Source organism: Cuculus canorus, chromosome 31 (assembly GCF_017976375.1).
Source record: "Cuculus canorus isolate bCucCan1 chromosome 31, bCucCan1.pri, whole genome shotgun sequence".
NCBI lineage: Eukaryota > Metazoa > Chordata > Aves > Cuculiformes > Cuculidae > Cuculus > Cuculus canorus.
The window spans coordinates 1709581-1761595 of record NC_071431.1 but is presented as its reverse complement, the minus strand read 5'-3'; the positions used below and the strand labels follow the sequence as shown (position 1 = coordinate 1761595).

General features: G+C 60.3%; 7 protein-coding genes and 1 long non-coding RNA gene across 20 annotated transcripts; 4 read left to right on the top strand and 4 right to left on the bottom strand.

Annotated features, from left to right (window-relative positions):
• Positions 1-5487: 5487 nt before the first annotated feature.
• LOC128849597 (uncharacterized) lies at positions 5488-14516 on the top strand. The gene is made up of 3 exons (XR_008447445.1): positions 5488-6016; positions 7875-8056; positions 14100-14516. It is a non-coding gene; the product is annotated as an uncharacterized LOC128849597 (long non-coding RNA).
• An 852-nt stretch (positions 14517-15368) lies between these two features.
• MGAT1 (alpha-1,3-mannosyl-glycoprotein 2-beta-N-acetylglucosaminyltransferase) lies at positions 15369-20932 on the bottom strand. 9 transcript variants are annotated; one of them, XM_054052140.1, is made up of 6 exons: positions 20804-20932; positions 19309-19536; positions 18470-18571; positions 17956-17974; positions 17209-17318; positions 15369-17121 (listed from the first exon to the last, which is right to left on the bottom strand). In XM_054052140.1, the coding sequence occupies exon 6, from the start codon at positions 17090-17092 to the stop codon at positions 15737-15739; it is 1356 nt and encodes a 451-aa protein (XP_053908115.1). In that variant the 5' UTR covers positions 17093-17121; positions 17209-17318; positions 17956-17974; positions 18470-18571; positions 19309-19536; positions 20804-20932; the 3' UTR covers positions 15369-15736. The 9 variants fall into 9 exon arrangements, with proteins under 9 accessions (XP_053908115.1, XP_053908114.1, XP_053908111.1 ...); XM_054052139.1 differs by lacking the exon at positions 17209-17318; XM_054052136.1 differs by lacking the exon at positions 18470-18571 and having other exon boundaries at positions 17956-18393.
• A 614-nt stretch (positions 20933-21546) lies between these two features.
• Positions 21547-27625, top strand: POLR1H (RNA polymerase I subunit H). Of its 2 annotated transcripts, none has more exons than XM_054051988.1 (6): positions 21547-21638; positions 23259-23391; positions 23466-23566; positions 24369-24478; positions 24612-24682; positions 27526-27625. In XM_054051988.1, exons 2-5 carry the CDS (start codon positions 23262-23264, stop codon positions 24634-24636), a joined length of 366 nt encoding a protein of 121 aa, XP_053907963.1. In that variant the 5' UTR covers positions 21547-21638; positions 23259-23261; the 3' UTR covers positions 24637-24682; positions 27526-27625. The 2 variants fall into 2 exon arrangements, with proteins under 2 accessions (XP_053907963.1, XP_053907964.1); XM_054051989.1 differs by lacking the exon at positions 27526-27625 and adding an exon at positions 26474-26582.
• PPP1R11 (protein phosphatase 1 regulatory inhibitor subunit 11) lies at positions 26514-28592 on the top strand. Its single transcript, XM_054051970.1, has 3 exons — positions 26514-26582; positions 27526-27631; positions 28402-28592. Exons 1-3 carry the CDS (start codon positions 26514-26516, stop codon positions 28590-28592), a joined length of 366 nt encoding a protein of 121 aa, XP_053907945.1.
• Positions 28593-29752: 1160 nt separating this feature from the next.
• LOC128849607 (RING finger protein 39-like) lies at positions 29753-32627 on the bottom strand. The gene is made up of 2 exons (XM_054051994.1): positions 32259-32627; positions 29753-29885 (listed from the first exon to the last, which is right to left on the bottom strand). The coding sequence occupies exons 1-2, from the start codon at positions 32576-32578 to the stop codon at positions 29756-29758; spliced, it is 450 nt and encodes a 149-aa protein (XP_053907969.1). The 5' UTR covers positions 32579-32627; the 3' UTR covers positions 29753-29755.
• A 2221-nt stretch (positions 32628-34848) lies between these two features.
• TRIM39 (tripartite motif containing 39) lies at positions 34849-43981 on the bottom strand. Of its 3 annotated transcripts, none has more exons than XM_054052031.1 (7): positions 43862-43981; positions 41487-42732; positions 39169-39264; positions 38852-39082; positions 37038-37060; positions 36812-36933; positions 34849-36102 (listed from the first exon to the last, which is right to left on the bottom strand). In XM_054052031.1, exons 2-7 carry the CDS (start codon positions 41898-41900, stop codon positions 35555-35557), a joined length of 1434 nt encoding a protein of 477 aa, XP_053908006.1. In that variant the 5' UTR covers positions 41901-42732; positions 43862-43981; the 3' UTR covers positions 34849-35554. The 3 variants fall into 3 exon arrangements, with proteins under 3 accessions (XP_053908006.1, XP_053908008.1, XP_053908007.1); XM_054052033.1 differs by having other exon boundaries at positions 43872-43923; XM_054052032.1 differs by having other exon boundaries at positions 43849-43910.
• A 41-nt stretch (positions 43982-44022) lies between these two features.
• RPP21 (ribonuclease P/MRP subunit p21) lies at positions 44023-46710 on the top strand. 2 transcript variants are annotated; one of them, XM_054052035.1, is made up of 5 exons: positions 44023-44161; positions 44819-44910; positions 45025-45107; positions 45645-45728; positions 46530-46691. In XM_054052035.1, the coding sequence occupies exons 1-5, from the start codon at positions 44105-44107 to the stop codon at positions 46556-46558; spliced, it is 345 nt and encodes a 114-aa protein (XP_053908010.1). In that variant the 5' UTR covers positions 44023-44104; the 3' UTR covers positions 46559-46691. The 2 variants fall into 2 exon arrangements, with proteins under 2 accessions (XP_053908010.1, XP_053908009.1); XM_054052034.1 differs by lacking the exon at positions 44819-44910 and having other exon boundaries at positions 44050-44161; positions 46530-46710.
• Positions 46711-46761: 51 nt separating this feature from the next.
• Positions 46762-51801, bottom strand: GNL1 (G protein nucleolar 1 (putative)). The gene is made up of 12 exons (XM_054052036.1): positions 51692-51801; positions 50534-50639; positions 49933-50063; positions 49441-49583; positions 48978-49049; positions 48569-48761; positions 48384-48479; positions 47874-48056; positions 47546-47724; positions 47321-47468; positions 47068-47208; positions 46762-46964 (listed from the first exon to the last, which is right to left on the bottom strand). The coding sequence occupies exons 1-12, from the start codon at positions 51765-51767 to the stop codon at positions 46762-46764; spliced, it is 1671 nt and encodes a 556-aa protein (XP_053908011.1). The 5' UTR covers positions 51768-51801.
• Positions 51802-52015: the final 214 nt, after the last annotated feature.

Below are 52015 nucleotides of genomic sequence, written 5' to 3'. Positions count from 1 at the left end.
CCCTCAGCCTCGTTCTCCAGCCCCCTCACCAGCTTCCATACTCTTCTCCGGACGCGCTCCAGCCCCTCAACATCCTTCTTGGAGTGAGGGGCCCAGAACTGAACCCAGGATTCGAGGTGCGGCCTCACCAGGGGCAGGAGAACCTCCCTGGCCCTGCTGGCCACGCTGTTTCTGATCCAAGCCAAGACACCACGGGCCTTCTTGGCCACTGGGGCCACCGCTGGCTCATGGTCAGTGACATCAACCAACACTCCCAGGTCCTTCTTCTCCAGGCAGCTTTCCAGCTGCTCTTCCCCTAGTCTGGAGCTGCACAGGGTCCCACAGGAACCCTCTAGAGCTTCCTGGGACCCCTTTAGGGCCTTCCAGAACCCCTCTAGGACCCCCTGGGACCCCTTTAGGGCCTTCCAGGACCCCTCTAGGACCCCCTGGGACCCCTTTAGGGCCTTCCAGAACCCCTCTAGGACCCCCTGGGACCCCTTTAGGGCCTTCCAGGACCCCTCTAGGACTCCCTGGGACAACTTTAGGGCCTTCCAGGACTCCTCTTAGACTGCAGGACCTTTCTACAGCGCCCCCAGACCCCTCTAAAACCCCCTAGCACCCCTCTAGAGCCACCCAGGACCCCTTCAGAGCCACATGGAACCCCTTCAGGGCCCTCTAGGACTCCCTGGTACCCCTTTAGGACCTTCCAGGACTCCTCTTAGACTGCAGAATGCTTCTACAGCGCCCCCAGACCCCTCTAAAACCCCCTAGCGCCCCTGTAGAGCCACCCAGGACCCCTTCAGAGCCACTTGGAACCCCTTCAGGGCCTTCCAGGACCCCGCTAGGACCTTCCAGGACCCCTCTAGGACCCCCTGGGACAACTTTAGGGCCTTCCAGGACCCCTCTTAGACCTGCAGAACCCCTTTAGAGACCCACAGGATCCCTCTGACCTCCTTGAGAGCCTCCTTGGACCCCTTTAAGGCCTTCTGCAACCCCTCTAGGACCCCCCAGAACCTCTTTAAGGCTTCCAGGACCCCTCTAGGACACACTGGGACCCCTTGTGACCGGCCTCCAGCTGGAGTTAACATCTCTGGGTCCCTGTAACCCCAATGTCCCTCAGTCCCCCCTCTTTTAGCCCCTCCCCCCCCCCAAATTTAGCTTCTCCTTCTCCAGCCCCACCCTGCTCCTCATTAGAGCTTCCTCACCCTAATTAACTCAACCTTAACGAACCTGCTGGGACGGCACTTCCTTCTCCGGGGGGGCTGGAGCCTCGGCAGGTGCCAGTTTCTCCTCTGCCAGCTCCTCGAAGAACTGGGGGCGCAAAGAGAAGAGGTTGAGGGGGGTCAGAGCAGGGGATGGGGGTCAGAGCAGAGCTGGGGGGTTTAGGAAGGGGGGGTCCTCACCGATTTCTTGCCTCGCCGATCCTTCCGGCCCTTCTTCACTGGTTGCTCTGAGCAAGGGGGGGGGGGCAGCATCAGGACCAGATGCCGAGCGTGTTTGCCCCCATCCCCACAGTCCCTGGTGCCCCCCAGGGACCCTCTCTGGGGGTCCAGCCCCCCCTTTTCCCCATAGAACCCCTTCTTTTCCCACTGCAAGGCCCCAGGTGTCCCTCCCCTCCATAGCTCCCCCCCCTTTCCCTCATGGACTCCCTTCCCCAGGGACCTGCCCCCCCCCCTTCTCCCCACAGACTCCTCTGACCCCTCCTTGGGCATCTGCCCCCCCTTCTCCACACCGCCTCCTCCAAACCCCCCTCCCCAGGGATCCGGCCCCCAACTTTCCATCCTCACGACCCCTTCCCCCACACCAACCTCTCCAACGCAGGGCTCCAGCCCCCCCAAACCCCTACCCTGTCCCCCCAGACCCCACGTAGGGGTCCAACACCCTCTTTGCCCCACCTCAAACCCCCTTTCCATGCCTCAGCCACCCCATCCCCTGTCTCCAGCACCCCCAGACCCCTCCCCAGAGGCCCAACACCCCCTTCCCCCCCACCCTCTCTCGCCCCCCAATAAACCCCCCTCCCCGGGGCTCTGACCCCCCCCAGACCCCTCCTCCTCAATAAACACCCCCTCCTCTCCACCCACAGACCCCTCTATCCCTCATAGCCGCCCCCTCCCTAGACTCCAGCCCCCCCAAATCCCTCCCCTACCCCCTAGACCCCTCCCCAGGGGTCCAACACCCCCCTACCCCCACAAACCCCTCCTCCCCCACAAAACCTCCCCCTCCCTCCCCATAGCTGCCCCTCCCCTGGGTCTCCAGCCCCCTTAACCCCTTTCCTGCCTCTCAGGACCCTACCTAGGGGTCCAGCCCCCCGCCTCTCCCCGCCCAGAACCCCCCTCCCCCCCTCCCCCCATAGTCTCCAATCCCCCCCAAACCCCTCCTCAGGGGTCCAACACCCCCCTTTCCTCCCCAAAAGCCCCCACCCCTCCCATGGCCGCCCCCTCCCTGGTCTCCAGCCCCCCCAAAACCCTTCCACCCCCCCATATTCCCCCCCTCCCCTCCACTCTAAACCCCTCCCCACTCATATTCCCCCCCTCCCCGGGTCTCCAGCCCCCTCCCCGCCCCCTCACCTCGCTGCTCCTCCTCCTCCTCGTCCCCCCGCCATTCCTCCTGCCGCCCCGCGGGCCGCGCACCCCTCGGCATGGCCGGCTACCACAGAGACGCGGCCTAGAGCGTCCCCCTCCACCGCCGCTTCCGGTCCTCCCGGCTCCAGCCCCACCCCTCCATTGGCCGGCGCGTCTTGGCCACGCCTCCTCCCACTCTCTCCCTCTCCCATTGGCTATATTGGTTTTTCCGCTCCCCCTCCGCGACATTTTCCCGCCTCAGCTTGGTCACGCCCTCTCCCGCTCTTGACTCTCCTATTGGCTGCCTCATCATGGCCACGCCCCTTCCCATCCCCTCCTTTGGTTATATTGTTTGGTCACGCCCCTTCTCCCTCTTTCGCCTCCCATTGGCTTTCCGTCCGCGAAACCCCGCCCCCTCTGCGGCACCTTGCTCTTCTATTGGCTTCCCTTCCCCTTAGCCCCGCCCCCTCACCGGGACGCCTTCCCCATCCCATTGGCCGCGGCGCAGGGGCCTCTCCCGTCACGTGACCTTCCGCCATGCCCCGCGAAGCGCAAGAAGCGGGAGCTGCGCGACCGGCTGGAGCGATAGTGGGGAAGGTCAGGGGGGTGTGGGGCGATGTGGGGCGGGGGGGGGGGGACGACCCACAGACCCGACGCATAGAGCGGCCATAGGGCCCACCCTGCCCCATAGGCCTCACATGGCAACCCCCATAGCAACCCCCAGCCCCATAGATCCGCCCCATGGCTCACCCAGCCCCATAGATCCCCCCTATAGGCCCACCCCATGGATCACCCAGACCTATAGATGGGTCCTAGAGCTCACCCAGACCCATAGATTGGCCCTATAGGCCCGCCCCATGGCTCACCCAGACCCATAGAGCAGCCCCACAGCTCACCCAGCCCCATGGGGCTCCCCTTTAGCGACCCCCAGACCCATAGATCAGCCCTGTAGCTCTGCCCCATAGCTTACCCAGACCCACAGAGCAGCCCCATGGCTCTCCAGCCCCATAGATGGGCCCCACAGCTCACTGAGAGCCATAGAGTGGTCCCATAGATCACCCAGACCCGTAGATTGGCTCTATAGACCCACCCCATTTATCACCCAGACCCATAGGGCAGCCCTACAGCTCACTCAGCCCCATAGAGCAGCCCCATGGCTCTCTCAGCCCCATAGATGGGCCCCACGGCTCTCTCAACCCCATAGATGGGCCCTACATACCTGCCTCACAGCTCACCCAGACCCATAGAGTAACCCTATAGACCCGCCCCATGGATCACCCTGACCCACAGATCCCCCCAGAGCTCACTGAGCCCCATAGATCCACCCTATAGATCCACCCCAGAGCTCAACTGGACCCATTGTGCTGCCCCATAGCTCACTGAGACCCACAAACCAGCCCCATAGATCGCCCCCAGCAGCCCCCAGAGGGGAGGTCTCTGGGTGCTGAGGGGGGGTCTCTGGGTGCTGGAGGGGGTTCTCTGGATGCTGAGGGGGGTCTCTGGGTGCTGGGGGAGGTCTCTGGGTGCTCGGGGGCACCCCTGGATGCTGGGGGGGATCTGTGGTTGCTGGGGGGCACCCCTGGGTGCTGAGGGGGTTCTCTGGATGCTGACGGGTCTCTGGGTGCTGGGGGGCACCCCTGGGTGCTGGAGGGGGTCTCTGGGTGCTGGGGGAGTCTCTGGGTGCTGAGGGGGCACCCCTGGGTTCTAAGGGGGTTCTCTGGGTGCTGAAGGGATTCTCTGGGTGCTGTTGGGGGGTCTCTGGGTGCTGAGAGGGTTCTCTGGGTGCTGGGGGGGGTCTATGAGTGCTGGGGGGCACCCCTGGGTGCTGGAGGGGGTCTCTAGGTGCTGGGGGAGTCTCTGGATGCTGGGCGGCACTCCTTGGTTCTAAGGGGGTTCTCTGGGTGCTGGGGGGCACCTCTGGGTGCTGGGGGAGGTCTCTGGGTGCTCGAGGGCACCCCTGGATGCTGGGGGGGATCTGTGGTTGCTGGGGGGCACCCCTGAGTGCTGGAGGGGGTCTCTGGGTGCTGGGGAGGTCTCTGGGTGCTGAGGGGTGTCTGTGGGTACTGAAGGGCACCCCTGGGTGCTGGGAGGGTCTCTGGGTGCTGGGGGGGTCTCTGGGTACTGAGGGGGGTCTCTGGGTGCTGGGGAGGTCTCTGGGTGCTGGGGGGCACCCCTGTGTGCTGGAGGGGGTCTCTGGGTGCTGGGGGGGATCTCTGGGTACTGAGGGGCACCCCTGGGTGCTGGGGAGGTCTCTGGGTGCTGAGGGGTGTCTGTGGGTACTGAAGGGCACCCCTGGGTGCTGAGGGGGTCGCTGGGTGCCGGGGGGTCTCTGGGTACTGAGGGGGGTCTCTGGGTGCTGGGGAGGTCTCTGGGTGCTGGGGGGCACCCCTGGGTGCTGGAGGGGGTCTCTGGGTGCTGGGGGGGATCTCTGGGTACTGAGGGGCACCCCTGGGTGCTGGGGAGGTCTCTGGGTGCTGAGAGGTGTCTGTGGGTACTGAAGGGCACCCCTGGGTGCTGGGAGAGTCTCTGGGTACTGAGGGGGTTCTCTGGGTACTGAGGGGGGTCTCTGGGTGCTGGGGGGGGTCTCTGGGTGCTGGGGGGCACCTCTGGGTGCTGGGGGAGGTCTGTGGGTGCTGAGGGGGTCTCTGGGTGCTGGGGGGGTCTCTGGTGTGTAAACAAATGCCCTCTCCCCCAGGTACAGAATTCATAAATGAGGAGGAATTGTTCCACCCCCCCCATCTGCAAATGCCCCCACGTGGGGCACAAATTGCCCCCTCAAGGGGTAAATTCTACCCTCCCAGGGGTATAATTGCCCCCCGCGGGCCACCAATAACCCCCCCAGGGCTGCAATTACCCCCCATGGGCCAAAAATACACCCCCCCTGTGCAAAGTAACTGATGGAGGGGGGGGTCAATCCTGCCCCAGGGGGCTGAGGGCTAATTATTGCCCCCCTCCATCCAGCTCTGGGGTAAAAAATGCCCCTGGGGGGGGGCGGATTTGCCCCCCCACTAATTGCCTCCTCCTGCACTAATTCCTCCCCTGGACTAGGACTAATTGCCCCCCACCGAGGTGACCCCACCTCATGGAGGAGGCGATTTCTGCCTCTTCAAGCCCAGTGTTGCCTATAATAAACGGAAAGGGGTAACTCGATGGAAATTTGACCTGAAAAAAAACAGTACTCATTTTAGTTTCAGTGTTCTGTATACGTGCTCGTCTTCCGTCGTCGAGGCGTCTGACTTCTGTCAACCACTGTCGGCCTTTAAGTAATTGCGATAAAGGATGAAGATCGTCGTCAGTGATTCCACGTAAGGTCCCAATCCGTTGCAAGTCACCCACGAGATGCTGAACATCACGCAGCGTATTTATTTGTGGATGAACGACAGAAAGCGTAACTTCCAGCCCCGAATGTCTCCATGGGTTTATTTTGCTGAATTTTCTCCGGGGCGATAACTCATCCATAGTCACACAAAGCACCGGTAAGATCTTTCAGGAGCTGTTCCGAATTTCATTGCTTGTTACGAGTTAATAGATCATCCGCGTAATGATAAATTAAACCATCGGCATCTCTCTCGCGAGATGATTTTCAAGTCAATGTCCCGTTGGCGTACGGTTGGAGAATTTTTCATGCCTTGTGGTAAGACTTTTCCACTGATACCTTTTCGCGGGCGGCTGTCGGTTCCCTGAAGGGACGGGAAATGCAAATTTGTCCCTGTCTTCTGGATGCAAAGGAATTGTAAAGAAGCAGTCGTTGAAATCTACTATGGGCACCATAGTAGGTGTAGGAATTCCAGGTTGTAGACATCCCATATCTTGTATTACTGCATTTACTGCTCGTAAATCTCTCAACAAATGCCATTCGCCTGATTTTTTTCGGAATAATAAAAATAGGAGTGTTCCAGGGACCAGTGGATGGGATGAAGTGTCCTGCTTTTAACTGTTCGTCTACCGAATGTTCCGATTGTGCGACCTTTTCTGCTGATAGCGGCCATCGATCCACCCGAACCATGTCATTTTTAAGGTAGGTCGCTTATCAACGGCCGCTATTGCGTAGTTAATTGGATTCCCCACTGAATTAAAGCCTCTCGTCCTGTAAGCCATATATTGGTGTGCAATACATACGGAAGAACGGAGAAGTTGTCGTTGATGTCATTCCGATACACAAATTCACGACTTAACTGAGTCGGTTGAGCCCCTTCCAATTCCCGTGACAAAAGTAGACGCTGTTTCCGGAGGCCAAGTGATGGTCCAGTGACTCCTGCGTATAATTGTAACGTCAGAACCACTATCCATCGTCACGGTCGCAATAAGTTCCTGATGGTCAGGGCCCGAAATTTGAACTTCCCTAGCTGGTCGGACGGAGGTAATTTGCTGAGTGAATGCCACAAGTGGTGCTCCTGTTGAGCCAAAGCTTCCTTCTCCCTGGATAACGTCCTTAGATTTTAGTACACGCGCGTTAAACGGCACTAACTGAGCGACACGGGTCTGTTCCGTAATTGGTATAGGAGGACGCAAGATCTGAATCATAGCGATATCGCCCTATAGTCTGCATCAATTACCGCTGGAATGATCGTAATCCCTTGCTTAGAAACTGAAGATCGTCCCAATCACAGTGCACTTAATCCATTCCCTAAGGGGCCATTTACTGTAGATGGGACAACGTGAACTTTCGTATCATTTATGGTAATTGTGGTGACCACTGCCAGGTCAAATCCTGCGCTCCCTCTGGTGGCTCCGAGAAGTTTGTCGAGACAACCGGATAAGCTGAGGGCGTGGTGGGATCATTTGTGTCCCCGTTGCCCACATTGATAACACATAGTTGGACCTTTGTCCCCACCACTGTCTTGGGGACAAACACCACCGCGGGTCGAAGAGCCACAGCCAAAGCATCACCATATGCTTCAGTGTGAACGTTTGCCTTTTGCTGTTCCTTAATTATAGGTAATTTAGAACGAGCCTCTATTATATCTACTAAGTTAGCGTTTCTCGGAAGGGCTGCTGTAATTTGTTTACATTTTTGGTTAGCGAGATCCGTTCCCACCGCTTGAGGAGATTGACGGCACGCACTCCGATATCTTGGATCGAAGACATTTATTGCTCATCTTATATATACATTATCGTATGTATAATTTACATTATACATTATAGTATAATATAATGTTACATTATAGTATGCAATGAATTATCATTAAAGCCATATAGATCACCAATAGAATGATTTCAGGTCTCAGAAGTCGTTCTTGAAGTCAAGCTCCGACGCCCCGTCCAGACAATAATTGCCTTAATTAATCTGGATCATTGTCGTAATTGTTTCATCAACTCTTTCTACTGTTTCAGTTGATGGTGTATCGATCGGATAAAGTCACACAACGCATTCCTTTAAACCTTCATCCCCATGTTCTGGCGCTAATAAGAAGAGGTCGGTGGCTGCACGACTCGGAAGCGTAGCACGTCTCACCGAGTTAATATCTATCACGAGCTCAGAAATCAAATATGAGGTTCAGAAATTAAAAGTGAAGGTAAATTTGCTACCCAACAACCTCGCTTCTCTATTTCTCCTAATGCTTTTCCTACAGCTCTATTAGGCACAAATCACTTCCGCCAATCACTCCGCATGTTAACGTTTGAGTTCCCATTCTCATTATAATTCTCCTTTCCTTCTCTGCTTCGTTGCGTCTTGGAAAATACTTGATAATGGTTGGACTCGATGATCCAATGGGTCCTTTCCAACCTTGTGATTCTGTGTGATTCCCATCGAAATTGTACATATACTCTTTCAACATTTGGGACAAATCTAATATAGCTGTGATTTCCCCCTGATGCTAATATTTAATTAGTTGATCCCGGATTAATTATTGTCCCGTTCAAAGATGTTATAATTCTTGCGATGTCACTGCTGTGTCATCGATCGATCCTTTGAAACTGTGAAAATTAGTTATTGATAACCCACCTAACATGTTCTAAAAGGATTTCTTGGCGTAGCCAAAGACAAACATAATGATTGCCGTCCTGTTATATTTGCAAACAAAATACAACAGTTATTTTGGGGTTTTATGGTCCACTGTCGTGCGGTGATAACCGAGATCGTTGCTGGCCGGATCCACCTCGCGATGCTCCTCTTGGGGTGTTCCATCGCGTGCTTCGTCTACCGCTGGTTTCACCCATTTTGCTGGGATCCAGTTTGGTCCTCTTTGTGTAATCACACAAGCATATCCTCTTCCCCAGGTTATTAACTGGAAAGGGCCTTCCCAAGACCCTTCTCTGTTTGTTAGTAACACTTTGGGATGTTCTTGGAATGTAGACATTCCTGTTGACAGAGTCTGTATGTGCTTAACAAGGGGAGGGACTTCACCATTCCCTGCTAAGCGCAAAAAAATCATTATGTATTGTACTTTCATCATTCTGTTAGGTGGCGTTTCTCCCAATCCCCTCCTTTTTTTTGTCTTGATAAATATTGTTTAATTATCTAATGTGTCCTTTCAATCATTGCTTGGCCCGTGGGTGAATGTGGGATTCCTGTAATGTGTTCTATACACCACTTTTGGAGAAGCTGTGCTGTTGTTTGTGATATATACGATGGTCCGTTGTCTATTTTGACCCTTTTTGGGGGTTCCTCGTGCGGCACAGGATGTCAAAAAATGTGATTTAACGTGCTCAGTTGTTTCTCCGCTTCTCTAAGTCCCCTAGGACCCCTCTAGAGACCCTTGGGACTCAATTAAAGCCTTCCAGGACCTATCTAGGATCTCCAGGACCCTTCTAGAGGCCCCTGGGACCCTTTTAAGGCCTTCCAGGACCCTTCTAGGACCCCCAGGACCTCTCTAGAGCCTCATGGGACCCCTGTAAGGCCTTCCAGGACCCCTCTAGGACCACTACGACCCCTCTAGTGCAGCCTGGGACCAGTTTAAGGTCTTCCAGGAGCACTCTAAGACCTCCAGGAACCCTCTAGAGTCCCCTGCGACCCCTTTAAAGCTTTCCAGGACCCCCAGGAACCTTCTAGTGCGACCTGAGACCCCTTTAAGGCCTTCCAGGATCCCTCAAGGACCCTCTGGACCCCTCTAGAGCCACCTGGGATCCCTTTAAGGCCTTCCAGGACCTCTCCAGGACTCTCAGATTTCTTCTAGAGCCCCATGCAACCTCAACGAGTCCTCTAGAGCCTCCTGGAACCTTTCTAGTGTGGTCCTGGGTGGTCTATAGGAGTGCTGGAAGATTTGAAGTGTTCTCAGAGGGGTCCTGGGAGGATTCAGTGGGGACCTGGGGGTCCTAGATAAGTCCTTGAAGGGCTTAAAGGGGTCCCAGGGGTCTCTAGAGGGGTCCAGAGGGTCTTAGAAAGGTCCTAGAAGGCACTAAATGGGTCTCAGAAGGCTGTAGAGGCATTCTGAGTGTTTTAGAGGGGTTCTGGAAAGCCTTAAAGTGGTCCCAGGGAGCTCTAGAGGTGTCCTGTGGGTCCTAGAGGGGTCTTGGAAGGCCTTAAGGGGGTCCCAGGGGGTCTAGAGGGGTTCAGAGGGTCTTAGAAGGGTCCTAGAAGGCACTAAAGGGGTCTCAGGCTGCTCTAGAGGGGTCCTAGGGCTCCAAGATCAGTTCTGGAAGTCATTAGAGGGGTCCAAGGGGTCTCTAGAGGGGTCCTGGGGATGCTGAAAGGGTCTTGGGGGGTCTCTAGAGGGGTCCAGAGGGTCTGAGAAAGGTCGTGTAGAGGGTTCTTAGAGCAGTCCTGGAATGCTTTAAAAGGGTCCCATAGTACTCTAGAAGGGTCCAGAGGGTCCAGAGATGTCCAAGGGACCTCTAACAGTGTCGTGCAGGTGCAAGAGTGGTCTTTGAAGGCCCTAAAAGGGTCCCAGGGAGCTTTCAACAGGTCCTGAGGGCCTTAGATGGGTACTGGGGGGCTCTAGAGAGGTCCGTGGGCCTTTAGAAGGGTCCTGGGGGGTCTCTAGAGGGGTCCTGGGGGTCTCTAGAAGGGTTGTGTGGTTCTTGAAAGGGGTCCTGCAAGTCCAAGAGGGGTCCTAGAAGGCCCTAAAGGGGTCCCATGAGGCTCTAAATGGGTCCTGGGGGTCCTGGAGAGGTCCTGGAAGGCCTTAAAGGGGTCCCAGGGGTCTCTAGAGGGGTCCAGAGGGTCTTAGAAAGGTCCTAGAAGGCACTAAATGGGTCTCAGAAGGCTGTAGAGGCATTCTGAGTGTTTTAGAGGGGTCTTCGAAGGCCTTAAAGTGGTCCCAGGGAGCTCTAGAGGTGTCCTGTGGGTCCTAGAGGGGTCCTGGAAGGCCTTAAGGGGATCCCGAGGGGCTGTAGATGGGTGCTGAGGGTTGTAGGGAAGCCCTGGAAGGCCTTAAAGGGGCCCCAGGGGGATCTAGAGGGGTCCAGAGTGTCCTAGATGGGTCCTAGAAGACACTAAAGGGTTCTCATGGGGCTCCAGAGGAGTTCTGGGGGTCTTAGAGGGGTCCTGGAAGGCCTTAAAGGGGTCCCAGGGGGCTCCAGAGGGGTCCAGAGAGTCCTAGATGTGTCCCAGAAGACACTAAAGGGGCCTCAGAAGGCTCTAGAGGCATTCTGAGTGTTTTAGAGGGGTTCTGCAAGGCCTTAAAGTGGTCCCAGGGAGCTCTAGAGGTGTCCTGGGGGTCCTGGAGGGGTCCTGGAAGGCCTTAAAGGGGTCCCAGGGGGCTGTAGTTGGGTCCTGAGGGTCGTAGAGGGGTCCTGGAAGGCCTTAAAGTGGTCCCAAGGGGCTCTAGAGGGGTCCTGGGAAGACTTAAACCGATCCTAGGGGGCTCCGGAGGGGTCCAGAGTGTCCTAGATGGGTCCTAGAGGACGCTAAAGGGTTCTCGTGGGTACACAGTATTTGCTCTTTCACTACGACATCGTCTGTTGTGCCAATGGTGTGACTGCGTATCAAACCTTTCGGGTTGGACTTTTTGCTTCCTTTTATTTACTCTGCTGCCGTACTATTTTTTCCCCTCGCTTCTCTGTACCCCTCTTTTATTTTTCTGTTCCGTTTTTCTTTTCTTTTCTTTTCTTTTCTTTTCTTTTCTTTTCTTTCCTTTCCTTTCCTTTCCTTTCCTTTCCTTTCCTTTCCTTTCCTTTCCTTTCCTTTCCTTTCCTTTCCTTTCCTTTCCTTTCCTTTCCTTTCCTTTCCTTTTCTCTCTTCTCTCCTCTCCTCTCCTCTCCTCTCCTCTCCTCTCCTCTCCTCTCCTCTCCTCTCCTCTCCTCTCCTCTCCTCTCCTCTCCTCTCCTCTCCTCTCCTCTCTTCTCTTTCTTTTCCTTCTCTCTTTTCCTTCTCTTCTCTTCTCTTCTCTTCTCTTCTCTTCTCTTCTCTTCTCTTCTCTTCTCTTCTCTTCTCTTCTCTTCTCTTCTCTTCTCTTCTCTTCTCTTCTCTTCTCTTCTCTTCTCTCCTATCCTCTCCTCTCTTCTCTTCTCTTTCTTTTCCTTCTCTCTTTTCCTTCTCTTCTCTTCTCTTCTCTTCTCTTCTCTTCTCTTCTCTTCTCTTCTCTTCTCTTCTCTTCTCTTCTCTTCTCTTCTCTTCTCTTCTCTTCTCTTCTCTTCTCTCCTCTCCTCTCCTCTCCTCTCCTCTCCTCTCCTCTCCTCTCTTTCTTTCTCTTCTCTTCTCTTCTCTTCTCTTCTCTTCTCTTCTCTTCTCTTCTCTTCTCTTCTCTTCTCTTCTCTTCTCTTCTCTTCTCTTCTCTTCTCTTTCTTTTCCTTCTCTTCTCTCTTCTCTCCTCTTCTCTTCTCTCCTCTTCTCTTCTCTTCTCTTTCTTTTCCTTCTCTTCTCTTCTCTCTTCTCTCCTCTCCTCTCCTCTCCTCTCCTCTCCTCTCCTCTCCTCTCCTCTCCTCTCCTCTCCGTGGATAAATAATGATTATTGATACTTAGAGGATAAATAATGATTATTGATACTTAGCAGATAAATAACAATTATTGGTACTTAGTGGATAAATAACGATTAATGATACTTTGAGGATAAATAATGATTATTAATCGACTTGGGCTGCAGTAGCACATTTTGGTCACTCGGTGGCAGCAGAGACTCAGGTTAATCGATTCGTGCTGCAGAACCACTGTTCGGTCACTCGGTGGCAGCAGAGAGCCCCGTTAATCAACTCGGGGTGCAGTCAATCGACTTGGGGTGCAGTTAATCGACTCGGGGTGCAGTCAATCGACTCGGGGTGCAGTCAATCGACTCGGGGTGCAGTTAATCGACTCGGGGTGCAGAACCGCCCCTGTGTCACGCAGGGACAGCGCAGAGCCGGGGCGAGGGGAGAGCGGCCGGAGGCTTCAGGCAAGAGCGCTTTCCTCCTTCACCCCTTTCTCCTCCTCTGTCCTTCCACTTCCCCCCATCCTGGGCTGTGACCCATCCAAAAAAAGATGAGAGGAGAATCTCCTTCAAATTAGTGGCAAAGACCTAAAACACCCACGACCTATCTTAAACCCCTTAGGGGTTAATGAAGGCCTTCCAGGACCTCTCTAGAACCCCCAGAACTCCTGTAGAGCATCTTGGGACACCTTTAAGGCATGACAGGACCCCTCTAGAGCCCCTGGGACCACTTTAAAGTTGTCCAGGACCCATATAGGACCCCCAGGACCCCTCTGGAACCCCCCAGGACCCATCTAGGACCCCTTTAGGGCTTTCTAGGACCACTCTTGGACCTGCAGGACCGTGTTAAGAGATCCACAGGACATCTCCAGGACCCTCTGGACCCCTCTAGAGTACTATTAAGGCTTTCCAGGACTCCTCTAAGAATCCCAGAACACCTTTAGAGCTTCTGGGACCCCTTTAGTGCCTTCTAGGACTCATGTAGGACCCTCTGGACTTTTTCTAGAGGTCCATGGGACCCATTTAAGGCCTTCCAGAACCCCTCTGACCTACAGGACCCCTCGAAGACTCCCAAGACCCCTCCAGAGCCCTCTGGGAACTCTTTAAGTCCTTTCAGAACTGATCCAAGTCCCCACAGGACCCGTCTAGTGTGGTCTGTGACCACTTTAACACCGTGCAGGACCTTTCTATAACTTCCAGAACCCCTCTAGACCCCTCTGGAGTCCCTTGGGACATAATTAAGGCTGTCTAGGACCCCCAGGGCCCCTCCAGAGGTCCATGGAACTTCTTTTAAGGCCTTCCAGGACCCCTCTAAGACTCCCAGGACTCCTCTAGAGTCCCTTGGGACCCCTGCAAGGCTTTCCAGGACCCCTCTAGGACTCTCAGGACCCTTCTAGAGCCCCCTGGGACCACTTTAAGGCCTTCCCGGACCCCTCTAAGACCCCCAAGACCCCCTCTAGATCCTCCTGGGACACCTTTAGTGTCTTCTAGGACCCATCTAAGACCCTCTGGACCCCTCTAGAGCCCCTGGGACCCAGCTAAGGCCTTCCAGGACCATTCTTGGACCTCCAGGAACCTGTTAGAGACCCACAGGACCTCACTAGGAGTCTCTTAAGAGGAGAGAGATTCCAACCCTGAGTGTCCTGAAGGGGTCCTGGAAAACCTTAAAGGTGTCTCAGGGGGCTCTACTGGGGTCCTGGTGGTCCTAGAGGGGTCCTGGGTGGCTCCAAGTGGGTCCTGAGGGGTTCTAGAGGGGTCCTGTGGGTCTTTTCAGGTGAAGGCAGACGTCGGCGAGCCGAAGGGCAGAGCGCTTGGCGTGGAGAGCGCAGAGCCCCCAGAGCTCGAGCTGCGCCCGCAGATGAGCCTCACAGCCCTTGCGCAGAGCCACCATGGCCGCCGGCTCCAGGCTGAGACCTCCCGGGAGGATGGAAAAACCGCGCAGCAGCCCCCGAAACGAAGATATCGGGAGGAACGCGGGGGTTCTTCGCCGGCGGAAACGGAGGTTTTGCCATAACGCACGAGGCCGGAGAAGCAGCATTTTCAGGAAGGTTTAGGGCTACAGAAGCAGCGTCTTCAGGGAGGTTTGAGGCCGGAGAAGCCGCGTTTTCAGGGAAGGTTGAGGCCACAGAAACCCCTTTTTAAGGGGATTTGGGGCCGAAGAAGGATCGGGTTTGGGGGGCTTTTTAGCTGCCGCTGCGGCTTCGCCCGTGCCATCCCACCCGCCCCCTCCCGCCAATCCTCTGGTCCCGCCCCCTGGCGAGCTCCTCGCGTTTCCATTGGCTGTTTCCCTCCTCGCGGACGGCTCCCATTGGCTGCTCCCTCTGCTCCCGCCCAGAGGGGTGGGGCGGACCTGACTGAGAACCGCGCGCCCAGCGGGGCGGGAGGACTGCTGGAGGAGCGGACCTGAGTGAGGACTGCGGCGACCTCTATACCCCCCCCCCCGACCCTTCTCACCCCTCCCCAACCCCTTCAGCCTCTTCGGGACCCGTTTTAAGTACAAAAAAGTGGATTTAGGCGGGCGGATTTGGACCTTTTCGGGTTAAGAATCTGGAGGTGTCGATAAAAACAGGCCTCCAAAGTTTCTTTTTTTTTTAAATCACCGTCCTGTTAATCACCGAATTAATTTCACACCAAAATCCAGCACCGGTGCAATCCCAGGGGGGTTGTTGGGGTTTTTAATGCTCTGGTTTTGGGGAGGTTTGTCCCGATTTGGGTATTTTTCCTCAGGGCAAACAGCGCGCTGGGGAATAGGGATTTTCCTCCTCAAACATGGGGAAGGAACTCCTAAATTAGGAAGGATTTGGTCAATAAAAGCAGGGGGTGGGGCTGCTGCTCGAGGCAAAAGTGCTGACCCCCCCCCCCCCCCATCTCATTTCTTTGGGTCCCTATAGACCCATACAGGCCCCTATCGACCCACAAAGGTCCACACAAGTCCTTATAGGTACATACAGGCCCCTATAGACCCATACAGGCCTCTACAGACCCCCACAGATCCATACAGGTCTCTATAGGTCTATACAGGTCCCTACAGGCCCCTGTAGGCAGATACACCACGCAGGTCCATACAGGTCCCTATAGGCCCATAGAGGCCCCTATAGACAGATACAGACCCCCACCGGTCCATACAGACCACTCTAGCGCACTCTAAGGCCCAGGCTGCATGGAGGAGCCGAGCAGCAGGAAGACATGGAAATTTGGGGGGGATTCGGAGGGGTTTTTTCACCTTTTATTGTGGAAAATCTTCTCCCCGTCAGGAGCCGCCTCTGTCCCGGGTTTCCCCCAGTGCCTCGTGGCAAAACGCGCCCGGTTAAAGCCACGCCAAGGAAAAAAAAAACCCACTTAAAAGATGAAAAAAAAAAGGGGAAAACACCCCCCAAAAAACCCTCATTTTGAGCAGGAGGAGGGCAGCCGCTAACTCCACGTGGGATCGTATCCGGTCCAGTCTGAGGGCGGCGCCAGGTAGACGCGTCGTCCACGGTAAACGAAGCTGACGATGCCGCGGTAGCCGGCGCGGGGGACGCCGGATTTGAGGTCGTCCATCAGCCCCAAGGCTTTGGCGAAGGCTTTGAAGGCATCGCGGCCGCTGTATTGGAGGCGGACGGCACCCAAGTCCCGCCGGCGGTTGCCCTGCAGGTCCTCCACCCGCAGCTCTGGCGCGGAGTAAACCTTGGGGAGGAAAGAACGTTCGTACTCTTCCTTTTTGAGGTAAGAAAGATCGAGTTGGGTAAAAGGCACGAAATGGTCGTTGAGTTTGATAAACTTTAAATACTGATCAAAAAACTGGCCGTGGCTCACGCCTTTGCGACCGAACGTCATCGTCCGGGAGACCTCGGGGCGGATGCAGGAACGCTCGCGGCGTTGTTCCGGTTGACGCATCCAATCATCCCAAAAAGCTCGCGGCCATTTGGGTTCGAGTTCATCCCAAAGTTCGGCTAAAAGCAACCAACCCAATCCGGGAAAGAAATCGGTGCGGTAAAGCAATTCGGCTTGTCCTACGTCGACCATTTGCTCTTTGCCGTTGTCATTCCAAGCGGAGACGCACCAGAGGCTGCGGTCGGCGAGGAGGAGCGGGAACGTCGCTTGGAAGTACTCGAAGAAATCCGGAGCCACTTCTAAATCGTCCTCGACCACGATGGTGGCGCGGTAGCGGAAGGTGCGGAAAACCTGGCCCAACGCCCAGCGATAATGCCGAGCAATTTTGTAGTAACCTTGGAATTTGCGGTGTTCTGCCGGCACCGGGATGTCGCTGAGGTCGGGCTGACGGATGTGAGCCACGGCATCGCCGTAAGAGGCGATAACGCGAGCGGTTTCGGCATGGCCACAATCCTGGCTGACGATGACAGGGAATTGTTGAGCCGAAGGGCGATAGCGGAGGAGTTTATCCAGGCAGCGCCGAACGGTGCTGCGGTCGCATGCCATCACCAACACCGGTATAACAGTGGCGGAGGGGCCGGCGAGGCTCGGCGGAGCCGGCGAGGGTGGCGGTGGAGGGGGGCGAGGTGGGATCAGAGCCCCGCGCCGCCTGCCCCACAGCCCACTGTAGCGGTGGATTTGCTGGAGGAGTTCTTTTTGGCGTTCCAGTTCGGTTTCGGCATCTTGAGCCAAACGGATCACCTCGGCTGTCAAGCGATCACCTTCGGAAGAAGAGGAGGAGGAGGAGGAGGAGGCCGGCGAGGGTGGGCGGCTCCAGAGGAAGAGGAGGAGGAGGCCGTTCCAGGCGATGAAGAGCACCGCCCCCCACACCACCCAGCTGCTCTTCTTCAGCATCCTTCACCGCTCAATCCCATGCCATGGATCTGGGAACAGGGAAACAAGGAGTTAGAAGACAGGAGAAACCCCCCCCCAGCTCCCACAAAAAGGGGCTGGGATCCCCCAAAACCAACCCCCGGCTCCTCTTCAGAAGAGGAATCCCCCTGCGCCGCCGAGAGGAAGCGAAACTGCGCGGTGACGGAGCCTCCCACCGAAACGTGGCAGCGCGGAGACACCCGAACCCCTTTGATAACGGGGAAAAAAAAACCCCAAATCCTGACCATCAACCCCAAATCCCGACCCCCCAATCCCAGCCCGCCACCCCCAAATCCCTGGCCTCCAAATCCTGACGCTCAACCCCAAATCCTGACCCCTGACCCCCAAATCCCAGCCCCTGAGCCCCAAATCCCGGCCCCCCAACACGCAAATCCCGAACCCCGACCCCCAAATCCCAAATCCCAAGCCCTGCCCCCCCAAATCCTGACGCTCAACCCCAAATCCTGAGCCCTGACCCCCAAATCCCAGCCCCTGACCCCCAAATCCCAGCCCCCAACATCCAAATCCCAATGCCCAAATCCTGACCCCCGACCCCCAGCCCCCAAATCCTGACCTCCGACCCCCAAATCTCCAAATTCTGACCCTCAATCCCAAATCCCAGGCCCTGACCCCCCCCTAATCCCCGAATCCCACACGTGGAAGAGCGGACTCCGCCAGCTCCTGTTAAACATTAACCCCAGGGTTGGCTCCAGGGAAGATTTTCCACTGCGGAGGCGGTGGGGGAGGTGAATGAGGGTGTTTTTGGGGGGATAAATAAACCCAAATCTCCAATTCCAGCACGAAAATCCTGCCCAAGTCCCCGTTTTCAAGGAATTTTTACTCACCCGGAGCCTGGCCCGACTCCTGCCAGGGGAGGGAAGAAGTCGTCGAGGGCAGGAAAAGGGAGGAGGAGGAGAAAAAGGGAATTAAGGGAAAAAAAAAGAAGTAAAAAAATAAGGAAGAGGGAAAAAAAAGCAACGGAGAAAATAAAGGGGGGGGAGAGAAGAGAAAGCGATTGCTTAACTCTGGCACTGGAGAGCAGCTCAAGGGTTAACGCCGCCACAGGCCACGCTGGCGTGCGGAAAAAGGGAATTAAAAGGTAAAAAATACCCGGAAAAGGAGGATTTCAAAGGAAAAAAAGGAAAGAAAAAAAAAAAGGGGGTGCAAAACGGGAGGGAAAGGGCTGAAGCCACAGTTCCCCCCCAGGAGGGGAAGGCGGAAAGTGCCGGTATGGGCGAGAGTTCCCCTTTCCCGGCCCCAAAGCTCATCTGGCAGCAGGAAAGCTGGCGGAGAGAAGGAAAACGAGGGGGAAAAAAAAGTCAATTTAGGGGATTTGTGGAGGCTGGGGTTGAGCCGTACCTGCAGGCGAGAGCGGCTCAGCCTCGGGGTAGCCCCAAACTCCGTGGCTGGCTCGGGGTTCCCAGGAGGTTGGGGCCAAGTTTGAAGTGGTTTGGCCCAAACCTGAGGTTTTATTGGCTCAAATTTAGGGGTCTTTGAGGCCAAAGTTGGGGTGGTTTGGCCCTCAAGCAGGGCTTCGGCTGGGGTTCGGCCCCGCGGCGCGGGAGAAGCCAGCGGCCAAGCGCTGAGTAAGCAGAGCTGGGATTTTCCCTGCCCTCGCTTTCGCTCCGAGGCAGACAAGAACCCGAGCGCCTTAATCCCCCCCCACAGCCCCCCAAAACCCCCAAATCCAGATTTTTCCTTCCCTCGGGGCTGAAAAAAAAACAACAATCCCCAAATCTGGAGACTCACAAAGTTTTTGGGGAGATTTTCCACCCCTTCTGCCTCATCCCGGTGTCCCCAAGCCCAAGGGATTTGGGGCAAACGCCCACTTATTTCATGTCGCCACCCCTAAATGAATCATTAATTATTCTCTTTAATTAAGCCAACCTCTTTCTTGCACCCTGAGGGAAAGCGGCTGCGGGTTCAGCAACGCCAAACCCAGCCCAAGGGCCCAAGAAAGTGAGCGCTGCTTTTGGGCAACTCCCCATCCTGATTTTTCCTCTCCTTCCCCCCTCTTTTTGGCAAAACCGGCGGCAAAGATGGAACTAAACCCTCATTTGGGGCCAAATTCAGCCCTTTTCCCATCGGAATCACCTCTATCTTCCTCAAAATTGTAAAAATTCTCCTTTTTTTGGGGGGGTTTTAACCCCATTCCAATGGGAATTTGGGGGGAGGAAGGGGGCGAAGCCACAGGTTACCTGGTTGGGCCTGGCGCCAGGGGGAGGGGGGTCACGGGGGGTTCCCCCCTCCCCCCTGTTTTCCGAAGCCGCACGGGAATCCCTCGGGAATGGGGAATGAGGTTGGGGCTTTCTCTGCCATCAGAGCTTCGTCGCGGTCAGGCCACGGCAGTGGCTGCGTCCGTCTGTCCGCTCTTTCGTGAGACGCTCTCAGCCCCCGGCCATGGTTGCTTTGGGGAGGGGAGAGTGCTAAAAAAAGAGGGAGAAAAAGGTCAAAATGCCCCAATTTCCTTCCGATTCTCTATTTTATAGAGGGAAAATTCCCCCCCCAGGGATGGAGTAGCCCCCCAGGTCCCCAGGGAGAGGAATTCCTGCAGGAAATGGGGGTCCCGCAGGAGGCAGGACCCCTCCCCTCAGCCTCCAGGAGACCCTCAATCTCATAGGAGTCCCCTCCAGCTCACATGGGGGTCAGAGGAGCCCCCCAGCCCCTCCTGACACCTCCACAGGGGACAGAGGAGACCCCTCAGCCCCATAGGAGCCCCATATGGGGAAGAGAGGAGACCCCCAGCCCCATAGGAGCCCCACATGGGGAAGAGAGGAGACCACCCCAGCCCCATAGGAGCCCCACATAGGGAAGAGAGGAGACCCCCAGCCCCACAGGAGCCCCATATGGGGAAGAGAGGAGACCCCCAGCCCCATAGGAGCCCCACACAGGGAAGAGAGGAGACCCCCCCAGCCCATAGGAGCCCCACATGGGGAAGAGAGGAGACCCCCCCCAGCCCCATAGGAGCCCCACATGGGGAAGAGAGGAGACCCCCCCAGCCCCATAGGAGCCCCACATGGGGAGGAGACCCCCAGCCCCATAGAAGCCCCACATGGGGAAGAGAGGAGACCCCCCAGCCCCGCAGGAACCCCACATGGGGAAGACTGGAGACCCCCAGCCCCATAGAAGCCCCACACAGGGAAGAGAGGAGACCCCCAGCCCCATAGAAGTCCCACATGGGGAAAAGAGGAGACCCCCCCCAGCCCCATAGGAGCCCCACATGGGGAAGAGAGGAGACCCCCAGCCCTTGCTGACACAGTACAGGGGTCAGGGGATCTTCCCAAGCCCCACAACTGTCCCCTCAGCCCCTTCTGACACCCCAACACGGGTCGGAGAGACCCCCAGCCCCTTCTGATCCCCCACACAGGAAACAACGGAGGCCCCCCAGCCCCACAGGACCCCCTTAGCCCCTCCTGATACCCCGACAGGGGTCAGGGGAGACCCAGCAGCCCCACAGCTGTCCCCCCGCCCCTCCTGACACCTCGATACGGGCCAGAGAGGCCTCCCCACCCCCTCCCGGCACCCCGATACGGGTCAGGCCTCGCCATGGGGAGCAGAGGAGCCGCTCCGCGCCCAGCACCGCCCCCCCCCATCCGCAGGCGACAGAAGGAGCCCCTCCCCCGCGCCACAAGGCACACGGGGCCCTCAGAAGCCGCCGCCGCCCCGCGGGCCCCGATCCGCCCCTCCCGGTACCAGCGGTGCCTCTCGGTAGCGTCCGCCGCTTCCGCCCCGCCGCACCGGAAGCGACGCCATGGCAACGGCAAGGCCACGCCCCCATACCCATATTAGGGCAAGCCACGCTCACTCCTGGTTAAGCCACACCCACTACGCCGTATCCGCTCTTACAAGCCACGCCCACATCAGTTAGACCACGCCCATTCCTGCGAAGCCGCTCCCAGTCTCATTCGAGACCACGCCCACTTATAACTTATATATGTTTCCAGGACACACTCCCAGCGGATCAAACCACGCCCCCATAACGGATACGCACACGTAAGCCACGCCCATACATAGAGGACACTTTTGGCCAAGCCACGCCCCCCTCGCAGCTTGATCACGCCCACTCCAACAGACCATTGCGGACCAACCCAAGCTGTTTCAGCGAGGCCACGCCCCCTCCTCGTCAGACACTCAGGGCCAAGCAACGGCCCCTCACAGCCTGGCCACGCCCACTCCAATGATCCGACATTGGCCAAGCCACGCCCCCTCATCGGCAGACACAGGGCCAAGCCACGCCCCGTCATAGCCTGGCCACGCCCACCCAGAGGACCATTACGGGTCAGACCACGCCTCCATCTGCGAGGCCCCGCCCCCTCGCGAAGCCCCGCCCCCTCCCTGCTTTCTCTCCTCCATCCCTGGCGGCTTAATGAACGCTGAGGGCTTCCCTAACCAATGAATATTGGTTTAATTAACCACTCCCTGAGGCGGCTGCGTTAATTAAGGAGGGGGAGTGGGATGGAAAGGACGTGACGTGACGTTGAGTGGCGGAAGGGGCGGGGACGAGCGGTTCGGCGCGGCGGGGGAGGAGGTGGGGGAGGAAGAGGGGAGTGGAGGGGCAAAAGGAGGGGAGGAGGGGGCAATGGGAGGGGATTGGGGGCAATAGGGGTGAATAGGGGGCAATGGGAGGGGATTGGGAGCAGTGGGAGGGGATTTGGGGGCAATAGGGGAGAATGGGGGACAATGGGAGGGGATTGGGGGCAATAGGGGTGAATAGGGGGCAATGGGAGGGGATTGGGGCAATAGGGGTGAATAGGGGGCAATGGGAGGGGATTGGGAGCAATAGGGGTGAATAGGGGGCAATGGGAGGGGATTGGGAGCAATAGGAGTGAATGGGGGGCAATGGGAGGGGATTGGGAGCAGTAGGAGGGGATTTGGGGGCAATAGGGGTGAATAGGGGCAATAGGGGTGAATGGGGGCAATGGGAGGGGATTGGGGCAATAGGGGAGAATAGGGGGTAATGGGAGGGGATTGGGGGCAATAGGGGTGAATAGGGGCAATAGGGGTGAATGGGGGGCAATGGGAGGGGATTGGGAGCAGTGGGAGGGGATTTGGGGGCAATAGGGGAGAATGAGGGACAATGGGAGGGGATTGGGGGCAATAGGGGAGAATAGGGGGCAATAGGGGTGAATAGGGGGCAATGGGAGGGGATTGGGAGCAGTGGGAGGGGATTTGGGGGCAATAGGGGAGAATGGGGGACAATGGGAGGGGATTGGGGGCAATAGGGGAGAATGGGGGGCAATAGGGGTGAATGGGGGGCAATGGGAGGGGATTGGGGGCAATAGGGGTGAATGGGGGGCAATGGGAGGGGATTGGGGGCAATGGGGTGAATGGGGGGCAATGGGAGGGGATTGGGGGCAATAGGGGAGAATGGGGGGCAATGGGAGGGGATTGGGGCAGTAGGGGTGAATGGGGGGCAATGGAAGGGGATTTGGGGGCAATAGGGGTGAGTAGGGGGCAATGGGAGGGGATTTGAGGGCAATAGGGGTGAATAGGGGGCAATGGGAGGGGATTTGGGGGCAATAGGGGTGAGTAGGGGGCAATAGGAGGGGATTTGGGGGCAATAGGGGTGAATAGGGGGCAATGGGAGGGCATTTGGGGGCAATAGGGGAGAATGGGGGCAATAGGAGGGGATTTGGGGGCAATAGAGGGGACTGGGGGCAATCGGGGCAAGTAGGGGGCAAAAGGGAAGGGATTGGGGGCAATAGGGGATTGGGGGGCAAAAAGGAGGGGATTGGGGCAAAAAGGAGGGGATTGGGGCAATAGGGGATTGGGGGGCAAAAAGGAGGGGATTGGGGGCAAAAAGGGGATTGGGGGGCAAAAAGGAGGGGAGTGGGGGCAATAGGGGATTGGGGGGCAAAAAGGAGGGGATTGGGGGTCAGTGGGAGGGGATTGGGGGGCAATAGAGGGGATGGGGGGTCAGTGGGGGAGGTGGCGGGTGATGGAGGGTATTTGGGGGGGCAATAGAGGGGTCTGGGGGCAATGGGGGGCAAAAGAAGGCACTTGGGGGGCAACAGAGGGCAATTGGGAGCCAGTGGGGGGGGGGGGGAGTAGGGGGCACTGGGAGGCACTGAGTGCCGGCAGCGGGTAATGAGGGGGTGCAGGACCCCCCCTCCTGAACCCCCCTTTTTTTCTTCCCCCCCCCCCTCAGGCCATGGCGCTGCCCCCCTCCTGCTTCCAGTCCTGCCTGGATTTCTGCCCCGAGTGCGGCTCCGTTCTGCCCCGTCCCGGCCCCCCCAGCACCGTGCGCTGCCCCCGCTGCGCCTTCACCCTGCACAGCGCCGGTACGGGGGGAGCCCCGAGAACCCCTACTTTGTTGGCCCCCCCCAGTTTTAATTTCCAACCCCCTAAATTGCAGATTTTGAAGGGAAAATCGTCCGCAGCACCGTGGAATTCAACCGGTTGGAAGCAGGGGGGGGCAGGGGGGGCGACCCCGAGCCCCATCTAGGGGGGCCCCTGGTGAGTGAAGGGGGGACCCCCCCAAAAAAAACATTAAAAAGGGACCCCCACCCCCCAAAATAAAACATTACGAAGGGTCCTCCACCCCCAAATCCCACCTGGGGGGGCATAAAAACCAACAAGAAGGGCCCCCCCACCGCGACAAAAAACACTGGGAGGGGCCCCCCGCCCCCATAAACCCATTACAAAGGGACCCCCAAATCCCACCTGAGGGATAAAACCCTATTGAGATGGAACCCCCCCAACCCCAAAATCTTGAGGGGGGGGGAATAAAACCCATAAGGAGGGGACCCCCAAATTCTTGAGGTGGTGGTGGGGCGCACACACATAGAACCTCACTGGGAGGGGACCCCCCGCCCCCATAAACCCATTAAAAAGGGACCCCCAAATCCCACCTGAGGGATAAAACCCTATTGAGATGGAACCCCCCCACCCCAAAACCTTGGGGTGGGGGGAATAAAACCCATAAGGAGAGGACCCCCACCCCCAAATTCTTGAGGTGGGGGTGGGGCGCACACACATAGAACCTCACTGGGAAGGGACCCCCACCCCAAAATCTTGCTGGGGGGGCACCCCAAACTCCCCTGAGGGGATCCCACCCCCCCCAATCCCCACTTTTCTTCCCCCCCCCCCCCCCCCAAAAAAGAAGTCTCTAATCTCCATGTCTTGGAGCGAGGATATTTAGGGGGTGCCCATCGCTTCCTAGGGTGGGTTTAACCCTTTCTCCCCTAAACTTGGGGGGGATTGAGCCCCTCAATGACCCCCCCACCCCCCATTTTTTTTTGGGGGGGGGGTGGGTCAGGTGGAGCGCCGCTGCCCGCACTGTGGCCATGAGGGGATGGCGTACCACACGCGCCAGATGCGCTCAGCGGACGAGGGCCAAACCGTCTTCTACACCTGCCCCCGCTGCCGGTGAGACCCCCCCCCCAAAATAACACACCCCCTCCTTCCTTTTGCCCCCCTCCCCTCAACCCATGAGGGGGACAACACCCCCCCAAAATCCTTCCCCCATAACCGCTTCCCCCCCCCCCTCCTTTCCCTGCAGGTTTCAGGAGAAGGAGGATTCGTGATGGGCGATTTGCCCCCACCGGGAGTATTTATTTGCCCCCTCCCAGGGTAATAAAAGCCCCTCGGGGTTATAGTGAGGGCTGTGCTTGGGGGTGTATTAATTGCCCTCCCCTGAACTGCCTCCCTCCCCCCCCCAGACCCTTCTCTACCCACCTAAACTGCCCCCTCGGCCTCTGTTTGCCCCCCTCCACCCCTATCTACCCTCCAGACTGCCCCTTAGCCCCTGAATTGCCCCTTCTGCCCCCTCCAGGGTCACCTCCTTGGCCCCTATTTGCCCCCTCCTGCCCTCTGAACTGCCCATCAGACCCTGAATTGCCCCCTATTTGCTCCCCAAATCCTATCTATCCCTCAGCCCCTGAATTAACCCCCCCCTTAGCCCCCATCTGCCCCTGGAGTTGCCCCCTTAAGCCCTATTTGCCCCCCCCAAACCCTTTCTGCTCCCCACAACTGCCCCTCGGACCCTGACTTGTCCCATGTTTCCTCCTTGGCCCCTATTTGCCCCCTCTGTTCGTTATCTACCCCCCAAAACTGCCCTTTCAGACTCCCCTCTGCCCCCACAGTTGCTCCCCTGGCCTCCATTTGCCCCCTCCAGCCCCTATCTGCCCCTCCACACCCTGAATTGCCCCGTTAGTGCCAATCTAGAGTTGCCCCTTGGCCCTTGTTTGCCCCCGCAAACTCCCTTTCCAGCCCTTATCTGCCCCTCCTGTCCCCAGAGTTGCCCCTTGGCCCCTCTTTGCCCCCAAAATCTCCCTTTCCAGACCCTATTTGCCCCCAAAATCTCCCTTTCCGGCCCCTATTTGCCCCCAGAGTTGCCCCTGGCCCCTATTTGCCCCCCAAAATCTCCCTTTCCGGACCCTATTTGCCCCCAGAGTTGCCCCTGGCCCCTCTTTGCCCCCAAAATCTCCCTTTCCAGACCCTATTTGCCCCCAAAATCTCCCTTTCCGGCCCCTATTTGCCCCCAGAGTTGCCCCTGGCCCCTATTTGCCCCCCAAAATCTCCCTTTCCGGACCCTATCTGCCCCCAGAGTTGCCCCTTGGCCCCTCTTTGCCCCCAAAATCTCCGTTTCCAGCCCCTATTTGCCCCCAAAATCTCCCTTTCCGGCCCCTATCTGCCCCCAGAGTTGCCCCGGCCCCTATTTGCCCCCCAAAATCTCCCTTTCCGGACCCTATCTGCCCCCAGAGTTGCCCCTTGGCCCCTATCTGCCCCCAAAATCTCCCTTTCCGGCCCCTTTCTGCCCCCAGAGTTGCCCCGGCCCCTATTTGCCCCCCAAAATCTCCCTTTCCGGACCCTATCTGCCCCAAGAGTTGCCCCTGGCCCCTATTTGCCCCCCAAATCTCCCTTTCCGGCCCCTATTTGCCCCCAGAGTTGCCCCTGGCCCCTATTTGCCCCCCAAAATCTCCCTTTCCGGACCCTTATTTGCCCCCAAAATCTCCCTTTCTGGCCCCTATTTGCCCCCAGAGTTGCCCCTTGGCCCCTATTTGCCCCCCAAAATCTCCCTTTCTGGCCCCTATCTGCCCCCAAAATCTCCTTTTCCGGCCCCTATCTGCCCCCAGGGTTGCCCCTTGACCCCTAAGGGGGGGGGGGGGGGGGGGCTCCCACTCCGGCCCCTCTGCGCTTGCGCAGTTCCGTTGTACGGCGGAAGCGCTGCCGCCCTGGGGGACCGCTTTGCGCGCGCACCGACCGGAAGCGCCCGCCCCCCGGCGACCGGAAGTGACTGTGGGGGCGGTGACACCGGCCCTTCCCGGTGCTTCCCCGCCCGCTGCGGGGCCCCCGGGACCCGCCCCACCCCCCTCCTCGCGTTCCCCCCCCCCCTCCCCGTTACTCCCCGTTATCTCCCAGCCCAGGGGCATCGCCCTGACACCCCCCCACACACACAACTATGGCGGAAGCGGCGGAGAGCGGCGGCTGCGGCACCGCCACCGTCACCGAGACCGGGGCCGCCGAGACGGTGGGGGGCGGAGAGAGACCGGGGTGGGGGTAGGGAGGCAGTATGGGGGGGGAATAGGGACCGGGGAGGGGGTAGGGAGGCAGTATGGGGGGGAATAGGGACCGGGGAGGGGGTAGGGAGGCAGTATGGGGGGGAATAGGGACCGGGGAGGGGGTAGGGAGGCAGTATGGGGGGGGAATAGGGACCGGGGAGGGGGTAGGGAGGCAGTATGGAGGGGAATAGGGACCGGGGAGGGGGTAGGAAGGCAGTATGGGGGGGAATAGAGACCGGGGAGGGGGTAGGGAGGCAGTATGGAGGGGAATAGGGACCGGGGTGGGGGTAGAGAGGCAGTATGGAGGGGAATAAGGACCGGGGTGGGGGTAGGGAGGCAGTATGGGGGGGAATAAGGACCGGGGTGGGGGTAGGGAGGCAGTATGGGGGGGAATAGGGACCGGGGAGGGTCTATGAATACTGGGGAGGGGGAGTATAGAGACTGGAGGGAGGGGGCCTGTGGATACTGGGGAGGAGGGTACAGAGACGGGGGGGGGGGGGGCTGTGGGTACTGGGGAGGGGGTGTATAGAGACCGAGGGTGGCTGTGGGTACGGGGGAGGGGGTGTATAGAGACCGGGGGTGGCTGTGGGTACTGGGGAGGTGGGTATAGAGACCGAGGGGGGGCGCTATGGATAGCGGGGAGGGGGTATGGATACTGGGGAGGGGCTATGGATAGTGAGCAGGAGGGTATAGAGACCGGGGGGAGGGGGGGGTATAGAGATTTACTGGGGAGGGGGGATATTGGGGGGAAGGGGGGCAGTATAGAGACCGGGAGGGAGGGGGAAATATAGACCGGTGGGAGGGGGAAATAGAGACCGGGGGGAGGGGGAAATAGAGACCGGGGGGAGGGGGAAATAGAGACCGGGGGGAGGGGTGTCCCTGTGCCCTGATCCCCCTGTGCCCCCCCCCCAGAACCGCAGTCTGACACTGAAGCTGCGCAAGCGGAAGCCGGACAAACGCGTCGAGTGGTCAAGCGACACCGTGGACAACGAACACCTGGGGCGGCGCTCCTCCAAGTGTGAGGGACATTGCACCCCAACTTTCCCCCTACCCCCCAGACCCCAACCCTGCACCCCCAAATCCCCCCTGGACCCCCCAGACCTCAAGTCCGCAACCCCAAATCCCCCCTGGACCCCCCTCAGACCTCAACCCTGCACCCCCAAATCCCCCCTGGACCCCCCAGACCTCAACCCTGAACCCCCAAATACCCCCCGGACCCCCCAGACCTCAACCCTGCACCCCCAAATACCCCCCGGACCCCCCAGACCTCAACCCTGCACCCCAAAATACCCCTGGATAGCCTCAGACCACAACCCTGCACCCGCAAATCCCCCCTGGACCCCCCAGACCTCAACCCTGCACCCCCAAATCCCCCCTGGATCCCCCAGACCTCAACCCTGCACCCACAAATCCCCCCTGGACCCCCCAGACCTCAACCCTGCACCCCCAAATACCCCTGGATCCCCCTCAGACCACAACCCTGCACCCCCAAATCCCCCCTGGATCCCCTCCAGCAACCCCAAATCCTACCCCCCAACCCCAGAGCACCCCTTGCACCCCCAAATCTCCCCATATCCCACCCCCAGGCCCCAAACCAGCAGCCTCAGATACCCCAATCCCCCCCGCTTTCCACCCCCTCACGGACATCTCCCCCCCCCCAGCCCCCCAAATCCTCCTCTTTTCTCTCCTTCATGGACATCTGCCCCTCCAATCACCCCTCAGCCCCCCCAAATCCCCCCCCTCACAGAACCTGCCCCCCCAATCACCCCCAAATCCGCCCCCCCCCAGGCTGTTGCATCTACGAGAAGCCACGGGCGTTCGGGGAGAGCTCAACAGAGAGCGAGGATGAGGATGAGGAGGAAGAGGCGGCGGTGCCGCGGGGGGGGGGACGAAGGCTGCGGCCATCAACACTGCGTACGGGGCCACAAACGGGGCCGGGGGCGACGGGGAGGCGGCGGGGGGGGGCCACCAGGGGATAGGGGGGGGGGCCCAAGCGCCGCCCCCCGCACCCCCTGACCCTATGGAGCACTGAGCCCCCCCCCCCAGCCCCCATTATTGACTCTGGTTGTGACACCCCCCCAAAAAAAAAATATGGTCCCCCCAGGCCAAGAATCACAGCCCCCACCCCAAAAATCATCTCCTGTCGGCTCGGGGGCTGAACCCCCAAATCAGTACTTGCTCCCCCTATTGATCGCTGACTCCCCAATCAATACTTGACCCCCCCCAATCGGTGCCTGATACCTCCCTCAATCTTTGATCCCTTTACATCAGTCTTTGCCCCCCCCCAATCAATAGTGAATCCCCCTCATTGATACCTGCCCCCCCCAAAATCAATATTTCACCCCCCCCATGGATCCCTGACCCCCCCATATCTATGCCTAACCCCCCTCAATCTTTGCCTCCCCAATCAATACTTGACCCCCCCCCAAATTGTTGCTTCTCCCTGCAATGTCTGCCCCCCCCCAAATCAATACCCACTCCCTATCAATCCCTGCATCCCACAAATCGGTGCCTGACTACCCCCAAACTGCCCCCCCAATTTATCACTGCCTGTGCCCCCCCCCCAACCAATCCCCCCCCAAGGGGCTGTTTTGTGGTGCCCCCCACCCAATTTATCACTGCCTGTGCCCCCCCCCATCAATTACCCCCATCCAAGGGGCTGTTTTGGGGTTCCCCCCACCCAATTTATCACTGCCTGTGCCCCCCTCATCAACTACCCCCCTCCAAGGGACTGTTTTGGGGTCCCCCCCCATCAATTTCCCCCCCTCCAAGGGACTGTTTTGGGGTGCCCCCCCAATTTACCACTGCCTGTGCCCCCCTCCAAGGGACTGTTTTGGGGTGCCCCCCCCAAATTACCACTGCCTGTGTCCTCCCCCCCCCCCCCCCCCCCATCAATTTCCCCCCCTCCAAGGGGCTGTTTTGGGGCACACCCCCCCCAATTTACCACTGCCTGTGTCCCCCCCCCCATCAATTTCCCCCCCTCCAAGGGGCTGTTTTGGGGCACACCCCCCCCCCAATTTACCACTGCCTGTGTCCCCCCCCCCCCATCAATTTCCCCCTCTCCAAGGGGCTGTTTTGGGGTGTCCCCCCAGCACCTTTTGGGCATTAAAGGTGGCACGGCTGCTGTGGGGGGGGGCGATGTTTATTGGGGAGGGGGGGTGGGCATCAGCAAGGGGGGGGTCGCAGCTTCACCCCCTCCCATCTTGGGGGTCTCCTTCAGGGTTGGGGGATGTGGGGGGGCTGCAGCATCGGCTCGGAGCTGGGCCCCCAGGCTGTGGGAGAGAAAAGGGGGAGTTTGGGGGGGGCAAAAGACACCAAGTGGGGGGGGGGTGGCATGAAGATGGGGGGGGAGTAAAAGTGGGGGGCAAAAGGCACCAAATTGGGGGGGGGGGGATCACGGATGGGGGGCAGGAAGGTGTGGGGGGGTAAAAGGCAGCAAATTGGAGGGGGGAAGGAAAGGGGGCAATAAAGCCACCAAAAGGGGGGGGGCAAATGGCACCAAATTGGGGGGTGACGTGGGGGGCGGTGCCAGGTGTGTCCCCAGGGTGGCGTCGCTGCCACCACCTCGTGTCACCGCTCAGCGATGTCGCCGGTCCGGATTTGGGGGGGGGGGTGGCACCGGGGATGGGAACATAGCGGAGGGTGGGGGGGCAGTGGGGACACTCGGGGACATTTGGGGTGCAGGGACATTGGGCAGCAGAGTCATCGGGGTGTGGGTGACACGAGGGTGACGGTGACACACATCTGTCCCCCCCCCCGGGGGTGCACGTGAGGCTGTACCCAAACAGCCGCACCCCGGATGTTTTGGGGTGCCTGGAGGCCCGCGGGGGGTTTGGCTGCACCCCAAATTCCCTTCGTTCCTCCAGCCCTTCCCCCCCCCGCCCAGTGCCTCCCAGTTTCTCCCTCCCAACCCCTGAGGCCCCCAAATCCCCCTGGGATCCCCCCAATTCCCCTCCATCCCCACAAATACTTGGGTGCCCCCCCAATTCCCTCATGTCCCCCCCAAACCCCCCTACTGCCTGGATCCTCCCCAGTCCCCCCAATTCCCCCCCAATCCCACCGAGTGCCTGGATCTCCGCTGCCCCCCCAGTTCCTCCCAGTCCCCCCCACACCCCCAGCTCTCCCCTCATCCCACAGAGTGCCTGGATCTCCCCTGTCCCCCCAATTCCCCCCCAATCCCACCGAATGCCTCGATCTCCCCTGCCCCCCCAATCCCCCCGAGTGCCTGGATCTCCCGTACCCCCCCAGTTCCTCCCAGTCCCCCCAATTCCCCTCTAATCCCGCTAAGTGCCTGATCTCCCCTACCCCCCCAGTTCCCCCCCAATCCCACCGAGTGCCTGGATCTCCCGTACCCCCCCAGTTCCTCCCAATTCCCCCCACACCCCCAGCTCTCCCCTCATCCCACCGAGTGCCTGGATCTCCCCTGCCCCCCCAATTCCCCTCTAATCCCACCGAGTGCCTGGATCTCCCCTATCCCCCCAATTCCCCCCCAGTCCCAGGATCTCCCCTGCCCCCCAGTGCCCCCCCAATCCCACCGAGTGCCTGGATCTCCCCTGCCACCCCAAATCCCCCTGAATCCCCCCGAGTGCCTGGATCTCCCGTACCCCCCCAATTCCCCCCCAATCCCACCGAGTGCCTGGATCTCCCGTACCCCCCCAATTCCCCCCCAATCCCACCGAGTGCCTGGATCTCCCCTGCCCCCCCAATTCCCCCCCAGTCCCCCCGAGTGCCTGGATCTCCCCTGTCCCCCCAATTCCCCCCCAATCCCACCGAGTGCCTCGATCTCCCCTATTCCCCCAATTCCCCTCTAATCCCACCGAGTGCCTGGATCTCCCCTACCCCCCCAGTTCCTCCCAGTCCCCCCAGTTCCCCTCTAATCCCACCGAGTGCCTGGATCTCCTGTACCCCCCCAGTTCCTCCCAGTCCCCCCAATTCCCCTCTAATCCCACCGAGTGCCTGGATCTCCCCTGTCCCCCCAATTCCCCCCCAATCCCACCGAGTGCCTCGATCTCCCCTATTCCCCCAATTCCCCTCTAATCCCACCGAGTGCCTGGATCTCCCCTACCCCCCCAGTTCCTCCCAGTCCCCCCAATTCCCTCTAATCCCACCGAGTGCCTGGATCTCCCCAGTTCCTCCCAGTTCCTCCCAGTCCCCCCAATTCCCCTCTAATCCCACCGAGTGCCTGGATCTCCTGTACCCCCCCAGTTCCTCCCAGTCCCCCCAATTCCCCTCTAATCCCACCGAGTGCCTGGATCTCCTGTTCCCCCCCAGTTCCTCCCAGTCCCCCCAATTCCCCTCTAATCCCACCGAGTGCCTGGATCTCCTGTACCCCCCCAGTTCCTCCCAGTCCCCCCAATTCCCCTCTAATCCCACCGAGTCCCAGGATCTCCCCTGCCCCCCCAGTTCCTCCCAGTCACCCCAATTCCCCTCTAATCCCACCGAGTGCCTGGATCTCCCCTGTCCCCCCAGTCCCCCCCAATCCCCCCGAGTGCCTGGATCTCCCCTGCCCCCCCCAATCCCCCCGAGTGCCTGGATCTCCCCTGCCCCCCCAATTCCCCCCCAGTGCCTGGCTCTCCCGTGCCCCCCCAGTCCCCCCCAATCCCCCCGAGCGCCCGGCTCTCCCGTGCCCCCCCAGCGCCCATCACCTGCCGCCTCGGGGCCGCCGTTGGGGCGCGGGGGTCCCCGCCAGGCGCTGGGCGATGCGGCTCTCGACTGCGAGGGCTCGCGGGGTGCGCAGGCGGCCCGGGGCGCAGGGCCGGTAGCAGCGGGGGCAGCGGACGGCAAAGGGCGCTCCGAGCTCCGGGGGTGTCCCGGGATCGCGGGAGCTCTGGAGGCAGCGGCGGCAGCAGCTGTGCTCGCACGGCAGCAGCACCGGGTCGCGCAGCCGCTGCCCGCAGCCCACGCAGACCGTGTCCCGCGCCAGCTGAGCCAGAGAACCCCGCTGCGGCAGCCCCGAGGGGGCCATGGCGAGTGCCGGGGCGGGGCGGGGCGGGGAAGGACCGGGGACACGGGGACAGAGGGGGACGGGGACGGGGACGGGGAGGGACGTGGGGACGGGGAGGGGCACGGGGACAGAGGGGGACGGGGAGGGACATGGGGACAGGGAGGGACACGGGGACAGAGGGACGAGGATGGACATGGGGACAGGGAGGGACACGGGGACAGAGGGGGACGGGGAGGGACATGGGGACAGAGGGACACGGGGACAGAGGGACGAGGATGGACATGGGGACAGGGAGGGACACTCAGAGGGACACGGGGAGGGACATGGGGATAGGGAGGGACACGGGGACAGAGGGATGAGGATGGACATGGGGACAGGGATGGACATGGGGACAGAGGGATAGAGATGGACATGGGGACAGGGAGGGACACTTGAACAGAGGGATGAGGATGGACGTGGGGACAGGGAGGGACACGGGGACAGGGAGGGACGCGGGGACAGAGGAACGAGGATGGACACGGGGACAGGGAGGGACACGGGGACAGAAGGATGAGGATGGACATGGGGACAGGGAGGGACATGGGGACAGGGAGGGACACTCAGACAGAGGGACTGGGAGGGACATGGGAACAGTGAGGGACACGGGGACAGAGGGACGAGGATGGACATGGGGACAGGGATGGACACTCAGACAGAGGAACTGGGAGGGACAAGGGGACAGAGGGACGAGGGGACAGAGGGACGAGGGGACAGAGGGACGGGGAGGGACATGGGGACAGGGAGGGACACAGGGACAGAGGGACAGGGAGGGACATGGGGACAGGGAGGGACATGGGGACAGGGAGGGACACAGGGACAGAGGGACAGGGAGGGACAAGGGGACAGAGGGACGAGGGGACAGGGAGGGACACGGGGACAGAGGGATGAGGATGGACATGGGGACAGGGAGGGACACGGGGACAGAGAGGGACACGGGGACATGGGGAGGGACACTCGGACAGAGGGATGAGGATGGACATGGGGACAGGGAGGGACACGGGGACAGGGAGGGACACGGGGACAGAGGGACGAGGATGGACATGGGGACAGGGATGGACACTCAGAGGGACTGGGAGGGACATGGGAACAGGGAGAGACGTGGGGACAGGGAGGGACACTTGGACAGAGGGATGAGGATGGACATGGGGACAGGGAGGGACACGGGGACAGGGAGGGACGAGGATGAACATGGGGACAGGGAGGGGCACGGGGACAGAGGAACGAGGATGGACATGGGGACAGGGAGGGGCACGGGGACAGAGGAACGAGGATGGACATGGGGACAGGGAGGGACACGGGGACAGAGAGGGACACGGGGACACGGGGAGGGACACTCGGACAGAGGGATGAGGATGGACATGGGGACAGGGAGGGACATGGGGACAGGGAGGGACGCGGGGACAGAGGGACGAGAAGGGACACGGGGACAGGGAGGGACGTGGGGACAGGGAGGGACACGGGGACAGAGGGATGAGGATGGACATGGGGACAGGGAGGGACGAGGATGGACACGGGGACAGGGAGGGACATGGGGACAGAGGGATGAGAATGGACATGGGGACAGGGATGGACACGGGGACAGAGGGACGAGGATGGACATGGGAACAGGGATGGACACAGGGACAGAGGGATGAGGATGGACACGGGGACAGGGAGGGACGCGGGGACAGGGATGGACGGGGAGGGACATGGGGACAGGGAGGGACACTCGGACAGAGGGCTGAGGATGGCCATGGGGACAGGGAGGGACACAGATGGCGATGCCACACACGCCTTTAGCACAGCCGCCATCCTGATGGTGGTGGTGCTGAGCGCCAGGGCACCACTGCGCTGGGCAGCAAAGAGCCAAATCCCAGCTGTGCCGGAGCCAAATCCCGGTGCCACCAGATATCAGAGCGCCAAACCCTGTCCACGGCGGAGCACCGGAGCCCAGCGGTGCCAGATATCAGAGCGCCAAACCCTGTCCGTGCCGGAGCACCGGAGCCCGGTGGTGCCCGACATCAGAGCACCAAACCCTGTCCGTGCCGGAGCACCGGATGCCGGCGGTGCCGAGTGTCAGAGCACCAAACCCCATCTATACCGGCACACCAGGTCCCGGCGGTGCCGAGTGTCAGAGCGCCAAACCCCATCTGTACCGGCGCACCCGGTGCTGGCGGTGCCGAGTGTCAGAGCACCAAACCCCATCTATACCGGCGCACCCGGTGCCGGCGGTGCCGAGTGTCAGAGCATCAAAGCCTGGCAATAACCAAATGTCAGAGAGCCAAATCTTTGTGGTGTCAGAGCACCGGATCCCGGTAGTGACCGATTCCAGCCTTGTCTATGCCGGAACACGGGATCCCGGCAGCGTATCAAAGCCCCAACCTCCAAATCCTGGTAGTGCCGGAGCACCGGATCCTATCAGCATATCAGAGCCGCTAAGTCCAGATCCCGGCAGCGCCGGAGCACCGGATCCTATCAGCATATCGGAGCCGCTAAGTCCAGATCCCGGCAGTGCCGGAGCACCGGATCCTATCAGGATATCGGAGCCGCTAAGTCCAGATCCCGGCAGCGCCGGAGCACCGGATCCTATCAGCATATCGGAGCCGCTAAGTCCAGATCCCGGCAGCGCCGGAGCACCGGATCCTATCAGCATATCGGAGCCGCTAAGTCCAGATCCCGGCAGTGCCGGAGCACCGGATCCTATCAGCATATCGGAGCCGCTAAGTCCAGATCCCGGCAGCACCGGAGCACCGGATCCTATCAGGATATCGGAGCCGCTAAGTCCAGATCCTGGTAGCGCCGGAGCACCGGATCCTATCAGCATATCGGAGCCCCAAATTCCAGATCCTGGTAGTGCCGGAGCACCGGATCCTATCAGCATATCGGAGCCGCTAAGTCCAGATCCCGGCAGCACCGGAGCACCGGATCGCGGCGCTGCCAGACACCAGGGAGCCAACGCCCATCGCCGCCGCTCTCCCCTCACTCCCAATCTGTCGGCGAACGGATAACGAGAGGCGCCGCGTTCTTCCTGCCAGCGCGGATGCCAGGGTAGAAGAGCGGCCAAACCTTCTCGGTGAAGGTCTCGGTGAAGGTGAAGATGTGCGAGCGATCCGTCACGTTATAAAAGGCCACTTTGCCACCTTCGTAATCCAAGAAGATCCCAACGCGTTTGGGCTTCACCCGTAGCGTCAACGGCGTGAAAGGCGTGGTGGTGGCTGCGTATTTATCGCCATTCCAGAGCCGGACGCGCCAATATCCCGTCTCCGGCAGCGGCGTTAACTCCCCTTTCCGACTGACGGAATCCTTGCAGATTCCGAGCGCCCAGTGGGTTTTGTCACCCACTTCCACCTCCCAGTAGTGGCGCCCGGAGGTGAAGCCCTGAGCGGCGAGGACGCAGGGGTAGACGGTGAAACGCTGCGGCGTATCCGGCAAATCCTGCAGCCGCGCTTCCACGAAGCGGACGCTTTTCCGGTCGTCCGATAAAAGTAGGTTGGGATGAGCCGTGTCGGGATCCAGCGTCACCTCGGCTGCAAAGGGGAAGAGCAACGGGAAAGGGCTTCGTAGACCATGGAATCATGGAAATCATAGTTTGGGTTGGAAGGGACCTTCATCCTGTTCCAACCCCGGCCATGGGGACATCTCCCACTGGATCCGGTTCTCCAAGGTCCATCCAACGTGGCCTGGAACCTCCAGGGATGGGGCAGCCACAGCTTCTCTGGGCAATCTGTTCCAGGGTCCCACCACCCTCATGGCCTCTTGGCGTGGTTGAACCTCCTGAGGTTCTCCCAGCCCCACTTCTCCAGCCTGTCCAGGTCCCTCTTGGTGTGGTTGAACCTCCTGAGGTTCTCCCAGCCCCACTTCTCCAGCCTGTCCAGGTCCTTCTTGGCCTGGTTGAACCTCCTGAGGTTCTCCCAGCCCCACTTCTCCAGCCCGTCCAGGTCCCTCTTGGCCTGGTTGAACCTCCTGAGGTTCTCCCAGCCCCACTTCTCCAGCCTGTCCAGGTCCCTCTTGGCCTGGTGGAACCTCCTGAGGTTCTCACAGCCCCACTTCTCCCGCCCGTCCAGGTCCCTCTTGGCGTGGTTGAACCTCCTGAGGTTCTCCCAGCCCCACTTCTCCAGCCCCTCCAGGTCCCTCTTGGCGTGGTTGAACCTCCTGAGGTTCTCCCAGCCCCACTTCTCCAGCCCCTCCAGGTCCCTCTTGAGGTTCTCAGATTCAGGGATTTATGGAATTCCTCACCGATGAGGCGCCGGGAGATCTTGCGGAGGGTGAAGTACTGCCGGGGGAAGCTGCAGAAGTTCTTCTCCAACTCGATGGCCACAGAAGCCGGATCATCGGCGGGTGCCGCTGCTGCCTCGTACCTGCCGGCAGTGCCGGGAAGGTGGGATGTGCCGGATTGGTGCAGCCCCAAAATCCCCATTTTCAGCCCCAAAAGCGCAGCTCAGAGCAGCTGCGCGGATCTTACCTGGCCAAGGTGTCCTTGATGTCCTGAAAGGGGGGAGGAGGAAAAATGGGATGGAGAGCAGGAAAAGGGGAGGGAGGAAGAGGGAAAAGAGTGGGGAGGAAGAGGGAAAAGGGAGGGGAGGAGGAGGGAAAAGGGAGGGGAGGAGGAGGGAAAAGGGAGGGGAGGAGGAGGGAAAAGGGAGGGGAGGAGGAGGGAAAAGGGAGGGGAGGAGGAGGGAAAAGGGAGGGGAGGAGGAGGGAAAAGGGAGGGGAGGAGGAGGGAAAAGGGAGGGGAGGAGGAGGGAAAAGGGAGGGGAGGGGGAGGGAAAAGGGAGGGGAGGGGGAGGGAAAAGGGAGGGGAGGGGGAGGGAAAAGGGAGGGGAGGGGGAGGGAAAAGGGAGGGGAGGGGGAGGGAAAAGGGAGGGGAGGGGGAGGGAAAAGGGAGGGGAGGGGGAGGGAAAAGGGAGGGGAGGGGGAGGGAAAAGGGAGGGGAGGGGGAGGGAAAAGGGAGGGGAGGGGGAGGGAAAAGGGGGGGAGGAGGAGGGAAAAGGGAGGGGAGGAGGAGGGAAAAGGGAGGGGAGGAGGAGGGAAAAGGGGGGGAGGAGGAGGGAAAAGGGGGGAGGAAGAGGGAAAAGGGAGGGAGGAGGAGGGAAAAGGGGGGAGGAGGAGGGAAAAGGGGGGAGGAGGAGGGAAAAGGGGGGAGGAGGAGGGAAAAGGGGGGAGGAAGAGGGAAAAGGGGGGAGGAGGAGGGAAAAGGGGGGAGGAGGAGGGAAAAGGGAGGGGAGGAGGAGGGAAAAGGGAGGGGAGGAGGAGGGAAAAGGGAGGGGAGGAGGAGGGAAAAGGGAGGGGAGGAGGAGGGAAAAGGGAGGGGAGGGGGAGGGAAAAGGGAGGGGAGGGGGAGGGAAAAGGGAGGGGGAGGAGGAGGGAAAAGGGGGGAGGAGGAGGGAAAAGGGGGGAGGAGGAGGGAAAAGGGGGGAGGAAGAGGGAAAAGGGGGGAGGAGGAGGGAAAAGGGGGGAGGAGGAGGGAAAAGGGGGGAGGAGGAGGGAAAAGGGAGGGGAGGAGGGAAAAGGGGGGAGGAGGGAAAAGGGGGGAGGAGGAGGGAAAAGGGGGGAGGAGGAGGGAAAAGGGGGGAGGAGGAGGGAAAAGGGGGGAGGAGGAGGGAAATGGGGGGAGGAGGAGGGAAAAGGGGGGAGGAGGAGGGAACGCGGGGAGGAAGAGGGACAAGGGGGGGGGCGGAGCGACCACGGGGGAGGAGGAGGGAAACGGGGGGCGGAGGAGGGAAAAGGGGGGAGGAGGAGGGAAAAGGGGGGAGGAGGAGGGAAAGGGGGGGGAGGAGGAGGGAAAAGGGGGGAGGAGGAGGGAAAAGGGGGGAGGAGGAAAAAGGGGGGAGGAGGAGGGGGAGGGAAAAGGGAGGGGAGGAGGGAAAAGGGAGGGGAGGAGGGAAAAGGGAGGGGAGGAGGGAAAAGGGGGGGAGGGGGAGGGCAAAGGGAGGGGAGGAAGAGGGCAAAGGGAGGGGAGGAAGAGGGCAAAGGGAGGGGAGGAAGAGGGCAAAGGGAGGGGAGGAAGAGGGCAAAGGGAGGGGAGGAAGAGGGCAAAGGGAGGGGAGGAGGAGGGAAAAGGGGGGGAAGGAGGAGGGAAAAGGGCAAAAAGGGGAAGGGGTGAAAACGGCGGGGGGAAAGCAGGGAAAAGCAGAGGGAGAGAGAAGGAAAAGAGGAAAAAGAGAGAAAAAGGCAGGTTAGGGGTGCTGGGTCATCCCCTTAAAGTCGACCTCCGGGACTGGATCCCACCTGCCAGGATCCTGCCCAATCCTGTCCCATTCCCAGTGCCGATCCCACCTTGAGCATCTCGATGTCCGGCTGCAGGCACTTCTCCTCCAGCTCGGCCACGAGGGTGGCCAGAGCCCGGCGCTGCTCCGCGAGCCGAGCCACGTTGGCCTGGAGCCGCTGCAGGATCTCCTGCTCCTCCTCGGCCAACTGCCGCAGCAGCAGCTGCTCCTCCTCCGCCAGCAGCCGGTGCAGCTCCTCGAACTCCCGGGTGATGCATTCCCGCTGCAGAGCCACCTTCCTCTGCGCCGGGAGAGGGTAAGAAAAGGCACCGGTGAGCACCGGGAGTTGTTGGGATCTCCCGGTACCCCTCTCGGCACCCAACCTGCCTTCAGCTGGCTCGGCTTCTTCTCCTCCCGTGCTCGGCAGCTGGCGACGGCCTCCAGCCTCCGCTCCAGCGGCTCCAGGCAGCGCTGCAACTTCTCCTGCGGATGGGGAGAGAAGAGGGTAGGCAACTGGACAGGGAGACCATGCCTGGAATCCTTCCTTTGTCTCCAAATCCCTGCTCCATCCCGGAATCCTTCCTCTGCCCTCAAAACTCCTCTCCATCCCTGAATCCCTCCTCCATCCCCAGATCCTTCCTTTGCCCTCAAATCCCTCCTCCATCCCTGAATCCTTCCTTTGCCCTCAAAACTCTCCTCCATCCCTGAATCCTTCCTTTGCCCTCAAAACTCTCCTCCATCCCTGAATTCCACCCCTCTCCATCCCCAGATCCTTCCTTTGCCCTCAAATCCCTCCTCCATCCCCAAACCCTTCCTTTGCCCTCAAAACTCTCCTCCATCCCTGAATCCTTCCTTTGCCCTCAAAACTCTCCTCCATCCCTGAATTCCACCCCTCTCCATCCCCAGATCCTTCCTTTGCCCTCAAATCCCTCCTCCGTCCCCAAATCCTTCCTTTGCCCTCAAATCCCTCCTCCATCCCCGAATCCTTCCTTTGCCCTCAAAACTCTCCATCCCTGAATCCCTCCTCCATCCCTGAATTCCGCCCCTCTCCATCCCCAGATCCTTCCTTTGCCCTCAAACCCCTCCTCCATCCCCAAATCCTTCCTTTGCCCTCAAAACTCCTCTCCATCCCTGAATCCCTCCTCCATCCCCAAATCCTTCCTTTGCCCTTAAATCCCTCCTCCATCCCCAAATCCTTCCTTTGCCCTCAAACCCCTCCTCCATCCCCAAATCCTTCCTTCGCCCTCAAATCCCTCCTCCATCCCCAAATCCTTCCTTTGCCCTCAAAACTCTCCTCCATCCCTGAATTCTTCCTTTGCCCTCAAAACTCCTCTCCACCCCTGAATCCCTCCTCCATCCCTGAATTCCGCCCCGTATGGTCTCGGGGAGGAATTTTGGGCTGGAAAAGGAGATGGGGAAGAGCAGCCGCCCAAAACCTCTCCGTAAATGCCTTCAGGAAGAGGATTTGTAGCTGAATCCCCATCTTCAGGGGCTGGAAGTGGGATGAGCCATAGCCCAAACTCCCTTCCTGATGGTCTCAGGGAAGAGTTTGGGGCTGAAAATGAGGATGAGGAAAAGCTGCTGCCTAAAAATCTCTCCATAAACACCTTTGGGGAGAGGGTTTGGGGATAAATCCCACCCTCAGGAGTTCCAAAACAGGGATGAGGAGGAGCCAGGGCTGAAATCGCTGCAAAAATGCCCTCCAGGGAGAGGGTTTGGGGATAAATCCCACCAAGAGGGTCTGGAAATGGGATGAGCTGCAGCCAAAATTCATTCACAGATGGTCCTGAGCAGGAATTTGGGGCAGAAAAGAGAGATAGGGACCAATCGTGGCTCAAAAACAACCTCCAGAAACAGCTCTGGGGTGGAATTTGGGGCAGAAAACGGAGATGGAGACCAACCGTGACCAAAAAAAACCTACAAAAACAGCCCTGGAGTGGAATTTTGGGGCAGAAAATGGACATAAAGATCAATCGTGGCTAAAAAAAAAACTCCACAAAGAGCCCTGTGGTGGAATTTGGGGCAGAAAACGGAGATGATGATCAATTGTGGCTAAAAAAAACCTCCACAAAGAGCCCTGTGGTGGAATTTGGGGCAGAAAATAGAGATGTAGACCAATTGTGGCTAAAAAACAACCTCCAGAAACAGCTCTGGGGTGGAATTTGGGGCAGAAAACGGAGATGGAGACCAACCGTGACCAAAAAAAAACTACAAAAACAGCCCTGGAGTGGAATTTTGGGGCAGAAAATGGACATAAAGATCAATCGTGGCTAAAAAAAAAAACTCCACAAAGAGCCCTGGGGTGGAATTTGGGGCAGAAAACAGAGATGATGATCAATTGTGGCTAAAAAACAACCTCCAGAAACAACCCTGGGGTGGAATTTGGGGCAGAAAACGGAGATGGAGACCAACCGTGACCAAAAAAAAACCTACAAAAACAGCCCTGGAGTGGAATTTTGGGCAGAAAATGGACATAAAGATCAATCGTGGCTAAAAAAAACCTCCACAAAGAGCCCTGTGGTGGAATTTGGGGCAGAAAATGGATATGGAGACCAATCGTGGCTAAAAAACAACCTCCAGAAACAGCTCTGGAGTGGAATTTGGGGCAGAAAACGGAGATGATGATCAATTGTGGCTAAAAAAACCCTCCAGAAACAGTTCTGGAGTGGAATTTGGGGCAGAAACCCCCTCGTTTGTGTCCCCACCTTGTACTCCAGGGCGGCCTCGTCGAGCGGAAGGAGGGTGTGGGCGCGGTGGTTGCTGGAGATCTCGCAGAGGAGGCAGACAAGGGCTTGGTCGTCGCGGCAGAACCGCGCCAGCGCTTGGCCGTGCCTCTGGCAAGAGTTTTCCTCCCGGTGCTTGCGTTTGGTACCCCGAAGCTGCCGCGCGGCTTCGACGATGTTGCCAAGCTGGCGGTTGGGGCGGAGGCTGCGGTGGCGGGAGGTTTTGCGGCAAACGGGACAAGGGAAATCACGGGTCAGGTCCGCCCACCAACGCGTGATGCAGCGGCGGCAGAAGTTGTGGCCGCACTCGATGATAACCGGGTCCTGCAGGTATTCCAGGCACACCGAGCAGCTCGCCTCCACCTGCAGCGTCTCCAGCGGGTCGGCCCCTGCCATGGCGCCACCAAAATAGGGGCTTTTGGGGTGAAAAGAGTTCAAATCCGGGAAGGGGATGAGGTGGGTTTAGGAAAGGTGCGAAAACAAAGGGCGGCGCTGTGGGTTCAGAGAGGTTTTGGGGTGAAAACTCCTTGATTCCATCGAGGCGACGCCATCGGCTTGGTGCAAAGCCACGCTGAGGGGACAGCCGGGGTTGGAAGAGCTTTTGGGGTAAAAACACCTCAATTCGATCAAAGTGATGACGTCACCTTGGTGGGAAGCGATGCTGAGGCGTCAGTGCAGATGTGAAGCTCTTTTGGGGTAAAAACACCTCAATTTGATGAAGGCAATGACATCATCTTGGCAGGAAGCGATGCTGAGGCGTCAGCGCAGATGTAAAGCTCTTTTGGGGTAAAAACACCTCAATTCAATCAAAGTGATGACGTCACATTGGTGGGAAGCGATGCTGAGGCACCAGCGCAGATGTGAAGCGGTTTTGGGGTAAAAACACCTCAATTTGATGAAGGCAATGACGTCAACTTGGCAGGAAGCGATGCTGAGGCACCAGCGCAGATGTGAAGCTCTTTTGGGGTAAAAACACCTCAATTTGATGAAGGCAATGACGTCACCTTGGCAGGAAGCGATGCTGAGGCGTCAGCGCAGATGTGAAGCTCTTTTGGGGTAAAAACACCTCAATTCGATCAAAGTGATGACGTCACCTTGGCAGGAAGCGATGCTGAGGCGTCAGTGCAGATGTGAAGCGGTTTTGGGGTGAAAACACCTCAATTCAAGCAAAGTGACGATATCACCTTGGCGGGAGGCCATGCCGATGCGCCAGTGCGGTTCCTGAGAGCTTTTTTTTGGGGTGAAATCAGGTAAATTCAGTTAAAATGAGAACGCGGGGCTGGGAGGAGCCGCCACGGCAACAGGGCTGTTTTGGGGCCGTTTCAGGGCCTTTTGGGGCCGTTTCAGGGCCTTTTGGGGCCACAGAGACTCTATAGGGCAGGAGCTACCTCTAGCGCCTCCCTATAGGAGCCCCTATGGGGCAGCCCCTATAGTGGAATCCATGCCCGGGGGGGCTCCCTATGGGCCCCTATAGGGCAGGATCTGAAGGGAGGGGCCCTATAGGGAAGGAGGGGCTGTTCTGGGTTGCTACAGGGGTGCCTATATGGGGCACCTCACAGGAATAAGGCCATGCGAGGGTCCCTATAGCGCAGTCCCTATAGAAAGGCCTCTATAGGGGGGTCCCTATAGCGTGGTACCTATAGGAAGGATTCTATAGGGGATCTCCCATAAGGAGGGGCTGCACCAGGGTCACTACAAGGGGTCCTAATAGGAAGGATTCTATAGGGAGGGCTCCATAGGGGCACCCTATAGGTGGGGGTCTATAGGGTATCCCTACATGGGGGCCCTATAGGCAGGGATCTATAAGGGGGGGGGGCCTATAGGGAGGGGCGCTATAGGAGGGCCCTATTGGGGGGGAGACCTATGGGGGGGGGAAAGCTATGGGGAGTCTCTATAGGCGGGGATCTATAGGGGGTCCTTCTAGGGGGAAACTATAGGAGGGTGGTATCTATAAGGTATCTATAAGGGTGGTCCTGCAGGGAAAGCTCTATAGGGAGGGACTCTATATAGAGGGCCCCTATAGGTGGAGATCTATAGGGGGTCCCCATAATGGGAAACTATAGGAGGAGTCCCTATAGGGTGGAATCTACAAGGGTGGCCCTACAGGGAAAGCTCTATAGGGAGGGGGTCTGTAGAGGGTCCCTATAGGCTGGGAAATCTAAGCGGGGGCCTATGGGTGGTCTCCATAGGCTGGGATCTATAGGGGACCCCTACAGGAGGTATCTCTCGGGGCGTGTCCCTATACGGCGATCTCGGGGGGCCCTATATGGGGCGTCTACACGCTACGATCTAAAAGAAGGTCCCTACAGGGGGTCCCTATAGGGGGGTGTCCATAGGATCCCACCTGCGAACCTCACCCGCTCTCACCGCCGCTCTCCCCTCCCCACGCGGCACCGGACGTGGAGGCACAGGAAGTGACGTCACGCGACGCAGCTAATGCCAGCCCGCCCCTGCCCGTCGCAGTCAATGGACGCAAAGGCCACGCCCCTTGCTGTTGCAGCCAATGGGCGGGCACGCCACGCCCCCTACCGGACGAGGCCAATGGAAGCGCAGGAAGAAAGGGGCGTGGCCAGCGCGGGCGCGGCCAATGGGAACACGCGATGGCGGCGGCCGTGAAGGATCGGGAGGCGCTGCAGCGGCTCAGCTTCCTCTTCCAGGTGGGAGGGGGGGCGGCTTTGGAGGGGGCGGCTTTGGAGGGGGCTATAGGGGTCCTGGGGGGAAATGTGTGGGATAGAGGGGGCTACAGGGGGATTATAGGGGTCCGGAGGGGGGAGGGAGTGGGGCTCTGGGTGGGATATAGGGCGCATATAAGGGTCCAGGTGGTCTCAGTTGGGGTATAGGGTGGTTATAGGGGTCGGGGGGGGGCTATAAGGGCCGTTATAGGTGTTCGGAGGGGGGCTATAGGAGCTGGGGGGGCTCTGAGGGTGTTATGGGGGGGTATAGAGGGGTTCAATAAGCGCCTGGGGGGGTTAAGGGGGGATAGAGGGGTCTTGGGGAGCACAGCGAGGGGGGTTTAGGGGTTTCACTGATGCTCGGGGGGGGCTTTATGGGGTGGGTGGGGGTCCCTGGGGGTGTCACGGGTGCTCTGGAGGGACCTTTATGGGGTGTGTAGGTGGGGGGATCTGGAGTTGACATGGGTGCTTGGGGGGGTGGCGCTTTATGGGGTTAGAGGGGGTCCCTGGGGGAATTGGGGGTGTCACTGGTGTTCAGGGTGGGCTTTATGGGGTGGGAGGGGGTCTCTGTGGAGGGTCTGGGAGCTCGGGTGGACTCTGTGGGGCAGCAAGAGGGGTCTCACCCCCATTCCCCCCACCCAGGCTGCACACTGGGTGCTGCCGCACAGCCCCGCTCTCGCCCGTTTCTACTCCTTCACCCAGCGCGGGGCCGCCCGACGCCTCGTCCTGCGCCTGTGAGTTGGGGGAGGATATGGGATGGGACACAGGGGGGGCTGCCCCACAGTGTGAGGGGGTTACGGCAGGGTCCTGACCCCCCCCCCCAAACTGCATCTGTGTCCCCCCTTCAGGGCCCCCTCGGTGAAGCGCATGGTGTGCCGTCGCTGCTGCTCCCTCCTGCTGCCTGGGGAGGGAGGTGGCCAGAGGCTGCGCGGTAAGAGGGGCACCCAGGGGCTGGGGGGCACCCAGGGGCTGGGGGGCACCCTAGAGTGAGGGCAGCACCCAAAAAGGAGGGGGGCACCCAAGGGCGGAGAGGGGGACCCAGGGGGGGCTGCCTGCGCGGGTGGGGTGGGGGCAACCAGACGAGGAGGAGGGGGGACCCAAGGGAGGGGGGGAACACTGAAAAGGGAGGGGGGCAACCAAGGGGGTGGACACCCCAGAGCAGGGGGGCTGCTTGCATAGTAGAGGGGGGGGCACCCAAAAGAAAGGGGAGACATCCAAGGTGGTGGGAGGAGACACCCTGGAGTAGGGCGGGCTGCATGCAAGGTGGGTGGGGGGCACCCAAGGGAGCGGGTGGTGCCCCAGAGAGGGGGCGCTGCTTGGGAGTGGGGGGGCACTATGTGGGGAGAGAAGAAAAAGGCCCCCCCTGTGAAGGGGAGTGGGGAGAAAAGAGCGCTTGTGAAGGGGAGGGGGCCCCCATTAAGGGGGAGGAGGGGGGTTTGGGGGTGTGCTGATCTGTGTCCCTGTGCAGGGAGGGGGCAGCCACGCACGGTTCTGCGGTGCCGGACCTGCGGCCGCTGCCGCCGCTTCCTCTGCCACGGGCAGAACTGGGACGGTGAGTGGGGGGGGGTGGTGGTGGTAAATGGGGCAGAAATCGGGGCTTGGGGGGGGGGTAGGGCAGAAAGCAGAGACTGGGGGGGGGGGAAATGGGGCAGAAACTGGGGCTTGGGGGGGGAATAGGGCAGAAAGCAGAGACTGGGGTGGGAAATGGGGCAGAAACCAGGGGCTGGGGAGGGGAATGGGGCAGAAACCAGGGGCTGGGGAGGGGAATGGGGCAGAAACCGGGGGCTGGGGGGGGAAATGGGGCAGAACCCAGGGGCTGGGGGGGGAAATGGGGCAGAAACCGGGGGCTGGGGGGGGAATGGGGCAGAAACCAGGGGCTGGGGAGGGGAATGGGGCAGAAACCAGGGGCTGGGGGGGGGAATGGGGCAGAAACCGGGGGCTGGGGGGGGAAATGGGGCAGAAACCAGGGGCTTGGGGGGGAAATGGGGCAGAAACCGGGGCTTGGGGGGGGGATAGGGCAGAAAGCAGAGACTGGGGGGGGGAAATGGGGCAGAAACCAGGGGCTGGGGGGGGGGAATGGGGCAGAAACCGGGGGCTGGGGGGGGAAATGGGGCAGAAACCAGGGGCTTGGGGGGGAAATGGGGCAGAAACCGGGGCTTGGGGGTGGGATAGGGCAGAAAGCAGAGACTGGGGGGGGGAATGGGGCAGAAACCAGGGGGCACGGCTTGGGAAGGAGGGGTGTGGCCATCCCTGTTGGCACTAACCCAGGGTTAGCCAATCACCACATCGATTAATTGGTCTAATTAATGTCCATTAAAGAGGCAGAGGGGTAACACTGCTATCCCCTCCCCAGGCCCCGTCCTCGAGAGCAGACCCACATGAAATCCACCCGGCAACATCAGCACAGCGTCCAATTGGTCCCTCCCACTGCAGAAATAAACTCATCTTATTCCATACATAGTGCGCCGTGGGCGGGGCTTAACAGGCGGCAGTTTGTCGGAGGGGGCGTGGCCTCGTCAGACACCGCCCATTAGTGCTAATGGAGGGGCGTATACCAGCAGACCCCGCCCACTGAGTAGGCGGGGCTAACACTCATCCTCGCACAGCAATGCAAAAGGATTGTAGGCGTGGCCAGAAGGGCGAGTGGAGTCGCCAGGCTCCGCCCCCTCCTCGCTGTCCGCCCCCTCCTCTTCCTCCTCCGATGTCGCCCCCTCCCCGGGGGTCTCGGGGTCCCCTCGTTCTTGCAGTGCCGCCAGCGCCGCCGTGTCCGGGTGCTGCTCCCACACGTCTGGAGGGGTACGGAGGGGGGTGTGTGTGAGTGGGTGAATCCCCCCAGCCCCCTCTGTGGCTGCGGACCCCCCCAAAAGGTGGGAAGTGGGGAGGGGGCTCACCCTTCTGGGCGGTGTAGCCTGGGGGGCGCAGGCAGAGGCGCAGCCGTCCGTCAGCCGCCAGCCGCAGGATGCTGTTAGCCGCGCGGTAGACATCGTTTCGAGCTGCTTTCGCCGTCTTGTAACCTCGTTTTTCTGCCCAGGCTTGAGAAAAAGGCAAAGTAAAATCATTTATAATGCAAAAACCCCGAAAAAAATAAAAACAACAAAAAACCCAAAGCTGATTTGGGGTTAATTCACCCCAGAAGCGGCGTACCCTCGCAGATGTCCCACGCTGTCCAGCCAGATGTGGCGCTGGGTGGCCGCAGCTGCAGCAGTGACGGCAACGGGAGGCGGGCGGCCAAGTAGCCCACAGCCGAGTACGGCTCCTGCAGCTGGGAGATGGGGTAGACACCCGCCAGCACCTGGGGGGCGCGGGGTACGGGGGGCTCAGCTGGGGTTATGGGGCGCTGTGTGGGGCAGGGAGGGGGGCGAGACTCACCTGGAGGGCCGGGGGCGCGTGGGAGGGGAAGACAAGGCCAGGGCAGTCGCAAAGGCGGACGGAAGGGGTGAGGAAATGGGTTTGGAAGTAGCGGGTGCGGCCGGGGGCGCGGGAGACGCTGACAGCGCTGCGGCCCAGCAGTGCGTTCAGCACCGACGACTTCCCAGCATTCGGCAGGCCTGAAGGGGAGGGGTGTCAGGATACGGCCCCTCCAGGAGCCACCCCAGAGCTTCTGCCCCTCCATGTGGGGCAAATCCCGCTTGCCAGGCGGCCACCAAGCCCACTCCTCCCAGTTTGGTCCTACCCATCGCAGTCAGAGCCCCCTCACCGACGCAGCCCAGGGTGAGGACCCCGTGCCGGTAGCGCTCCCACTGCCGGGGGGCCCCGGCAGCACCGTTCTCCTCGCCTTCCTCGTCCTTGTCTTCCACCTCCTCTGCCTCTTCTTCCTCCTCCTCATCCTCCTCCTGCTGCTCTGCCTTCTCCAGGCGCGCACGCCAGCTGCTCAGATCCACTGCAAGAACAGGGGAGTGATGGGGGGCACCCAGGGGACCCCAGCACCCGAGGACACCCAACCCCAAGCATCCAGGGGATGCAGGGCCCACCCCCTCCAAATACCAGGGGACCCAAGGGCACCCCCCTGTGCCCCCTAGCACCCAGAGACCCTCTTACCAGCACCCACGGGATGCTGGGACACTCCCAGCACCCACAGAATGCACGGACCCCCACCCTTCCCCACAGCACCCAGGGAAACCAAGGACACCACCCTCAGCACCCAGAGACAGCCCCCCAGCACCCAGGGGTGCCCCTCAGTACCCAGAGGTGCCCCCTCCCCGCTCACCCTCTCCCTCCACGATGCTCTCGCACGCCTCCAGCAGCTGCCGAGGCCCCACGGCGCGGCTCCAGCCTCCCGCCCGTCTCTGCCGCCGCTGCAGCCCTGGCAGAGGGGGCAGAACATAAAGTGGGGGTGTCAGGACCCCCTGGTGCCCCCCACAACCCCCCTGCACCCCCCAGGAGTGGCCCTACCGGCTGTGGGGCTGCGCCGTGGGGCAGAGCTGAAGGGAACGACACGGGCGGAGGGGAAGCGGTGGCGCAGGAGGTGGCTCCAGGCGGTGGCCACAGCCGGGGACGTCAGGTCCACTTTGTTGAGGATCAGGATGAGGCCCTTGCCCAGGTCGCGTGTGACGTGGGTCGCCAGCGCAGGAGGCACGCTCAGCGCCTGAGGGGCACCAATGGGGGTCAGCAATGCCCCCAGCCTGGGGTCAGACCCCAAACCCTGCCCCATACACCCGGATTCTGCCCCCCACGACTGGATTCTGCCCCCAGCGACTGTATTCCGCCCCTCTTCTGCCCCCCACGCCTGGATCCTGCCCCTTTTCTGCCCCCCATGCCTGGATACTGCCCCCCCCACAGGATTCCGCCCTACGGTGCTCACCGGGTGCCGAGCGTCGGTGATGAGCAGGATGACGTCTGACATCTCCAGCACCCGCCAGAGCTGCCGCCAGGTCTGGGAAAGGGACACAGTGACCCCCGTGACCTCCATGTCCCCTGATCCCCTGTGTCCCCTGTGTCCTCCCCATGTCCCCTGTCCCCTCCCTGTGTCCCCCGTCCCCCCGTGTCCCCTCTGTGTATCCCCTGTCCCCCCCCATCCCTCCTCACCTCCAGGTTGTGCTCAAAGGGCACTGTGTCCCCTGCCCCCCTTGTCCCCTGTCCCCCGTGTCCCCTCACCTCCAGGTTGTGCTTGAAGGGCACTGTGTCCCCTGCCCCCCTTGTCCCCTGCACCCCTTGTCCCCTGCCCCCCATGTCCCCTCACCTCCAGGTTGTGCTCGAAGGGCACTGTGTCCCCTGCCCCCCTTGTCCCCTGCACCCCTTGTCCCCTGTCCCCCGTGTCCCCTCACCTCCAGGTTGTGCTCGAAGGGCACCGTGTCCCCGCCGTCCCTCAGCGCCCGCAGGAAGGCCCCGAACGCCGCCTCCTCGCGCGCCCGCAGCTCCTCGGGACTCATGGCAAAGCTCCAGGCCGGCCGGCGTGGGAAATCCAGGCCTAGTACCCGCACCGTAGGTCCCACCAGTCCCGGGAGTACCCCGCAGACACTGAGCCCTCCAAGGGGCCATCACCCCATCCTGGGGCCACTGAGCCCCATAAGGGGCAACTTCCCCCCTCCAAGGGGCCACTGAGCCCTTCCCTGAGGCCACTGATCGTCTCCATGGGGCCACTGACCCCATCAAGAGACCACTGACCACCTTAAGGGGCATCTTACCCTTGCCCTGGTGCCACTGACCCTCCTCAAAGAGCAACTCACCCCCTCCCCGGGGCCACGGACCCCCTAAAAGGGGCAAATTCCCCCCTCAAACGGCAACTCCCGCGCCATGGGCAGCAGCCACCCTCTCACCGGGGCCGTAGACGCTGTCGGGCTCGAGCTCCAAGGTGCTCTCCGGCAGCGTCTCCAGCAGCTCCTCCTGCGCCTGGCGCCGACGTCGCGCCAGCTCTTCAGCCCGCGCTGTGCCCAGCTGCAGCCGGAACCTGCCAGAACCGAGCCTGCCCCACTGCCCTGATCCACAGCGAGACCCCTGCCCCACAGCGAGACCCCTTGCCCCGCAGCAAGACCCTCGCCTGCCCCACTGCCCCTGCCCCACACCGAGCTGCAGCCAGAACCTGCCAGAACCGAGCCCTTGCCTGTCCCACTGCCCCGACCCACAGGAAGACCCCTGCCCCACACTAAGCCCGCCTACGCCACACCGAGCTGCAGCCAGAACCTGCCAGAAACGCACTCCCACCAAGCCCCTCGCCTGCCCCACACCGAGCCCCCCTGCCCCATTGCCTCTGCCTCACACTGAGTCCCCTGCCCCACACCGACACCCTTGCCCACCCAGTTCCCCCTGCCCCACACTGAGTACCCCTCGCTTGCCCTAATTCCCCCTGCCCCACACCATTAACCCCTTGCCTGCCACACTCCCCCTGCCCCACACAGAGCCCCCCTGCCCTCCCCGTACCGGCCGGGGTCGTGGCGGCGGGCGGGGGGGTCTCCGGTTTCAGAGGTGGCTGCATCGCTGTCACACTCACGGCTCTCACTGTGGCTACCGGTGCCTGGGGGGGCGTCTGTGGAGAGAGAAGGGGGCTGCTGTGCGGCGATCTATGGGGCTGAGGGAGTTGTGGGGCAGGTTTGTGGGTCTCGGTGAGCTAAGGGGCTGGGATGAGCTATGGGGCAGCTCTGTGGATCCGGTTGAGCTCTGGGGTGGATCTATGGGGCTCGGCAAGCTCTGAGGCAGATCTGTGGGTCAGGGTGATCCGTGGGGCGGGTCTATAGGGCCACTCTATAGGTCTGGGTGAGCTGTGAGGCAGGTATGTAGGGCCGATCTATGGGGTTGGGAGAGCCGTGGGGCCCATCTATGGGCCTGAGAGAGCCGTGGGGCTGCTCTATGGGTCTGAGTGAGCTGTAGGGCTGCCCTATGGGTCTGGGTGATAAATGGGGTGGGTCTATAGAGCCAATCTATGGGTCTGGATGATCTATGGGACTGCTCCATAGGTCTGCATGAGCTGTGAGGCCCATCTATGGGGCTGAGAGAGCCACTGGGCTGCTCTATGGGTCTGGGTGAGCTGTAGGGCTGCCCTATGGGTCTGGGTGATAAATGGGGCGGGTCTATAGAGCCAATCTATGGGTCTGGGTGATCTATGGGACCGCTCTATGGCTCTCAGTGAGCTGTGGGGCCCATCTATGGGGCTGGAGAGCCATGGGGCTGCTCTGTGGGTCTGGGTAAGCTATGGGGCAGAGCTACAGGGCTGATCTATGGGTCTGGGGGTCGCTAAAGAGGAGCCCCATGGGGCTGGGTGAGCTGTGGGGCTGCTCTATGGGTCTGGGCGATCCATGGGACGGGTCTATAGGGCCAATCTATGGGTCTGGGTGAGCTCTAGGACCCACCTATAGGTCTGGGTGATCCATGGGGCAGACCTATAGGGGGGATCTATGGGGCTGGGGGTTGCTAAGGGTGTTGCCATGAGAGGCCTATGGGGCAGGACGGGCCCTGGGGCCGCTCTATGCGGCGGATCTGTGGGGCGGGTCTCTGGGCCGCCCTCCTCCCCTTTTCTGCCGCACATACACTACCCCCCCGCCCCACATCTCCTCACACCCCCCACATCCGCCTCCCCCTCACCCCCCCGCTTTCGCTCCCGCCGGTCGCGCAATTGCTGCTTCTTGCGCTTCGCGCTGAACGGCCGCTTGCGGGGCATGGCGGGAGGTCACGTGACAGGAGGCAGGGCGCACCGCGGCCAATGGGATGGGGAGGACTGCCCGGGGAGGGGGCGTGGCTATGACCCAGGAGAGCCAATGGGAGAGCGAGGTGCCTCAGTGGGGGCGGGGCTGCGCTGACAGAGAGCCAATAGGAGAGGCTAGAGCGGGAGAGGGCGTGGCCAAGCTGAGGCGGGAAAATGCCGCGGAGGGGGCGTGGAAAAACAATGTAGCCAATGGGAGAGGGAGA

Coding starts and splice junctions, on each gene's coding strand:
- MGAT1 (XM_054052140.1), bottom strand. CDS start 17,092: ATGCTGAAGAAGAGCAGCTGGGTGGTGTGGGGGGCGGTGCTCTTCATC.
- POLR1H (XM_054051988.1), top strand. CDS start 23,262: ATGGCGCTGCCCCCCTCCTGCTTCCAGTCCTGCCTGGATTTCTGCCCC. Junction 23,567..24,368: donor CCCATCTAGGGGGGCCCCTG/GTGAGTGAAGGG, acceptor GGGGTGGGTCAG/GTGGAGCGCCGCTGCCCGCA. Junction 24,479..24,611: donor TACACCTGCCCCCGCTGCCG/GTGAGACCCCCC, acceptor CTTTCCCTGCAG/GTTTCAGGAGAAGGAGGATT.
- PPP1R11 (XM_054051970.1), top strand. CDS start 26,514: ATGGCGGAAGCGGCGGAGAGCGGCGGCTGCGGCACCGCCACCGTCACC. Junction 26,583..27,525: donor AGACCGGGGCCGCCGAGACG/GTGGGGGGCGGA, acceptor CCCCCCCCCCAG/AACCGCAGTCTGACACTGAA. Junction 27,632..28,401: donor GGGGCGGCGCTCCTCCAAGT/GTGAGGGACATT, acceptor GCCCCCCCCCAG/GCTGTTGCATCTACGAGAAG.
- LOC128849607 (XM_054051994.1), bottom strand. CDS start 32,578: ATGGCCCCCTCGGGGCTGCCGCAGCGGGGTTCTCTGGCTCAGCTGGCG. Junction 29,886..32,258: donor CGGCGGCCCCGAGGCGGCAG/GTGATGGGCGCT, acceptor TCTCTCCCACAG/CCTGGGGGCCCAGCTCCGAG.
- TRIM39 (XM_054052031.1), bottom strand. CDS start 41,900: ATGGCAGGGGCCGACCCGCTGGAGACGCTGCAGGTGGAGGCGAGCTGC. Junction 37,061..38,851: donor CGGACATCGAGATGCTCAAG/GTGGGATCGGCA, acceptor CCCCCCTTTCAG/GACATCAAGGACACCTTGGC. Junction 36,934..37,037: donor ATCAAGGACACCTTGGCCAG/GTAAGATCCGCG, acceptor CACTGCCGGCAG/GTACGAGGCAGCAGCGGCAC.
- RPP21 (XM_054052034.1), top strand. CDS start 44,105: ATGGCGGCGGCCGTGAAGGATCGGGAGGCGCTGCAGCGGCTCAGCTTC. Junction 44,162..45,024: donor GGCTCAGCTTCCTCTTCCAG/GTGGGAGGGGGG, acceptor TCCCCCCTTCAG/GGCCCCCTCGGTGAAGCGCA. Junction 45,729..46,529: donor CCACGGGCAGAACTGGGACG/GTGAGTGGGGGG, acceptor TCCCCTCCCCAG/GCCCCGTCCTCGAGAGCAGA.
- GNL1 (XM_054052036.1), bottom strand. CDS start 51,767: ATGCCCCGCAAGCGGCCGTTCAGCGCGAAGCGCAAGAAGCAGCAATTG. Junction 47,725..47,873: donor CCTCACCCTGGGCTGCGTCG/GTGAGGGGGCTC, acceptor CCTCCCCTTCAG/GCCTGCCGAATGCTGGGAAG. Junction 46,965..47,067: donor AGGCTACACCGCCCAGAAGG/GTGAGCCCCCTC, acceptor GTACCCCTCCAG/ACGTGTGGGAGCAGCACCCG.